At 39.6% G+C, this 72,089-nt stretch overlaps 3 protein-coding genes, 1 long non-coding RNA gene and 2 other non-coding genes across 6 annotated transcripts; 2 read left to right on the top strand and 4 right to left on the bottom strand.

The window, feature by feature from the left end:
- The first annotated feature begins 259 nt into the window (after positions 1 to 259).
- b3gnt7 (UDP-GlcNAc:betaGal beta-1,3-N-acetylglucosaminyltransferase 7) lies at positions 260 to 6,874 on the top strand. The gene is made up of 2 exons (XM_036522275.1): positions 260 to 351; positions 5,611 to 6,874. Coding segments are annotated over exons 1-2 (1,227 nt in total). The 5' UTR covers positions 260 to 349; the 3' UTR covers positions 6,836 to 6,874.
- Positions 6,875 to 16,029: 9,155 nt separating this feature from the next.
- Positions 16,030 to 23,381, bottom strand: ncl (nucleolin). Its single transcript, XM_036522519.1, has 16 exons — positions 23,197 to 23,381; positions 22,036 to 22,143; positions 21,660 to 21,798; positions 20,855 to 21,016; positions 20,549 to 20,698; positions 20,102 to 20,269; positions 19,892 to 19,975; positions 19,576 to 19,699; positions 19,104 to 19,240; positions 18,845 to 18,971; positions 18,459 to 18,595; positions 18,023 to 18,155; positions 17,741 to 17,886; positions 17,429 to 17,555; positions 16,730 to 17,013; positions 16,030 to 16,449 (listed from the first exon to the last, which is right to left on the bottom strand). Exons 1-16 carry the CDS (start codon positions 23,212 to 23,214, stop codon positions 16,388 to 16,390), a joined length of 2,106 nt encoding a protein of 701 aa, XP_036378412.1. The 5' UTR covers positions 23,215 to 23,381; the 3' UTR covers positions 16,030 to 16,387.
- LOC118773858 lies at positions 17,239 to 17,371 on the bottom strand. The gene has a single exon (XR_005004769.1). It is a non-coding gene; the product is annotated as a small nucleolar RNA SNORA75 (small nucleolar RNA).
- Positions 19,771 to 19,842, bottom strand: LOC118773860. The gene has a single exon (XR_005004771.1). It is a non-coding gene; the product is annotated as a small nucleolar RNA SNORD82 (small nucleolar RNA).
- A 109-nt stretch (positions 23,382 to 23,490) lies between the features above and the next one.
- LOC118773590 lies at positions 23,491 to 36,179 on the top strand. Its single transcript, XR_005004735.1, has 3 exons — positions 23,491 to 23,542; positions 25,139 to 25,238; positions 35,963 to 36,179. It is a non-coding gene; the product is annotated as an uncharacterized LOC118773590 (long non-coding RNA).
- On the bottom strand, positions 35,736 to 39,489 carry nppc (natriuretic peptide C). The gene is made up of 3 exons (XM_036522600.1): positions 39,297 to 39,489; positions 37,386 to 37,675; positions 35,736 to 36,013 (listed from the first exon to the last, which is right to left on the bottom strand). Exons 1-2 carry the CDS (start codon positions 39,387 to 39,389, stop codon positions 37,409 to 37,411), a joined length of 360 nt encoding a protein of 119 aa, XP_036378493.1. The 5' UTR covers positions 39,390 to 39,489; the 3' UTR covers positions 35,736 to 36,013; positions 37,386 to 37,408.
- Between the last annotated feature and the right edge of the window lie 32,600 nt (positions 39,490 to 72,089).

Here is a 72,089-nt window from a genome sequence, read left to right on the forward strand (position 1 = left end):
CAAATGAGCATGGAGGGGGGGTTTTCGTGGATTGTTATGAATATGCATGTACAGTATTTAGTGTTCTGGTAGTAGCGTACGGGAGGGAGTGCCTAGCGCTGCGCAATTTTTTTTTATTTGCATCTACGTAAAACCGTATACCCTCCTACCTTAAAAGCTGTAGTTTAGCCGTTCCCCTTCGCAGCTGGAGTCCAGAGAACGCTTACACGAGGATTTGCCGCACATCTTCGCCAGGAGGTAGTTCAAGTTACACCTTCAAGGCGGACAAGCCCGTGTCGTCCGGATTCCTGGTATTTAGTCAACTATCATATCACCAATTGTCACTAGCATCAGTCTCAACCTTTTAAAAATGTAAGTATTGATATGATATCTTTTCAGTGTGTTGGTGTTATGTAAATATAGCTGTGTTTTGTCGAAAGAATCACGTTACTTATACTATGGACAGCACTAGTACTGTTTACGTAATATTTCGGTTTTGATACATGAATGTACCTAATTAATTTGTTTCAATTTATGAAATACGCACTAGCAATTCATAAATTGCATAGGATTGCTAAAACTGAAATATAATAATGTACGGCCTCTTTCTACAAGAAACCAAGAAACGCATTAATAGACTTGGACTGTAATTAGTGTGGTTGCCTGAAGGGCAAGCACAAGTTCTGTTCTTGTTTGCATCTAAAATTGTGTTCGGAGGTTTAGCCAGCACTGTTCAAGCGTCTTTTTACCCAGTTATAACGCATTTTGTTTTGTTGTGTTAAATCTCTTACATTCGCCGTTGATTAAGATCGTGATGGAAGATGTCCGTGTCTGAGGCGCTAAATAAAATAAATAAATACATAAATAAACCATTTATTTCCAGATAACAGAAATCATATTCTAAAACTTAATAGTAACGGAAAATTCAGTTGTATTGATTTCTGATGAGCTAGCCTTTTTGCTAATGTAATGTAACGACCAAAGACAAAAATGTAGAGTAGGCTACTGAATGTGGGAAGAAGCTGGGTTTTCTATTAATATACATCGGTCTTTGGCGACTGCAGAGCATTTTCAAAGTGAAAAGCTATTTACAAGTGAATGCTACTTGCATTTTAGCGTCACACATGCCTTTCCATGTCATAATAACAGCTGGTAAAAAAAAAAATCCCGTTCAGAAATGCTACGGAAATTGTCTAAGAGCGACATTAAGCACAACAAAGTAGAAGTTTTCTCTGTTGAGCGAGAATATTGTAATAACATTATTTTTCAGTGTTTCGAGTCTGAAAATATTAATGAAAAGCAGTGTGATCCCGTTTTCTGGCTGTTGGTGAAAAAGAATACAAATATTACATTTTAATCTAATTTAGCCTATGTTTTAGGTGCTACATATAAGGTAAAGGTATAAGGTATGTAAAATGCCTGTCAACCTCCAAGATGTCCAACCAGGCATACTCTCCATGACTTAGCAAAATCTAAAATGTAATATGTCTTCCATTATAGGTTAGAGAGTACGAATGTTAAAATGCAATGAACTGGTTTAATGGGAGAGACCTCAATTTTATCCATTTTTCACACTTTTGTACCAGTTTGTAAAACTCCCCTGCTATCATGCATGAGTAAAGAGCACTTGATATGCAACTGCTTGCCACTAGTCTTCTATTCTTCATCTGGGCTTTCATGGAACCCACAGACGGATGTCCTGCAACATGTAAGGCATGCTTTTTTTTTCTTATTATTGAAATGTTATTTCCTTAACCTCTAAGTTAGTAACGTGTACTGTTTGTTGCTTTATGCCTGTTTTCATCCAGTGCCCAGGATAAATATGAAGCTGTTTATACCCTGTCCTCCTGTTAGTATGCGCCTACTGCTCTGCTAAAATAGACTGACATTCAGATTCCCCACTGTAAGACCCAGCCCAGCTATATATATCCAGCTTTGTTTAGTCAGGTATTGACATCTGTATGTATGCCCAGTATTGCATTTAAGTGTTAGTACTTAAAGAATGAGTGCATGGTTTGTAAATGTAATTTGCTATACACAGAGAAGGAGGTGGGGTAACATATTTTTGTCTTTACATGAGGGGTCGGTAACCTGAACTGTATTACCAAAGTATGAAAGAATTAAATTAAATCAAATCAAATTGTCACACATTTTTAGTTATTAAAACAAATGAAGAGGCATTAAATAAGTGTATGTACTCTAGGAAGTAGGTGTTAAGTAACAACGTATTAAATGTTCAATTTTCTGTTAACCTTTAAGTAAATTGTGTTGTACTTTACAGCATGTTTAACACTTTATTTTTCTCAGTGGAAATACCAGAAACACCAGCCATTAAACCAGCTTTATTAAATTTAGTTTGTTAATGGCATCTTCTTATTTTGATACTTAACATCAACCAATAGCAAATAGCTGATGTTCACAGCACATTAAAGGGGCAGCTGCTCATAACTGAAAAAAATAAAGCAACTTAGATGGTTTACACCATGTCTAAATCATCTGACACAAAAGTATACCACAACATAGTCAACGTAATTTGAGCCCTACTTTTATTTTATGTGAGGTGAGCAAATCCTTCACGAATCTCCCAACCATGAAATGGTTGCGTGCTGCCCCCCACCAAAAAAAACATACTTAAATGACTTTATGTGTAATAATGCTATGTAAGCCAGTGACGAACCACAATAAAATGTCTGGATATTCTCTGTCTATTGCTACAACCTGTAGAGAAAAATATCTGTTTAGTTCATTTTTTAAAAATGTTTTACCATGCATTTACTGAACTACAACAGTAAATCTTAATTAATAATAATTAAATAAATTATATAATAAATTATATGATGTCATATATGCAGTGACTGCATTAAGGGGGTGTAACTAGAAGGTATGCCCTTCAAAAAAATGACACTGTTTTCAGCTCACAAAGTCAGTAGTGGATGCTCTCCTTTTGGAGGGTCGGACAGGCTGAGTTTGATTTCTTAACGCACTGTCACTTCAAGAAAAAGAGAGAATGTTGATCCTAAACTCCAACAGACTCAACAGACATACAAGTGGGAGAAGGTCATGAGAGACTTTATGGAGCATACAAAGAAAAGTAACTAAGAATTTATAATTGTAGGTGTAGTGAAGGGCAAGAGCAGTCACCCCTCCCGGCCTCTAACCCGGGTCTACGGGTGGTGTTAGCAGTGGGATGGCTTGCCGCGAGGCATTCGGCGGTATGCCCAGTGTGTGAGCTGTATGAGGGACCCCCAGGTTAGGGTGACTCCGGTGAGATGGGTGAAGCACCAGTGAGTGGGGCACCCTGGGATGGAAGAAGTACGGTGGGGGAATGTGCGTGAAGCATTGGTGCATGAAGCGCATGGGCGCGCTTCCCGAAGAGGAGGGCAGTGTGACAGAGTGCTGCCACTACAGTTGAGTATGCGCTCCGACTGCCATACCAACGAGCCTGGCTCTTTGGCGTTGCAGTCAAGCTGCAGGTTTGGCACCCCGTAGACCTGGGTTTTAGGCCGGGTGGGGTGTCTGCTCTTGCCCTTTGCTACAGTAGGCCTACAGGAAGATTAGGACATTGGACTTTAGCAGTGAACTGATTAGGAAATCTCAAACAGTATCCATTACATGAAATAAAGCTACAGTGAGGTAACCCACCTGGCGGGTTTTCATAAAGTTGCTTTTATGGTTGGAGTACTCTGAGCAATGAGTGACAGTGTCTTCAGACTGGAGAAGGAGAATACCCCAGTGGTACCAAAACGATTAAAGAAAAGTCATTCATAATGACCAAAAATTAACATTTGTAATCAACACTGTTTCAGCTTTTGCAGCTGCTAAAGAGAGGAGTGCACTTCTAAACTTATAAACGGTCACTCCCACAGGGTAAGAGCAGACATGTAGGTGCTATTATGTGTTTAGGTCCTTGTGGTAACATTTCCATTTCCTTTGACATCAGCCCGCAATTCCATCCACTTATTCTTACAATTATAACAGGGAGTAAAGATGCATTAACTAACAGCTTTTGTCATCATATATCTTTTCCTTTGCAGTTGTTTTGACCTAATTTTTTTTTGGTTGACATAGTCTTCAGTATGTCAAAATGAGGTTGTGCCTTCTATTGTATGGTTCTACATCTTGCATACAGAATTGCTGATATGTGTCTGTAGTTTGTTTAAAAAATGCATTTTTATAGTTTCACCTTCATTTAAATTTTTATATCTAACTACTTATATCTCATATATCTGTCTGTGAATGAGATTAATTATGTAAATGGCAAGACAGGTTTTGCATTTATGAGTATTGACAAGTCAGTGGAGTGGGGAGTGGGGGCACCGTTGAGTTTTAAGAGGGGATAAATATGTATAGCAAACTATTGCATGACAGACTCCACTTGTGGTTTTATCAGAAATGTAAATGTTTGTAATATTTCCTCCTGTGTGTTGCTATAGTTGTCTTTCATCATTTTTTTAGGAAATTATGAAGAAACATTTTCTCTACATAGGAAGTTTCATCAAAATTTGGAGTTCAAGAGTTTTGCTAGTTAGCTGACTTACCTACTTCTTGGAAAAATTGGAGAAATCATTCCAAAATCATACAGTTCTGTGGGATGGCCTACAAGGGTCTGGATGGAAGATAAAAATTTCTTCAGGCTGCGGAATCATGCAGAAAAAAAAGTCACTTTGTAATAGTAGAAGTGTTATAGAACACACCTTTTGCTAAAATGGAATGTCCTTGTATTTCTTCCAAATTTATTGAAAATCTTCTGCCTCTGGTATCCCCACCCCCAGTTACATAATTCCCCCTTTCTAAAGTAAAAAGTGATTGAATGATTCTTAAGCCATTCTGTAGCTTTTCTCTTGCCTTGCTTCTAGCTTTGTTGATTGGCCAGGTCAAACCAGCTCATTCTCTGCCCTCTGGTCCATGAAATAAATTGTGTTGGAATGCCTTATTTAGTTGTTTATCAGATGCCTGTCGCCATAAAAAAAAAAAGCCTCATGGCTTTAAAAGAGATGTTGTTGTAAATTTGTCAGAAAGGTTTATTATGTAATACACAGCTTTAAGAATGCTTAAATAGCTTAGAGCCACTTATAGCTTCAACAATGGCAGAGACAATGCATGAAACTGAACATCTGCTCCATACAATATCTATGGCAATATGCTACTTTTTTCAAAAGATTTAATGATCTTTTTCAAACGACATTATTTGGCTCAATTTCCCCTAAAGGGAACTTCATTTCATCCAAAATAAATGTTAATCCTGGGAAGCTAGGATATCGATAGCTCAACATGTAACACCCTGATGTGATGCCCATAAGCAGGCAGCATGTCTTAGCTACCTTTTACCTTGATTGTATGTAAACTATAGTATTTGAATATTCTGTTCATTGCACCATCTTATGGAATACTGTGTGTATACCCTTCTAACATTGTAGCAATCCCAGAAATGGTATCCCAGAAATTTGAGGGGTGATTTTTTATCATTCTGTTGTACTTATGTAGCATGTTTCTAGTTTATCATGTTTGAGCAAAAACTTTATGTAAGATGTAACAGTTCTCATGAATAATTTCATACTTGATTAATCAGGGCCACCTGGTTGAACAAGTGATCACTAGATAAATAAGCATTCACTTTTCATTTGACTCTAGGATGACAGCCAGGGACAGATGGAGGGTGTACAAGAGGGTGTGTCTCATGTTCTTCCTGGCTGTGGTGACCCTCACCGTGGTCCAGAGAGGCAACATGAGCACTGGGGCCCAGTTTCAAGTGGAAAGGCAGACCCGGCAAGAGGCCGCCACTGGTGGTGCTCTTCAGAAGAAGGGCCTCTTCTCTGGGACAGACAGCTTTTGGAAAGTGAGCAAGCGGAAGCAGGAGCCCACCACTGAAGACCCCAAAGTGACGGAGGAGAGAGGAGCCAGGACCTGGGATGTCACCACTACCAACTGCACCGCCAACCTCAACTTCTCCAACACAGAGTGGTTTGCAGGTCTGGAGCCCACTTTTAAGCAATTCTTGCTCTACAGGCACTGCAGGTATTTCCCCATTATCATCAACCACCCAGAGAAGTGCAAAGGGGAGATCTACCTGTTGATTGTGATCAAATCCATCATAACTCAGCATGACCGCAGGGAGGTGATCCGGAAGACATGGGGCAAGGAGCAGGAAATCGATGGGAAAAGGATTAAGACTCTCTTCCTTCTGGGAGCTTCCTCCAATGAGGTGGAGAAAGCCAATCACCAGAAGTTGCTGGAGTACGAAGACTACATCTATGGGGACATCCTTCAGTGGGACTTTATGGACAGCTTCTTCAACCTTACTCTCAAGGAGACTCACTTCCTCAAGTGGTTCTCCACATACTGTGGCAATGTGCGCTACATATTCAAGGGGGACGATGATGTCTTTGTTAATGTCCAGAACATATTTGAGTTTCTGGGGGATATCAACATCAAAAACCTTTTTGTGGGAGATGTCCTTTTCAAGGCCAAGCCTATTAGAAAGAAAGAAAACAAATATTACATCCCCCAGGCTCTGTACAATAAGACCCACTACCCACCATATGCAGGTGGAGGGGGATTCTTGATGGATGGCCCCCTGGCTAGAAAGCTCTACGGAGCCTCAGAGACCCTGGACCTGTACCCTATTGATGATGTCTTTCTGGGCATGTGTCTAGAGGTGGTCCAGGTCACCCCCATCAGACATAATGCCTTCAAGACCTTTGGGCTTGTGAGAAATAAGAATAGCAAATTGAACAAAGAACCTTGCTTCTTCAAAGGCATGATAGTGGTACACAAGCTGCTCCCCCCAGATCTCCTTAATATGTGGAAACTGGTCAACAGTGACCTCATCTGCGCACAGAAAGTAGAGATCTTATAGCTTGCACTTGCCCCAGATACCTTCATAAACTGCACTGTGGTGGGGCATGGGGACAGTTATTAACTTTGAGCCAATTCAAAGAAAAGTACTCCTATTTTGGAGAATATGTGGACAATTTTAAAGTGAAATCTATGTACTGTATCTGTTGTCTAAAATGCCAACAATGTAAAAGTTGTCCTTGGTTTTTTTAGTTTAGTTTTTTTTTAATATTGAACCATATTTGAGCTATTATTTATATTCCAATGGTGTTAAAAGAACACTCATTGTCACTGCTCATTTTAAACAGTGGGTATTACCCTTTCCTTGGAAAATAATTTAGTGAGGGTGGTCATACTATAGGGAAGGGATTTCTGGTAATACTGAATTCTGCATACAGAGTCAGCAGCTATTTTGAATAGGAAATGAATGTATAAAGAATATGCATTGGACCAAGAACTGAACCTGCAAATACTTTGTCTTGATACTGTGGTACAATGGACCACAAATACTGGAAGAGTCCTTAGAAAAATGTCTCTACCTCACAACATTATTTGTCAACAAAGGTGTTTGTGTGTGTGTGTGTGTGTGTGTGTGTGCGTGTGTGCGTGCACGTGTGTGTGCGAGTGGGCAGGTGGTTGGTTGCATGCATGCTTGAGTGAGCATGAGCATGTCCATTTCACATAATTTTATAATCTGTTAGTTATATTTACAGAGGCATTAACACACATAATAGAAAATGGGAAAATCATTATAAAGACATTTTCAATCACAGTAGATATATAAAACCTTCCATTTTTCAGTTCATTGAAGAGATTGGATTTTGTATAAACTTGTTCTTGGCTTGAACAACATACTTTAGAGTGAACAGCATTCCAGATCATTTGTGAAAAAAATGTATACTGTATTTATTTGGAATTGCTTAACATAAGGCTGAAAAGTGCTGAAATAATAATTATGAATTGCACAAGGTATAGGGTTTACATTACAAGTAAGTAAAACAAATTAACTGTGAAACAGAGAACTACTGCTGGTACCTGTATAGAATGTGTTGATGCAACATTCTCCACAATTTCACCCAGACATTTGTTTTATGTTTTTTTTTTAGTAAAATATTTCCTAAGAAAACCTGTTAAAATTATCAAAGTGGGTAGGGTGATTATGTGTTAATGATGTACACACATGTGAAAACATAAAGATGTATAGGGGGGATATATACTGTTTGTGAATAGAGATATTCAGCTATGAGTCAGTCTTCTTTTGTGCATTGGTTTGTTTAATTTTGAGGGTCATTTAATTCTTAGAGGCAATTTAGAATAAGATGCAATTGTTGGGGTGAAAGGGAAATGTCATCAAAAAGGTAATTGTCTGTCATACTTAATAGAGACATATTGAAACAGGAATAAGTCTTTCATGTTCTATCATACATGCTCAAATAAGGCTTTGAAAGTACATTTCTGCATCATTTGCTGCTTAGAAACATTTCATCTGGAATTGTGTGAGTTGTGAATTAATCAGTTGTGAATCTTGACTTAAAATGTGATTTTATTTCAGTTGATGTTTCTCACATGGATATTGTAAATGTTTTGCCACAATAAAAATCCACACAAGAGGAAAATATATATACCTCTTATTATCAGCTTTGTTCTTAAGATATCTGTTCTTAAGATGCCAGACAAGGAATTGCAAAACACAATAAATACATTCCTTGTATTGTTGTTGAATACTTTAAGAACAAAGAGAACACCATACAGAACTGGATATCATCTGTATACTGTTTCAGGAGTGGAGTCACATGAAGGCATTGTTTGTGGGAAAGGGAAAATTTGTAACGTCTAACTGGATCATTTCAGTAAAGGATGTCCTTATCAACTAATGGTTACCTTATTACCCTAATGTTGTATATAAAAGTGCCACACAACAATGTGAATTGAGCCTAAGCATCAGTTATGACAATATTAGTAACGAACTCCTATTGAAAAATGTGTGAATGTGGTTCAGATGTGACAGGTTTCCCTCACAAAGGGGAGTTTATTGAGGTCGCCATTTCTTTTGTTGCTGGTTCCATCCTCTCTAGTTTCCTTTGTGAAGTCAGGTCTCAAATCCATGCAATGCTTAGAGAAACATGGTCATACTAGGTAATCTGATCCCTTTTGGATAAATCTGCTGGAGATACCCTTTTATGAAAAACTCAAGCACGGGGAATGCACGTGGTGGTTTCACTATCATAGCATTTAAATTTGCGATCATTCACTCAAAGTCAAAAGAGTCAAAAGTAGCCTTTTATGAAGGTACATTAACTGACCATTGTAGCAGTCTCTGTTATATAATCTCCTACCTGCCTAGAAGAAATATGAAATTGTGACTCAATGATAATTTCTCAATCATTCAAAAATGAGTCCTATTGTGTCTGGTTTTGGTTTGTTTTGTGCTTCAAAATGCCTTACAAGCTGTTTTTAGGTTCTCTGTGTGAGCATACACTGCTCGGCCTCTTGTTAGTATTACAATATCCATCCTCATCAGTAATTCAGACATACATCCAGGATGCCCTTGCATAATAAGCATTTCAAACAGAGGCCTGCCTGAAGTTATGGCCCACACAAGTGAGGCCTCAGCGTAAAAACAGTATGGGGACCATGGAGGCAAAGCCTCAGATGTGGGTGACCATAAGCTAAGTGGTTGTTTGATGGGAAGGGGGGATGGCGAAGTGATGCTTGTGTGTATATAGCGGTTGGGCTCTATAGAAAGGGTAACCCATTCTTAATGGCATTTGTTGTTTGCTGTTAGTAATTGGATGACTTTGGTGTTAGTGTGGTGAACAGCAGGGTAGTGGGGACCTCAGACCGCCCCCAGCCACCTCTCTCCACAAGTAGCCGAAAGGAATGTGACCCCCTATCTCCACCCCCGTCAGAGTGGGAGACAAAGTCATCCCTGGCGTCCTATATCTGCTGTCTCCTACACATCTGGGGGAAATTCTCAATCGCACAATGTACAAACAGAGCACGGGGCAACAGCAAACCATTATACCCACACAATCAGCTGTGTGACATGCCATTCTCATGTTAACAAATCCCCTTTTCAAACTGGAGTGTTCCCCCTCTGCGAAAGGTTGATTTCAACTGTGCATCAGACTCCACAGCAGAGACACATGATCAAAATAACAACACAATAAGCCATGATAAAACTGAATAAAAAGAAATTCCACCAGACAGGTGAGCTGCTTCAGATTTTCCACTCAATAGTCATCAATGAAATCACTGGCCCATTTGTGCAAATACATCCACTGCACTTTGAATCTAACACTAAATAAAACTACACATTTTGAATGTGATAACAAACTTGCTTAAAGCAGGCAATTGCAGTGCAATGAATTTAAGGACTGATATTCTTGAGACACTGAAGACTCCCGTATGATTCAGTGGTTGGGGATAAGCGGGTAGGGGGGAAGGCAGGCGAAGGGAAGAGCGATGCAGTAGCAGTGGAGCAGATACTGAGAGAGAGGTGGAACTGCTTGTAACTTCAGCTTTTTCCCCTCTGGGCTGCTTCTCTAAACCATCAGCATTCATTCAATGGAGTGTTTTGAATAAATGCCCCAATGAAGTATAAATACAGCTGCAAGGATGTGTGGTATTTTGTTATGTCTGATGGTGGGGATAAAGGGTGGATGACTCATATTTCTATGGCATGAAAGCAGGTTTACACATAGACTGAACGCCTGGCTATAATACCCACCTGTCAGGACAATGACTGCAATCAATCACTTTAACATTGAATAGCTAATGGATTATTAATTACATTGATTGGATTGTTTTAGTGCTTTCATATATAAAATGTTATATAAATCTGACCATTACTCTAAGAATGCAATTCAGTACATTTTAGACTGCATTCCAGGTGGGCAACTTCATAGTTTGTGGTGCAACACAATTGCAGCACAACAACGTGTATGCCTAGCAATGCCATGCTTTATGAATCACAACCTGGAGGACAAGCATCCCTCAATTGTACCAGGACAGATCCTCTCTATCTATCCTTCATGGCTTCCTTTAGCCAGTCCTAATACAGAGATAACTGTAGCCTATTTATCATGTATGTTGTTACCACAAACAAATTTGTAATGCTGAAATTATAATAAATGTTCCTTTGTTGTAACACTGTTGTGTCCACTATTTGAAAATTCTCAAAACTGGGAAATTCTTAAGAATCTCATCAAAACAGAGTAGCTTATATTGCTCCAAAATGGAGAAAGAACAGCTATAATATGACTGGTTTATAGCAATTCCAACAATGCAGCATTGTAAGTTGACTTAACACAGTCACAAAAAAACTTATTTTTTAATAGACTAGGTTCAGATTTATCAACTGGCAACAAACAAATAAACATTTTTCAGTGAACACCATCAGACATTTAAAAAACACAAATCTCTAGAACAATAACATGCAGCATTTGAATAGTACATTATGGAAGCTACCAGTCAAATAAAGAATCCTTTTATACCTATGAAGGTGGCAGCACTAGAGCTGAAGATACAGCACTATCTGACCAGCAAGGGGGATTCAGTCTCTACATGGCCACATTCAGAAGCCCCAATCAAATGAGTGAGCACCCCTGTCAACACCTTGGCCACCCGCTCCTCAAGAGCACCTCCAGCACAATAGAACAAAGTGTGCCGTTCAGATGGTGCTGCCTTCCCTCGCACGCAAAACTCCATGTCAACAGTGACAGCACAACACATGTTGGAACCCCCCCCCTTCACACCTTCGAGCTGAAAACACTACCTCCACTCCTCTTTCTGTGGCCCACAATGCTTCATGCTGCAGATGTTCTTGCCAAGCATCAGTGATTACAACCAGAACACATTTGTACCTTACTGTTTTTGGCAGAATAATCTGTTGTTCTAAAAACATTTTACCAACTGATGGTACAAAATGTTTTGCTGCCAGTCATTGCAGAAACGAATACCTGGGCCTAGCTGTGTATACGCTATACGGTACCTGATATAACTTTTACCAATTTTTTTCTTTATTACTATATTGCCATGAAGTGAGCTGGTTCTTGAGAAGGGCCATGCTCAAAAGTAATTCTATACCATGAGCTGCTCCTCATCAGCATATATATATAGAGAAGACACGGTTGTTCCAAGTTACTGTGCTGAAGCTGCCATCTTCTGGAAACATGGAGTTACTTCAGCTTGTTTTCTAATTTGCATTATTAGCCTTGTTTGTTTTGATTTGATTATCAGGCTCAGAAGTCGATCAGAACAAGCCACTTCAAGTCTACTAAACCCACTACAAGTCATCTAAATTGAGAAACAGTTCTATTGATTATGTGACTGTATTAAATGTTCCCAGATGTGAAAAACCGGGGCACTTGGACCTTTTTTTTTGGGGGGGGGGGGGGGGGGGGGGGGGCATATTTCTCTCTTTTTCTTATTCATCTCTTTTTCGCACTTACTTTATTGCCACAATCCATGGATAAGCAGCTGTGACCGTGTAGCACTCCGTGGTATACACAGCTAAGCTCCGCTATTGCTATCCTGTCTTCCTCTGGTGAACCTTTTTTGTCATAAAAGTTAAAATAACTACATTTTTTGCGTTTGCTTAATACAACTCTGGTGCTTCTTTGTTATTGCATGATTTCCAGCGCTGTTTTTCCTTCATGTTTAACTGAAAGTTTGGCTGGACACCAAACACAGGTGGCGGAGAACGGGTCCCCTTGGGGGCCTTACCCATTCAGAAAAGTTTTCTCTTTTCGACCAGTCTGAGTTGTACGTTGTAAATCGTTTTTTTTCTTTGACGCTGGTGGCTCGTCCGATTTTGTTTTCAATTCAATTCAATTCATTTTTATTTGTATAGCGCTTTTTACAACACAAGTTGTCACAAAGCATCTTTACATTGTTCCAAGGCCTGAGGCCCCCAGAGAGCAAGCTTAAGGCAACAGTGGCAAGGAAAAACTCCCTATCAGGAAGAAACCTTGAGCAGAACCCGGCTCAGAGGGGGAGCCCATCTGCTTCTGGCCGGCACTGGGCAGAGATATGTTTTGTCGTCCTCCTCATCCATCTCTCCCCAAAATAAATAGAAAGTTAAAAGAAATTAATAATAACGTTACCTCCAGCGAGCAACTGAACTCACGGTGGGGTCGTGGATGTGGATAAGGATGCGCGCGGCGGACCGACAGCCCGGGCAGTTGCTAGGCAATAAGGTAAGCTTGCGTATTTCCGCTACCAATCAAATAAAAGTATATACATGGCCAATCGTCGCTGTGTTTTACCCGTTTTTACCCGTTTATGGGCACAGGATTGGATGTTTAAAGATAACCAGGAAGAAAACAGAATAGCAGTAGAAGGAAACCAAATGAGGTTTTATTTGAAACTATGAAATTCTAAATTAGAAGTACTTTTTCGCAAAAAATCCGGGATAATTCGTGTCCCGGGAAAGATTATTAATTTTCCGGGACAGTCGCTCAAAAAAGGACAAAACCGGGACAGGTGGCAACCCTATCCATTTATAGTCCTCTTAGTGAAAATCCTGTTGTATCAAAATGTCATCGTACCTTTACAAATATTCTCTTACTCTATATACATTAGCTACATAATCTAGACATCAATATTTTCAGATTCACTGACTATGAAGACCTGGTGACTACGTGTTACCAGAATCGCTAGTTCTCAGTAGCTATAACAGGCTTGGGCTACATCCGCCATCGACTCTGACCATGCAAAAGGAATCAGAGCGCTTCCGTGACATTATTATAGGAATAAAAAATATTATTAAATATTATTTTGCTCATCTACCTGGAATATTATTTTATATTTGTAATTTTTGGCAGTAGCATATTTTAGGTGCGCACAACGTATCGCAGTTCTTGTTTATCACAACTGCAATTTTACGTAGGCTACGATGTATTTAATGTTGACGTCACATTTCCTTTTAACGTGAATAAAGTCCTTATTAATAAATACTGACAAATCAACATAGTAGGCTGCAAAACAAAACAGAAATGTGATGCATAAGCGTACGCATCACATTTGTAGCGTACTATGTCTACATTAACAACAAATAATCGCTGACTAGGCCTACAAGTATATTAAACTGTTTGGGCTGGGTTAGTTCCAAACTTGTAAAACGAAGTTATTCGCTTCGGATATAAGCGTGGCTCTTTTTTCCTCAGTGCTTTTTTTTTAGTTTTAGCAAATGACATGTAGGCCTACTTAAGCTATTATACGCGTTAAAATGTGGGGTTCTGTTACCTTTTGCGGCTGTATGATTGTTTGAATAGTATGGTGCAGTTTCACGTAATGAATATTACGATTTAGTTATTATTAATTTCATTGACATTTGGTTTCACACGTGCTGTTTTGCCGCAGAGCAGGCTAATAATGGACATGATGTTTGGAACAATGTACAGTAACTTTTAACATGCAATAAAACTATTTACAGACTCCTGTATGGCGCCCGACCGAATATAGAAATGAACGAATCAGTGAGTCAAAGATTCGAATCATTTTATTGAACTGAACGAAAGGAACCGAATCACTAAAAAGAATCGAACACCACTACTGTCCTGTGATGTTTTGCACAGGTCAACTAGCGCTGGCGCTATCCTGAAAGACAGGTCATGTTCCGCTATAAATGCGGACTTTATGATTGCACACGCGGTCTTGGATGGATGAAGCGGCAGCAACTAGTGGCCACAGCTCCCGGCAACGTTGACGTCTATGAACCCGACCAGCTGCTTTGTTTGAGGGATCTGTATCATCCCGAGACAATACCTTTTGACGCTTGTCCCATACTGTATTTTTTTTTCGAACACACGGTGCAAAGCAGCGCCCGGACTCGTTTGTGACAACATGCGCCGAACGCTTGTCCGTCATTACCGTTTCCATCTAATCAAGCCTATCGCCATTTATTTTTCAACCCCTCCCCCCCGTTCTATTGTGCTTGTGTCTGCACCAACCTTCGCAAGTTTCGCTTCCATGCTCCCATCTATTTCATTACATGCTAGCCTATTATGCAGTAATCAACTGATACAGTCCCCCGCAAATACTTCCCGGTACCGCTTCACAGAAAGTTGAATTTAGTTGCAGATTGGATAAGAACAGTGCTCTCGTGCCAGTACGTCGCCTAAACAGGCTACCATTGGTTAAAACTCATCCGAGAACACACGTTAATGGTTGTTTTTAATAAAATTGCGCTCCGGTGTGGTAATATCACAGCCAGTATACGCTAGTAATAATTCATTGCCAATCTCTGAACGCCGAATTGCCGGCGTGGGGCCGGAGATCTTTAACCCACGTGTGCAGTTCCTCAGACTGTACTGACTGCATTCAGTAAAGCAGGAAGCCTGTGAACCCCAGGTGCTTGAGTAGGGGCAATGGCCGCATCCTGCATGCTCTGTCATCATAGATCCCATCATTGAACTTGACTAAGTAAATGTCTGATGCATGCCACAAGACCGGTTGAAAATGTCTCTAGGTACCTGTATTGAACAACATTCAGAATGAGACAACATGGGATGAACTAATTAAAAAGAAAATACGTACATAACATTGCACAGTGCACAGCAACACACCAGAACTTCCAACTAATCTACTCCAAAAGCAAAACATTAAAGTTTTAAACATTACTTTCTGAAAACAAAATGCTAGAAACACTTCTAATCATTACATCTTGGTGCCAAATAGTTTAGAAAAGTAAACCAACACTAACTCCATGTCAGTGAAACTTCTGACCATCAACCCCACTTCCAAAGTCAAAAGAAAATTAGACCATTTTTTGTTTTCTTTTTTAGAAATTTCAGCATTAGCTTTATTTGGATTTTGATACAGTTAAGTTCAAATGTTAAGACTACAACTTCTAGGCATGTTACTTGTTAAAAATCTGACAATGTTTATATATGTACAAGCTGCTATGTGCTTGGGTGGTGACACTTAAAACTACTAAAATGAAATCATTGACAGTAATAATTACCCATTACCCTACTTAAGGGTAAACTGAATGAAATCACACAGCGCTTGTAGCTAGCTCTCTCTCTCAGGACATGAGTTAGACCTCCAAAAGTTACAGCTGCCAATGCAAAACAAGACAGTACACAGATTAACAGAGATTCTAAATACCCAAGACTGTTTGGGTCCATTTAATCTTCCATTCATTATAATATGCTTTACACATTTACGGTAAAATTTTTTGCATTTACAGTCAACTAAAAAAAAAAAAAAAAAAAGGAAACAGCACTTTTTACAAAAGGTAAAATGAAATAATACAAATTGTCGCATGTACAACGTGTACCTAAACCAATGGCGCATTTTCATTAGGTGGGTTGCCAATGCATTCCATTTTACTCCTTTGGCAAAGGGGGGAGGGGAGGGACAAAAAAAAGCATGACAATGCACATGGGCAACAGACATTTCAAGACTCTGTTCCCTTCAGCTACAGGGTATGGAGGGCCAAGGGGAATGGGCTAGGGCAGCCATAACATTTATATCATTGACACATTCTGGAATGTCCAAAAGGCTCTGTCAGCGCATGGAGAAATACAGGTGAAAAGAGTCCACTCAAAAATAAAAATATACAGATTTAATCATCAAACTTGATCTTCTTCCCCTGGGGCTTTGCTCCAAATCCACCGCCTCTGCCTCCTGAAACAAGGGGGAAAATAAATCAAAATAAAACCACAACACTGTTTGAAATGTGCTCAACGTTATCACGAATAGTGTTTGTTTCAAAAATGACTGCTAACAGGGACCAAAAATGCATAAAGAAAATAATTTCACCTGTTACTACCAATTCAAAAACTTAAAGTATATGTCTTGAGGCCTGTTGTTCACTGTGCATGGAAATTTAACTACTACTACAGATGGCAAGAGAAGAAATAAGGTGCCCAAGAAGTGGATGAACAGACTAATCAAAGGGCCTTACCTCCAAAACCCCCGCGGCCACCTCCACGGTTGCCTCCTCGTCCTCCCCTGAAGCCGCCACCACCGCCCCTGCCAAATCCTCCTCTTCCGCCTCTGCCGCCGCCTCCACGGCCTCCAAATCCTCCAAATCCTCCACCAAATCCGCCCCTGCCACCACGCTGACCCCCTTCACCCTTTGGCCTGGCATAGTCCAGGGTGACTTTGTTGCCATCGATCTCGCAGTCCTCCATGGCCTCTTTGGCTGCCTTGCAGTCCTGCTCACTTTCAAAGTCTACGAAGCCAAACCTGCAGGAGAGCAGCCGTGAGTCACTGAGGGAGAAAATTTGCCACCACTGCGGCTCCAGATCTCTGCTGGACCACTGATGGGGGTTAAAAATGACAACACACATCATATCTATGCTCAACTGCCCAACTGTGACTGCACATTCCCAGATGATCCCTTAAGAGGCTTTCCCATTCAAATAGCCGTTATTGAATACTTTTGTCTGATCATACAGGTCAGACTGCAGCTGATGTTTCACAACTGACAAAGCAAACTCCCACAAAATGGGTGGCGCCAAGCAGTCAGGCTGTGGTTTGATCTACTTCTCGTGCGAATCCAAACACCGCCATCAAGTGGGCGGAGAGGAGCTCATGAGAAGACCTGAGGTCAACCCCGACAACTTTAGTCCTAAGTTCCAACTGCCCCCTGCAAGCATACCCTTTGGAGGATCCTGTGTCCCGGTCTGTGACGATTCTGGCAGCAACAGCACCCTCAAAGGAGTCCTTCAGTGTCTGATCGGTTGTGTCCTCTGACAGACCTTTGACAAACAGGGTCTTTGTTGGGCCTAGAAGCACAGAACAGAAAACCAAGTTTGACACCTGCCAACTTCACACCAAATAAAAGTTACACCAATGCTGCAAAATGCCATCAGGTTACTGTGGCCTTACATAGCAAAGGCATAACAGGTAGCTAAAACACAAGCTGAATCTGAACAGAAAAAGGTCTTCATGTCCCATGCTGAACTCTTACCAGAGTTTCCTCTGCCCCCTTCACTTTTCTGACCACTGTTCTGGCTGAACTCGAGTCTGATGGTCCTGCCCTCGATCTCAGAGTTGTTTAGCGTCTCCAGGGCTTCCTTTGCATCGTCTATGCTCTCAAACTCCACAAAGGCGAATCTACAGTGAGAGAGCACGCAGAAGGTAAGGCTAACAAAGCAATCTCACATACAAAATGCAGTACTTACATCACTTCAGGCAGAATGGCTCTAGGCGCTTATCCAAATTGAGCTGTAGCATGAGTTCTTCTACTCACCCCTTTGGTCTGCCATTGTTCTGTGGTATTCTAATGGAGACTGCCTTTTCAAATGTGCTCTGAAGTGTGTCTTCTGACGCGCTGTACGCCAGGTTGTTCACAACCAATGTCTTGCTTGCAGCTGCTGCAGCAGCTGTGAAGTGGCAGGAAAGGGGAGGGTCAGTGTGCTGCTAGTCATTTCCAAGGCTACTCATATCCCAACTTTAAGGACCAGATCAGTACTTGACTATCTTTAAAATCCCCACATCGTATCGGAGTAAATAAAATCTGCATCATATCCAGTCCGACTGAGAAGACCCAATTCTGAAGAACTGCTGCCGCAATTAAGATGCAACCACTAGTGCTCTGAACACACAGCTTAACCCAAAACTCAGAAGCAATGGAGAAACTGGGCAGCTTCACCACATTAAAAATGGAGAAAGGAAGTTCACTTTACCTGAGGACCTGGCACCCTTTTGACTCTTGTCTCCTGTGTAATCTACAATGATGGAGCGGCCCTGGACGTCTGCTCCCTGCGCTTCTCCCAGCATCTTCTCAGCAATAGCCTCTGTCTTGAATTCTATGTAGGCAATGCTATCAATGGAAAGGACAGACTTCATTGTAAAACGCAAAGTGCAGAGAGAGCAGCCCTGTTTCACATTTAAACACTAATCACATGTACAAGGACCAGTACTCTTAACTTCCAATTGATTCTTAAAAGCCAGTATACATTTTGCTAACTTCTGTTGACACCCCACCCGCAACTCCAACACCTTAACATCTCACATCTGTCCTCCAAAACTGAAACCCTGGTGGTGCACACTGCCAAGGTGAAATGCTCACCCTCTGTTGGATCCATTCTGACCAGGAGGTATTCTGATTTCAACAGCCTGGTCAAAGACCTCCTTCAGGTCCTCTTGTGTTGCAGAGAAAGGGAGGTTCTTCACAAACAAGGTGCGGGCGTCTCTCTCTGTGGGGACAAAGGAGCTTGGGTTTGTCATATTGTCGTATTCTGTAACATGAAGGAGCATAAAGGGGCAGCAATTTTCTCACAGGTGCAGCTAATACCAGAGAGACAACAGCTAACTAGGGTGAGACTAACCTTTTTTCCCTTCCATGGAATTTTCTTTGCTCCTAGCTTTGTCTAGTTTCATTTCCTGACCCAAGAACTTCTTTCCATTCATTTTCAGAGCCTTCTGCAGATCTTCTTCTGTAGCAAAATCCACATATCCAAATTTCCTGCAGTGAACAGTGACAAATCAAGACTGGATTTAGGAGGTGTTCAACACAGGCAAACCTACAGAAAAAGCTGCAACAGCATAAAAGTTGTATCACTCTACAGAACAAATTTATGGAACTACATTAGTTTAACAATGAAAACAAAATATTGATCACAAAACTACAGACAATTTTAATCACCCCTGGACAAAGAATTAAGGACTTGACCATGGTTTACAAACCAAGATGCACCCACCCAGAGTTTTGACAATCCACCCACCCGTGATGTTAATATGCAATTCATTATACACAATAGAATTAACACACACACACACACACAATACTTAGATACTCACTTTGATGACCCAACCCTGACATCCTGGACTTCAAGGTTCTTCTTAGAGAAGAAATTTGCCAAGGCCTGTTTGATTTCATCAAAGTCCTTGCCCGTGTTCAAATTACCGACGAAAAGACAGAACCCTGAAATTTTTTTTTGAACAATTAAAATGCAATGTCGATAACTCCACTAGTCAAACTTAAACCTCTGTGCTACACATCAGAGTTCAATAAAGGTAACATCAAATACTTCAGTATTAAGTCCCTTAATGCTCATCACTTCTGTAGCCACCACTCCACTGGACTTCTTAATGGCAAGAACATTAATGCCCTTACCTTCACCCTCTGTTCTGGCCTTCTTGGCTGGAGAAGTCTCTTTCTTTGATTCTGCCTTCCTCTTTCCAGGAGTCACAGCTGATTCTGAGAGACAATGGTACTTTAAGTTTGCGGAAAAGAAACGCATTAAACAACACTGACATGTCACAAGTTTTATGCCCCATTCTCTAGGGACATGAAGGCTGAAAGGTCTGTTCTGCAGTTACTCACCCTCTTCGCCACTCTCCTCCTCATCCTCGTCATCTTCCTCATCATCGTCGTCATCATCATCGTCTTCATCGTCATCTTCTTCTGATTCCTCCTTGGCTTTCACCATGCCTGCTTTCTTTGCCTTGGCAGCAGGAGCAGGTGTTGTGTCCATCTTCTCCTCCTCAGAGTCTAATGTGCATTAGAAACGTTGTTATATCCCTTTCTTACATTTACGAAAGACACCGAATGCTCAGATACAAATTCAAATAGGTTCACATCAGATTAATGAAGACTGGCATTAATACACTTAAGAGTATTAAGTCAATTTCTGTTTGTTATACATGCCTCAGTCCAAGCAAACTGCATTTGAACTGCCCTCCCAGCCAAGCACAACTGTGCAAAACTGCACAAGTATACCTTCCTACCTGGGGAGAACACAGATGACTGACAGGAAAAACCCATCCTCACCTTCTTCATCGTCATCATCATCATCGTCGTCATCATCATCATCCTCCTCTTCAGACTCCTCCTTAGCAGGAGCCGCCTTCGCGGGAGTGACCTTCACAGCAGGTTTGGATGGAGTTGCCTTCTTTGGGGGAGGGGCTTCCTCCTCTGATTCTTTACCCAAAGAGAAGTGTCAGGAGAACACTTATCAGGAGAGGGGAGGATTTTGCTTTTTGGGGAAAGGTGACACTGAAATTTTTACTGATAATGATTTGGGGAGCGGGATGACAGTTTTCACCACCATTTTGCCACCAGTGAGGCCGGTCATACCATCATCCTCATCGTCATCGTCGTCATCATCATCGTCATCTGATTCTTCAGCCTGTGCTGGGGGTGCTTTCTTTTGGGGAGCAGCCTTGGCAGGAGTGGCTTTTGCAGGGGTGGATTTGCCTTTCTTTGGGGGAGGGGGAGCCTCCTCCTCTGACTCTTCCTCTGAAAGGTAGTGCAACAGCTAAATGACTGATTGGCCCACAAGTCTTCATAAAGCCCACCGCTTCTAATGAGTTGGCAACCCATGACTTCAACCACCAATTTCAACCACCTTCATTCATGGCACATGAATTTGAACTATCAAAGCACAGCAACCAATTGGCCAGGAACAGCATTCACATCTATCAGATAAAAACTGGTACACAGGACATAATTTTATCTGTTTTATCTAACCCTTCATTTTGAACAGCTGTGTCAGCAGCAGGACAGAATTTTCACAGCAAAATGTCCAAGCTTCCCTGACCTGCACTGACTACGAAATAGAAGGTCAAATGGCATTCTGCTGCTCCATACACAACCTTATTTTCATTAGCTATACATTCATTTTGGCTTGAGGCTGCAGCAAGTGGATTCTTTTACACTGAAAAATTTGTGAGCAGCACTTGGCCCTATCCGCAGGATGCTTATGAAAAAATGCAGCCACGGCAACAGGAGGGCTTGAGGGTTTCATTTTGCGACAATGCATTCCCCTGAACTACTCTCCACATGGTTACTGAAGACCCCAAATTCATAATCATTACAAATGAACAATTCGGACTGGACAGCAATCATGTGGAAATCCTTCACGTGTTAAGTGATTTCTTACCAGAATCATCATCCTCATCATCCTCATCATCATCATCATCATCTTCGTCATCACTTTCTGCTTTTTTTGCTACTTTTCCATTTTTAGCTGCCTTGACTGGGACAGCATTCTTCTTGGCCACTGCCTTTGGTGGCGGTGCCTGTGACATGAGAAAATATAGTATATCAGATACAGCTAAAGCATGTAATCATATTCATACTTTTACACAATTAAATACTGTAAAAATAAATGAATAATTTATTACTAAGGTATTTTGCACAGTATGTACACTACCCATGACCCTACTGAAAGGAAAACTGTAAACCCAACAACTAAACAGGTATATGAGAATCAAGGCTACCAAATGACTGCGTGGGAATGTAATTACTGATACTACCTCCTCTTCATCATCATCATCCTCACTGTCTTCTTCACTTGACTCTTCCTCGACTTCTTTGGGGGGTGGTGGAGCCTTCTTCTTGGGAGTAGCTTGTTTCTTCGCGGCCTGGATAAAACCGAAAACTGTGTTACACTTTACACTTCTCATATATCTCAAAGTTGCTCGGTAATTAACTTTAGCTATACTCAAGAAGGCATTAAATGTACCACATACAACAAACCCACTTCAATTCAAATTAGCGACTAAATAAGAAATAAGGCGTTCAGACAAACGTTAATAAAATGCCTTCGTCAGACTGGTCACAGCAAAGTTGCAAAACCATGTCTGGTTAGCTAGCATTTAGCTGGTACAAGCTAACCCGCGGCCGCATGTGGCGTTAACAAACCCACGTGGTGTTCGTCCGCTCGCCAACTAGTGAGCTACGGCCTAGTAGCGTCCCTCTCCTGCACCCATGTTTACGAAGTAGCAAACAAGGCATGTTAAAAATACAGTTAGCCAGTTAGTCCGTATGGCAAACATGTCGATTAAAAGTGTTTCAACCCTGTAAATTGCTCTAAAGTTGTTGTAAATTACTCAAAGAGCAGATATTCGCAAGTCGGCTCGCTCGCCTTGAACGGGTACGGAAGTTGAACTTTCGTATAACGCTAGTTAGCAAAGCATGCTATTTAATAACATTTTAAATTTCAACACATTTCATTAAAGGAGCACACGGAAACATATAGAACCTTTTTTTAAAACAACCGGGAAACATGGTTTTCAGGAACATATGCTCATCCCGAGAACGCGCATACATGGCCATTTTGAGAAGCCAGAAGGCGAGTACACTAGCTAGCGACAGTGAGTGTAATGAAAAAATAGAAAGGAAAAAACATGGCTGATCACTAGAAATCTGGGTCGACTAAAATGTAACAACTCTTTATTTTCATGGCTGGTCTTTCCACACACTTAGGTATCCGTCTTGTAGTTAATAATCTAACTACAACAGGCAGCTCAGTCGAAACCTTTTTATCGACATAATAATCTTATTCCAGCGCATTTGTCCCGAGCCATTTTCTCTACAACAAACCCGAGCACAGGAACTTAACAGTTCCCTAGCAAGGAGATATCACAAGCTAGCAAAAATGTTTTAGATGGTAATTTCCATAGGTTGCTTCTTACCTTTGCCAGCTTCACCATGATTTTGCTGTGTGTGACGTTCTGCGATAAAACACGAATAACAGACGGGAAGAAAGGGTGCAAAGAGAATTAAATCTACACGTGGCCCTGCCCGGACTAAGAGGCTCTAAGGGAAGAAAGACGGTACGTAGGACGACGCGGGGGTTACTTTCCTGTACTGCGCGTGCACTTATTCTCCTCCCACATATCTGTTTCGTCCAGTCAAAAATAAGAGATTTAAATCGTGCCTGCGCACTGCCTTTGCGTGAACGCGGTTAAGTATCTCATAAACAGACGCGAATGAATGGACGAATCAGCTTGTCTGAATCACACGTTGTCTTAGCCAGAGGTAAAACGTTTAAATGTGTACAATTTAGGTCTCTTACTCTTCTACGCGACTTGTGATTTATTTGTGGATCCGGGATAAGTGTCATTTTCAATATCACGGCTATACGCACAGTTTTAACGGTCATTATTAATATTTAATAGTGAGTGAGCGTGTGTGTTTGTTTTGGGTAAAGTTGTTGTAATCAGACAGTATTCGGGGTATGTCTTTTTAGCATTAAAAATCGTTGTAAATTTTGCCTGGAACTAACTAACTTTTGTGACCTAAGGCAGTTTTCCTTCCTGAACTCTTAGCTGATCACTTTCTTGTACCGCGCAAGTATTTGGTTCCATGCCACGTGCTCTCTACAGCTGTGTGTATTCACCACGTGCTGAATTGTCCTTAAGTTTAGCGTGACTCTGGGGAAGTCCGCATGAATAGTGTGCATTGAGGGCAGTACATTACAATACTTTGGCGAACGCTGTTACCCAGAGTGACTTCCAGTACTAGAGTAGTGTACAGTACGGTGATCAACGAGTATGGCAAGCGTTTCTATGCCCTTTCCGGTAATTTACACGTTTTGTTTGATAGACAGGTTGAAATAGATTATTTTTATTTAAATGGGAGTTATGCCGAAACGTTTTTTTGACCGTACAATCCTTTATTTAGCGTCTTTTCATTTTTGTCAAAGTTCACCCGTTCCATGAAATAGCTAGCAGTAGAGAGCTCGTCATGTTTAAAAAGATACGTTGTTGTTTTTCTTTTCATTTTTGTTATTTTCCCCAAAAGCAGGAGAGATATCCCACTTAAACATCAGTAGTTGCTTACCTTGGGTATTATAACGATTGATTGATTGATTGATAAACCCATCTTGATTACATTAAAAACGGGTTCTTTTCTCTTCCGATGGCTATTTATTTATTTATTATTTTTTTGAATGAGAAGTTTTTCCAATAAGGTGGTGTTTTTCAACCACCTGTGCATTTTTATTTGTTAAACATGTACACTGTGTTTTATATTTATAGTTGCACAAATAAACTAAACTCAATTCAGATCTGTATTTCTAATTTGAAGAGAAAATATTGAAATATATTGAACTGGTTTGTCCATTTACTAGCAAACAAGTACATACAACTATTCCTTACTTCACCAAAACCTTCCAGACACACACACACAAAGCATAGAGGATGTCCACTCCATGGTAGTGTTGAATTAAAAGTGGACTAGGTCCTACTTAAAGACCTGGAAGTGAAACCAACATTTAGAGTCGCTGTAATCCATGTTGCAGACATTGTATGTAAAGTCATCAGTGGTTTTATGAGGTGATTGAAAGGTACCTTCAAAAACTTAACTGCACAATGGGCAAATTTTCATTTGGAAATGCATATGATTATTTTGAAAAAATATATATCAAAAGGAAAGATTGCACTTTCACAATAAAGTTATGTCATATTAAATTAACCCTTATTTGTAAAACATGTTAAATGTTAAAACAAATGTATTTTTATTGTTATTGGAAGTTTCAGTTATTAAAAGGAGAGTATGTTGTTATCCTCCTGCTGCTGTGTCTCACTATTCCCAGTGTGCAATAGCACATTTTGTCTGGTATGTTTGTTTCAGCCTTTCCTCAGTAATGTGCATTGGCTCAGTCCAGCTCCTGTTCAGTTTAACAAGTACCACTCCTGACACCCTGAGACCTTCCCAGACCTCTGCATTACAGGTGGGTGGATTGTGGCCCTCCCATACTTATATTTTGAGGGCCACCTGGATGCCTTAAAGAAAAAGCTTAAAATTCATCTTTTCAAGCTGTATCTCTAGCCTGCCTTCCTGCCTACCTATGTCTATCTATTGTATTGATTGCTATTTTCATTTAAAAAAGCACTCTACACTAGCCTAGCACTTAACTTTGTATCTTACTGACCTCTTGTAATACTTTGCGATAACTACTCTCAGCGTAGTGATGCACTATTTGGAAGTCGCTCTGGGTAAGAGCGTCTACTAAATGAAGTAAATGAATATTATCGGATCTCCTGTGAAAGGTGTGAAGACCCAATGCTGTAAAACACTCATTCTCAATCTTGCTCCTGGGGCCGCCCTGCTCCGCACGGTTTCCATCTTTCCCTGCTCTACCTACCTGACTGAACTGATCAGTGGCACTTTTGATTAGCTGAGCACACCTGATAGAGCATGTTAATCACACTAATTTCAATCAGGTGTGTTGGGAGCAAGGATAGATAGAAGATATGGAGGACAGGGGGCCTCCAGGAGTAGGACTGAGAAACATTGCTGTTAAAACAAATCAGATAAAGGACAGAACTTTGGTTACATGTAACTAGATGTCTTGATAACCATGTTTTCAAATTGTATAGAATGATGAAGATTAGAGTTCAGTGAAATGATTTTAATCCTTGTCTGTCACTTTGGATGAAATTTCCTGATAGTGGAACCCTTTATGAGTATATATGTGCATTAGAGGGTGATGTGCTATTTTGTTTCAGGCTTCAACTAAACTGTCAGGAGACATCACCACCTAAAACCAACAGGTGACTGATGTATTAAATTTAATTAAAAAAAAAACAAACTATAGGGCAAGTGCTTTTTAAATGTTATCAATAATTCCTCTGTGACAATTTAATACTATGAGTACTGATTAAGCAATGATATTTTCTATGATTAATTAGGATAGGTAGCTAGCTACAGACTTCAGTCACTGACACTTGTGCTGGAAATGCGCTTTGTGCATTCTTTATAGATTAATGGAGTGTAAATATCAAAAGTAGCACCTAATGAAATGGTGAATGCCCTACTGTACACACAGAACTGTGGGTTCCATTGGGAGCAGAGATTAACATTATCAGAATAAGAGTGGTAGAGAAAAAACGTGGGCAGATCCCAGAGATTTTGTGTTAATGAAAATATTTAGTGTTAAGGGAGAGTTAGAATGGGGTAGCACTGATTTTTGAAGAGCCTCTGTTGACACTGAGAAGCTGAAGCAGAGATTTGTCAGATTATATAGTGGGAGAGGTATGAGAGACAGGAAGCAAAGCAACTTTGGGTAGCACATGATATTTCTATCCCTCCCATGGAAGATAGGAGGATGTGCTGCTATAATGTGTTAGAATGCTTAAGGGAGGACCAAGAAATGTCACAAGAGGAGATACTGGAGGCTCCAGGAGGATCCTGTTGTGGAATGTAAGGCCTCATGAACGGATGGAAGAGCTTTCTCCATGAAGTATCTAGCCCTGACATTAGTGTGCTTTGAGTCCTGTATGTTCAAGAGAAGATTGGATATATATTTTTGGATCTTGTGTTTTGGTTGTGGAGTGGCTTGGTTTGACAACAGATGGGTCAAGGGTGTTTTGTTTGTTTGATTGTTTTTTTTTTTTTCTTCACTTTTTTGAGAAGAGGTGTGGGGTGTGCCTGTTTCAGCCAGAGGTAAGAGAGGCATTAAAGAGGAAGGAGATGAAAGGCAGTACATAAATATAGATAAGGAAAAATAGCTTGAATGAGGCAGGATAGGATCCAGAGTGTCTGAATTGGTTGTGAAGCAACAGAAGCCAGGAGATGTCAGTCTGAGTAGAAGAAAGTGGAAAGAAAGGGAACACCTGGTGAGTATGGAGGTTTTGTCAAGCAGTAGGCTGCAGTTTGGATTTTAAAAACCTTTGGCTGGTAGCTAGGCATGCAACAGTACATTTAGGTCATGATACTATACGTTTAGTGAAAGGGAGGACACGGTAGGAAATTATCATGATATTATCACGGAAAAAAATGCTGATCAGAAAACAAACATATAGTATAACATGATTGAACAGGTTCTCTTCTTTTCTTGGTTTCATTGTGGGGGTGTAGAGAAATTCGTGAAACGATATATTTCAATACAAAAATGTGATGACATGCATCCTGAATCTGAAAAATGTCTCACGATATCAGCGTCATTCTGTTTCTTCTGATTATGGTACTGATCTCTACAACACATCCAAAATGCACTCTTCGGTCTAATTACATTGTCTGATCAGCAGAGGGTGCAATAAATAAATCTTAAACCATAGTTGCACTGGAAAGCACAGTTTGAATGTGGGCATATGCTTTTAAAAATTGTTTTGTCATTTATTTTAGTAAATCTTTATAACAAGAGAATCCATTATGCGCACTTCTAACAATACATTTTGTTTTGAATATTGACGTTTTGTACATCTCATACCTCACATTTCATACCTTTCCATAAACAGGGAATCTTGTTCAGTCATAATTAGTGTCCATTCAAATTTTCCTCAGAATGTCATGCCAGTATTGAACAGTGACCTCAGTATTGTGTATCAAACCAAAGAGAGCTGAGTATATCGTTACACCCCTACTTTATTCAAACCCTTGTCGTGTCATTCCATAATTGGCTGAATTTGAGACTGAAATTAAGAAGTTGTATTGATTAAATACAACTTGTTGAAAATAGCTATGAAAGGTGTAGCTATCGTAATGACATACTGTTGCTATGGTAACATTCCTAGCATTAATGTGCTGCCAGATGAGCTATCTAGCCAGTGAATTGAGCTAGCTGACAAGATGAGTTTTAAGACAGATATGTTTATTTCATACTTTACACAACAGAGTTCAGTTGCTGACCTACTACAAGGACTACTTCTTGAAAGAGATAAACGTTTCCATTTTAGGTAACTTAACTTACTTCATTCATTCCCATTTGTGTGGAATGGATATGTTACAATATTTATGTTTGTATATGTTGTTATGTTAATATATTTTTTGGAAAAAAAGTATATCAAGTTCTAGCCAGTTTTAATCTAAGTCACGTGGTAATTTGATTTCTCATAAATTCTAAACTCTATGAAACGTTTAGTCAGTTCCTGTTTCTGCAGATTCGATATTATGATATTTCGTCTGTTGCTAATTGATAGCAAATACTGTATGTCCTTGAACACCTTAGAGCCAGCTTCACTGACAGCGGAAGAAGGGGGAATGTGAAAGCAGAGAACAGTTTTCACAGGGGGAAAGGGAAGCTTTAGCAGAAGCGATGGATGGGGAGAAGGCTGATTCACAGGGGATTACGTCAGCGGTGTTTTGGATTCCCCTCTTCTCTGTTAATCGTTGTTTGAATCTTTCATCGCGGTATCGCAGCAGACAGCCATGAGCTGGAGGAGGATGTTCTTGCTGACCTGGATGAGAGAGAGCAGAGTGTCCAGGGTTGATAATAGTTTAGAAATGAGTGAACTAGCACAGATAAGAGTGAAGGAGTAATAGTGGAGAGGGTTGAGGGAGAGGAGTTCTTTAGGTAGTGATGGAAAGTGTCACATAACATGGTTGCTGTATCTAAATGTACAGTTTACTCCTCCAAAACATCCAGGGCCCTCATTTATCAACATTGTGTAGAAAAAGATCTAAATTGTGTCTTATGAAATTTAGAATGCCCTAAAGCACCAGAAGATGCAGATTTATCAAACATGTGCAAGCATGTCATATATGCACACCAGAAAGTAATCTGTGTTGATAAATACTTATTGAACTCCATGCTTGTACACAGTCCTAGTCATTTCCATGTAAAAACTTCCCCAAATAACCACATATGGTAAATAAACATTCTTTTAAAGGCCATATGGAAATAGGCTATGGCAAAAATGTAAGATAGTATAAAAGTATAGCTCAAAGAAAGAAATTTAAGAAGAGAAGCTATTATATAAACAAAAACAGAGGTGCTAGTTACTGAGACTGTGTCCAATTACTTAATACAGACATGACAAACACGCATAAAAATATTGCCTGGGAGCATGCCTTTTGCATGATATGACAATAATTACACACCTGCCTATATAGGCAAAATGGCAATTCATTCAAATCCACATATTATCATTGTCGATGTTGAAATGTATGCAAAGTTGTATCTTGTCTGTTTGCTTGCCATTTTGAGGTTTCCTTATTTTACCACTTGGTGCCATTGTAGCAACAACCTTTTAGTATAAGAACTATGCGCTTGCGCAAGGTTGTTCTGTCTGTGCAGGTGAGAAGGTGAAGCAAGAGTACAAAGTATGCTAAATTGTCCTAGCTATCGACTTGGAAGGAACTGTGTTAATGTTCTCTTATCAAACAAACACTATCTGTTTTTCCATCTAATACCTGTGACCTTGGCCATTACTAACATTGATAGAAGACAGAACAGCACATTTTTACCTATATTACATCCGTACGCATGGTCAGAGCTGTGTGTAACTTTATCTCAAGCAAACATAGAAACTGATAAATCTCACATTTTGTTTGTAAATGATTGTATGCATAGATTTGTGCATACACAACATTGATGAAGGAGGAACCAGGACCCTAATCAATTTTGTGTAAGGACTGGACAACTTTACTCTGAGTAACTTCCTATTCCTGTACCATTGTCTTCTCTACATCTCTGCATCATTTAGCGTTGTGAACTACCAAATCCCTCTGTCTACCATGGCGGTGATAGGATTGTCAGGTGTTGCCCTGAACTGTTTTGCCTCCTATCTTTATGTTCATTCTTACTGAATCACCTGGATCTCTTTCAGGAGCTGTTCCCCAGTGACTATTGTTTGGGGCCCTTCTTTCCTCCCTTTGCATTACCACATGCTTTGCTGACATTTCTATTTGGATGTAAAACCATTAGCTCAAACTCATTTCCTCTAGGACAGACTTACCCTGCTTACCATCTAAATCTCTAAGAGCTCTTGATATAAGGAGTGTTCTGTGCTGTTCCCCACATAGACCAAAAAGTGTACAATAGTCTACTAATGATGCCATGCTCTCTTTCACAGAGCACAGTGCTTCAGTACCTATGTCCACAGAATGTTTTTCTTCAACAACATTGTAACAATACTCCTATTTCTAACCACCTGCTGTACCCAGCTTCTGATCCAGGACAGGTCTGGTCCCACATAAACACTGTGATCTAAGATAATTTTGTTTTTTTAGATCATTATAAAGACGTACATTCTCTTTAGCATGATGTTGGTAGTAAGGGTAATTGCGAGGTACCATGTTTCTGGTAGAGGAATGTAGAAGGCATGGGTGGAAGGCCTGCTGCGAGCCCATTGAGGTGGACTGCAGGGACTTTACAGGGCAGTCTCTACATTGGACACTCAGTCTTGTTGGCATTAGAGGGTTGCAGGAAAGAGGAGCCACCAAGAACATCATCGAAGCTGTAGAAAAAGCAACAAGGTGGCTGTGGATCAAGAGGGGTGATCCATGGTGTAGCACACTACTTGGACACAACCCAGGGACTGATCACTCCTGGCTGGGTCGCCCAGGTGAGGGTGTCTGATGATGTAAGCCCCGAAACACCCTATGACCCTGGATTCATCACTGATGATGTGTCCAAGTTGCACCATCTGGTGTTTCAAGAAACTGCTGTTATGTTTTTCTATTACCTTTTTTTTTTAAAAACAATTTTTCATTTTGATGTAATTTTGCCTATTCTGCACTTGTTGTTCATGTTGCACATGTGCTATACATGCCATGTATCATACCAATATAACCTTGTAAATCCCTCTGGGTGAGTGCATCTGTAAAATAAATAGCACGATAAAGGAAGAGAGACTGGGACAACACAGAGGAGAGGTAACATCCTAGAGCTGAAACTGAGTGACAGGGAGCCTTGAAGTGCTGTTGTTTGCTATGAATGCAGGGACCAGTTGCCTGGCAGCCTTGTGCATTGGAGGAGACTTGGATAAAGGAAAGGGTAAAGCTGTGGGATAAAGCCAGTGGTTGGACACTGTCTTCCATATACATTTCCCTGCATTCATTAAAAGGCATCAACTATGTTTGAAAATGGGGTTGAAGGTCAAGGAAGCAGCAGGTGTTCCAAGAAATGTTTTATCCTTTGTCAAAATTGTAATATTGTAACCACAAGAGGGCAGTATGGTTACATAACTAACCCAACAGTGATGGTTTGATTTACTTTTGTAGACACATGAAAGTATTCTTAACATTGAAGTTTAATAAGAGATGCTTTCTTTTAAAAGCAAAACATGAATAAATCCTAGGACCCTTATTCAGTATTCAGCCTGTATTCGGGTTTTATGTCTGATATAATTCATGTTAATCTATTTTAATATAGCATTAATTTGTATTAATCAGTTATTATAAATTGTGTCAGATTCTTACCAATTTAAAACTTTTACACATACCTGGGAGCTTATGCTTTAGATTTTATGTTTTTTATTATTTTTTCAAGCTTTTGAAAAGCAGTGGCTTGCAGCATAATTAACCATAGCAAAGTAATGGGTTTAACTGTTAGAAATAGATGATATAATAACCACAGCATGTGATAACTGGTCCAAAGTGTTGGCATGCTGTACCTGAAAGGAAAATCCACTGCCTCATGTTCAGAGACACAACAGCACCCCTGCTGTTAAAGCAACACTAAAAAGGTTTTTTTAGAGGACGTTAGTGGATATGAGCTCCATAAGCATGGTGGAATTCTGTTGTGATCACACCAACAGCACATCATACCCATTTTCTTCTGATTATGCACAGTTTCTCCCAAAGTTGTTGATTTCAACTGCTGCCATTGCTTACTTGGCCTTTAGTACTTCCCTACTAAATATATTTCAGTGGTAAATATGTATATTTCAATGGACATAATGTTGCATGAATTGGATTCTAATATAGCAACATATTGGACAATCTGTCAGTGCAAGAGCAGTGATGCACAGAATACTATGAAGGCTCATTCTACACATAATTCTTAATTTGTTTTTATTATTTAAGGAAAATACATAATTACATATTTTACCATGAGCATTTTTTATCTATCAGGGCACAGCTTTGAGCATGAAAACATAGGAGTAATAAATGCTATAGCCACAAGGGGACAGCATTGTTGAATGAAACAGGAGGCATTCAACATTTGTCACTCAAAGAGAAAAAAAAAAGTATGTCTCTATTTTTCCTCTACAACTACACTCTATGGACAAAAGTATTTGGCCACACCTGTTTTTCAGGGTTTGGGCTAGGCCCCTTATCTCCAGTGAAGGGCAATCTTAATGCTTCAGCATACCAAGACATTTTGGACAATGCTATGCTTCCAACTTTGTGGCAACAGTTTGGGGAAGGCCCTTTTCTATTCCAACATGATTGTGCCCCAGTGCACAAAGCAAGGACTATAAAGACATGGTTTGATGAGTTCGGTGTGGAAGAACTTGAGCCCTGACCTCAACCCCATCGAGCACCTTTGGGATGAACTGGAACGGAGATTGCGAGCCAGGCTTTCTCGTCCAACATCAGTGCCGGACCTCATAAATGCTCTACAGAATGAATGGGCACAAATTCCCACAGAAAGACTCCAAAATCTTGTGAAAAACCTTCCAAGAAGAGTGGAAGCTGTTATATCTGCAAAAGGGGGACCAACTCCATATTAAAGTATATGTATTTGAATACAATGTCATTACAGTCCCTGTTGGTGTAATGGTCAGGCGTCCAAATACTTTTGTCCATATAGTGTATGTATGACATTTGATTAATGAGTTTAAAACATTTTCTGCAATATTAGTCTGTTTGATACCAAATACAAAACCAGCTGCTAAAATCTGTTAATAGAATGTAGCATCAGTTAAAGGAGCACCTTATGCTTACTGAGGTGCAGAATTTCGGTGAAGGGACCCAGAGGCACTGTACTTTTTGCTGCTAATAGTTAATCCAGGCTAGCAGACAAAGGTTATGTTGTTGCGGTTTTGAGGCCAGAAAAAATGACACCTCTTTTCCCCATAGCTCCTTCCCACACAACCAGATTAGCTGGTCAGTTAGTTCAGTGAGGGTAATCCTTTCATTCCTTTACTCTCTGGAGTCAGATGGTATGCACTATAAACCCTCTGGGCTTCACCCATTCTACCTTCTCAGGACCAGAGTTCTGCAAACCTAGTTAGTCTTCCTCAAACAAAGCCAAGAATATGTTTTTTCCCCTCTTGGTGTGGTATAAATATTGCTGAATGCTACCACTAGCCATGTGGAAAGGTGGTGGGTTCATATATTTCTCAGGAGTCCTGAAAAACCAATTCTGTGCAGAAAGGCATTAAAGGGGAAGATGGTTACCTGCCTATGCACACACATAGATTTCAGCTGAATCAGTACAATGTGGGGTTGCCTTCCAGAACCACCTTTACCTTTCCCGTGAACCAGCAAATTAGTCTTAACTGTGTCAGCTACCAACGTCAATATTTTGTATTTTGCCAGGCTGTGTTTTTCCGGTCTGGTCCTCAAGTGAAATGACCCCTCATGGACCCATCACGCATGGCAGGCCTAGCTTTGTGTTTTTGCACACTCGAGCGTGCTCCTGATTGGTTGGGGAATTACAGTCCCAGCATGTTGGGAAAAACACTGACCACAGCACTTTAGGTGGGAAGTGTCAGCCTGATACTGTGTGCTGCCTGACTGTTATGTGGTCCTGAAGAAGACTGGCAGTAATACCTGCAGCAAAGTGCTCTTCCTGCATCATTGTACCAACACTGGCCTGTCGGGATCATGCGTACCGTCAATACACCATTAGGACATGGTCGTCTGCGTCAACAGACTTGAGCATGTGCTGCGGTCAAGCCCAGCCCCTGCAGTTTCAGACAATGGGAGTGGCCTCTGCTGCCCTTTGCTGTTGCTCCAAAAAAAAGGTAGAGCATAAGGTACTCTGTGCCTCCAGAATCCCTGGTGAAGGTCCCAAATCCAACTGTAATCATGCGGTACATGTTGCTATTCTGATGACTGGGTTCTTCTTCCCCTTTGCTGTGTATTGATAAATATTCAAATGAAATACTGAATGATTTATGAAACTCATTTCCACACGTCGCGGTTATTTTATCTTGTGCAGCAGCATCAAACAGTCAGCATATTTAACACAGATTATTAATCCCTGTGTCTGCACATATGATGTAGTTACTGCATAGTCGCAAAGATTGATGTGATATGCAGGGCCAGTGCTATGGGGGTGCTTAGGGGTGCGCTGCACCCCCAGAACGGACCTCAGTGCACCCCCATTTGTCTCCTTATATCCTGATGTCTACATAGCATTTATTGTGTTTTTTTTAAGATATGATGTTTTGTCCCCTCCCATGGATTGCAAGTGCACCCCTTCTGTATTTTCTCCTGGCACAGAGACTGGTGATATGTAAAGTTATGAAGCCATTTTTATTGTTAGATTTTCCCCCCGTAAATTAAAATGACGGTTTCTCTTCTGAAATTAAACATTTTGCATTTGATAACATATTATCGATGTTTTGATAACATTTGTTACAGCATCGTTAGGATTTCTTCGCTGATGAGAAGCATTTTTGAATTGACTGGGTCTAGAATTAAAAACTTTTATTTTTGGCACAGTGCTGCCCTCTAGTGTATAAATAGCTAACTGCTGCAGACCACCTTTTATATTTCACAGTTGGAACAGACTGAGACACTTAACTGTTCTAAAAATCACGTGACCACTTCATAGCTTTTCACTGTTGATGTAATACTTTATATCATTGTAAAATAATGAAGTGTATTCTAAATTATAAAGTTCTTATTCTTTTTATCTTAATCTTATTTCCTAGACTGTCATCTGTGTTGCTTCCACCTCTCAAATTCATGTTCATCATGGTTGCAATTCTGCAATACTCATGCATGTCACATCCCCTTGCCCTAAAAGGGAAGCAGATGGTCACTGTTCAGGTGTGATTGATAGGAAGCTTGAGTAAAAGAAGTTTACAAATAAGAATGTTATAAGCCGTGCTTAAAAAAAAAATCTCTGAAACGGCTACATATGGTTTGTTTCCATGTATTTAAAAATGTCCCCTCCTCCCCACAAATGAAGTCATTTATGTACGTTTTTCAGAAGCATCAACATTCATTACATCAAAGCAAAGGAATTAAGCATACAACTACAGCAGACGTCTCAGAATCCATGGCTTATGCTGTAACTGCATCTCTCTATTGCTTGGCACACAGAAACTCAGGTCAGATTCCAGCTTTCCCCACAACAAACTCGGAAGAGACTCAAAAGTGCATGTGGAATGTGTTTTTTTTTTCTTTTTTAAAACATTTACAGCTATTTAAGACAAAAAGTTACAAACATAATTGACCTGCAGTTTGCATCCATTTCAAAAAATGTTACATAAATAAAACTCATATTTATAAATATCTCTTTTATAAACATATAAATAGTTTTTTAAAACATAAATACATTTATGCAGGAATGAAGTACATGAATGTACAGCAGCAGCGACAATATACAGCTTTTGCGGTTTTAGTTTCTATAACATTGTCCACCGTCTTGTAGTGTGTGTGTGTTTGTGTGTATGTGTGTGTGTGTGTATGTGTGTGTTCTTTTTTATGTTATACATGTGATTTTTTTTAATCATTTTGTCATAGTCTTCAATAATGCTGGTTATGGTGGGTTTTTCGTACCGAAAATCCATATCTTGAATAGAGATGGTATTTTCATATTTTCCTCAGGTGAAAGCCAACTAAAGAAAAGTTGTCCGAACCCATCGTCCACTGAATGTTCTGAAACGAAGAAAGAAAATGTGGTGAGTCTGTGATTCCACACAAAACATGCAGGCAAAAACAATTTAGCTACTGTACAATACAAGGTTTCTATTCTACTGTTGGTAATACGGTAGCAACTAACAGTGCATGTTGGCCTAACTAGCATTTGTAGCAGTTTGTTCTCCCTTTGTATCCTTTCTCTCTTATTCCTGAAAGCCGACACTGACACAGTGCTGTTATACCATGTGAACATGTTTTCCCATTATTATCCAAGACGAGGGATGTAGTGCTGCCTGACTGACGCATGTAGTCACTCTCACACAGCCAGTCACTAATGTGACTGGTGGTGGCACAACAACAGCCTGCCACAGTGTTATTGGTGGCTATTAAAGCACGTTGCCCTGGGCCCTGTCACGTCACCTGGCTTCCTTGTTGCTTCAGTCTGCTCAGACCTATAATTGTGTGTATTTGTGTCAAGGGCATGGATTTCCCAAAACACTCCCGCAAAATAACTCTGATAACAGGTGGGTGGGGGCATGGGCGCACAAGCTGCGCTAGCTCCCACGGGGGGTGTTCTACGACTCATTCAACTTTGTGAATCACAAAGTGAGGAGTCTGCATCCTCCGCTGCCACACCACTCTTACTCTCTCAAAACCTCTCACACAACATCCGAATCAATGTTTGAACAGTGGTCTTAACCTTGATACAGACACAGATACAGATACAGTCTTCATTGCTTTAACTCTCGTCAAATCAGGGCCTTCCGGGATACAGTGCCATAGACATTGCAGTGGCCTCACACCATCATTCCGATGTGCTGACATTGGAATTGATTTCAGTCTAACTGACTCCTTCTGGCCAAATGGGTTGTTAGGTTTTTGTGTTCTTCTACATCCTGATCAACTGTCAAAGAGAAAACAATCTTTTGAGAGTGGTATATGTTCACCACTAGCTGAAGGACAAGCTTAAACAACCCAACTCTGGATGTGTGAGGGACATTTGCTGGTAGCATTTTTTCTGTTTACTTTCAAATTACTTTATGTTTCTGGTGGCAGGCAACAAAGTTCTGATCAACATATGTCTGACAAGTGACACATCAAACTGAAGTCAGAGATGTGCATCCCCAGGGGGAATTTGTGGAGAGATGCAGTGGCAATACCGTTAGCTCAGAAGAGTGTTAAACCCAGTGACCCAGCGAACTTTGTGTGACTCCTCGATAGCCTGACCTCTAAACAGTTTATCAAATCCCTCTGGCTGATGCAGGGGATTGTATGGGGATGCCTGTTACAGCCTACTCTCTCACTAGTTTGCGCTGTAGGGTGCGGGCCAGCGGCGGTCCCGCTCCATGCTGAGAGCTTGGTGCATGGAGAAGCCGTCGGCTGTACTCACCACTACACGTAGCTGCCGCATCCCTAACAGCCCATGCCGCTTATGGTGCCTATCCTGTCCATTTTGTGGCCAAAGCAGCCACTCCGGGATGATGAGGCCCCCTTCTTCGTGCCCGATTTGTGTTTCCGTACATTGGGCTGGTCGTTGAGGATGCGGGCCCACATGCCCTTGGCCCGTGTGTCCAGCCGAAGGTCCCGCAACAGACGCACCCTCGACCTGATGTTCTCCAGCTTCCTTTCCCCCGATGCCAGATACTCAGAAAGCTCTTCCCCCAGCAAATTTCTAAGAGACTAGAGACAGAAAGACCCATCCCTGCATTAGAATTTTCCCCCTTGACTTTGTTCCAAGCCAACACCTGATGCTATATATATATATATATATATATATATATATATATAAATATATACATATATATATATATATATATATATATTTTTTTTTTTTTTTTTTTTTAATTGTATATAAGTTCAGTCTCTAATGGTTGACAGACACTGTACTTAGAGATGCGTATGTATCTAAATTTCCTTTAAAACAGTATACAGAAATATACTGTTGTTGCAGATCTTTCTTCTCTATAAAACGCAAATTAGAATATAATTGCTGTGGAATAGCAGATATTCTAGGTTATAGACGATAAACACCTTGCACAATGTAAAAGGACGGTTTTAAACAAACCACGTCTTCCAGTTAATTGCTTCACAAGTAAGCCGAATGTTTAAGAATGATGGGTTGCAGACAACCCGCGTCTTATTTTGCCGAGCGTCTTTCACTGAAATACAGGTGCTTGCATTTTAACCACGAATGGTGAATTCGCGGTTTTACCACACCACGTTTCCCCCACATTGTGATTACTGGGGATACTGTGCGGCCCGTTGTCACGCACACTTTTTTAATGATGTTTGTCATTTTCGAATGAGTTCTCTGAACGTTTCATTGGACAGACAGCGGCGGCGGTGATATGTGCCTGCTGGTGGCAGTGCGCTGCTTCAGCACCAAGATCCCACAAAAGAGGCGAAGAGTTTTTTTTTTGTTCACAAATACACAGTAAAATAGCAAGTGATTCCCCCTCTTAAAAATAAAAGTTGCTCTGGGTAAGAGCGTCTGCTAAATAAAAATGCCAAATTGTAAATACTCTGCTAAATGTGAATATACATTTAGGAACCACAACAAATCTGCTGTAATCCATGCCTCTGGTATGACACTCCGTGCGTTTTTTATTCCTTGTGCGGTACCTGACTGGAAAGGGGAAATGATGAATGATTGAATGAATACGCGGGGGAAAATAACTACGACGAAGACTAATTGTAATGTGGAAGAAAATCCCGTTCACGAGATAAATTTAAGAAAACCCCGCGAAAAGCGTACTTCTACTACATTACAATAATAGTGTGTCCGATGTTCATACTAAATATAACTCCACTGCATCTATGAACAATCAAAAATATAATTCATTTTGGTATGTGTTCTTTACAGAGTAGAAAACCAACTCGAAATACATTTTACGATTATTGTCTCCTTCTGCACTGTCCGGTTAGGAAGACTTTCCCTAAATCGGCTAATCTACTACGGTGCCTTCATTTAAGACTGTAAAACCTATTTTGTGAGTACAAAGAAGATAACTAACCCAAAACATAGCCAAAATGAAAAAACACAGCAAATTTAGTCCAGTTCCATTTTTGTTTATCTCCTGTACAGTTTCTCAAATATTACCATGATGATCTTAAACACTAAATTGAAACAAATTAGAGGTAAATCAAGCAGTAATACAGTGCAAGTTGGTTTAATTTGGCAGCTCGTAGAACTTGTCGTTAATTAATCACAGAAAAAAAACAGTTAATTCCTCGATTGCCCAAAGATGTGTCGTCCTTCCAGTTGCTGTGTATTGGCGCTCATACATACGAGAAATCTTACCTTTTGTTGTTCCTGCGTTAAAGGCTTTGCCTCTATGCTGACTGAAAGGAGGGTCATCAATAGTCCACAAGCCACCCAATGGGAGATGTTCATTCTGATCTGAGTTTTAAAGTTGTTTCCCCTCCGCGAAAAGTCTTTAGATCGCTGACTGTTTTCAACGGATAGGTTCTCGGCTCCTTCCCTTACTCCAAGAATCTCAAGTGCTTCTCTGACTCTGTAATACACCATTCACTCTTTTTATAGCTAACTACCGGTGATGTCATAGCAACCTGCGTAATGGTGTACCCCCCCACCCACCCCTTCCTTCACACAGCGCCAATTTTTTTCTCTCTTTACCTGCGTTTGAAAGAGGAGCGTGTAACGCGTGTATGTTCATTTAAGTCTGATAGAGGGCAAACTGGGTTATCAAGTAACGAGAATACTCATAGTAACGGTGGTTGCATATGATTTCAGTATCAACATGATCTGAATGATTTTCTAAATGAATGAAAGCACTACATTGAAACAAATTCAAACGGCGTCACACTAAAAGTACATAAACAGGTGTTCCTTTTACAGAGTAAAAGTGTTTGGTGGATTATAATAGCAGTCAGATGTTATTGAATGGAACGGATCGGTCTGAGAACCTGCGAAATAATCTAAGCTCTTTGCGCCTCAGCCTAAAATAAAACTGCCTACGCACTATGTCCGAAGCACAATGTGTAGTATTTATTGCGCAACCAATTTTCTCCAATCGATTGGATTATTTTCCATTGGTGTAAACATCACAATTCTTTCCCATACCACCTCGTCGACTTCTAAATGAAGCAAATTGATTACATAAACGCACGGGCGTTTCAAGTAAATCAATCTGCTGGATCCATTTGCTGGATTATTTCAGTTCTTTCTCACAATATCTAAGGGATGTACACGAAGTAAAGCTTGCTGGTGCTGCAGATGCTAAGAACTAAACATTAACTGTACCATAATGGAATATAGAGAGGCATGAAATGTATGTTTGTACGATATGCATCGCCGTAGTGTAAAATTAAAGAACCTGTTGCGCAAGAAGAATACAGAAAATAAAATATGTTGATGAAATATTTCAGTTGCTTCAGAATTGTGTTTCCTTTCATTCAAAGAAAATGAAATAAACGGTTGAGAAACAGTGAGCAGTCACTGACATCGTCCAATAACTCCAAACGTCCAAGTTCTGTTGCTGGAATTGACCGTTTTGTGGCGGTTTATGCCTAGTATAATTTGTAACAGTGTGAAAATGAGTTAATTGAATTCCTATGATATGCAAAGGTAAATTGACAAGCAAACATTGCTATGTTTAAATATATGTAATGTTATACACATGTATATATTAAAAGTTGACACTTGAAATACATTGATGTGCTAAGATATTTGTGTGCCTGTGTGCATTCTCGCTTTCTCGTTTTTTTAAATTACTTTGATCACATTTACAATAGCTGGGCTGTATTAGTCTAATTAATTCAGAATTCTACCGAGTATTTTTTTCTTTCTGGAGAACATAAACGTACGTGTTCCACGCGTTTCCTATCGTGAGATCCATTTTGCGCATTTACCTCTTTTAATTGTGCGCGTCAAAGTCAAAGTTAAACTACCGTCTATACCTGTCCCGACGGGCTACGGTTACAGCAGAACTCGTATCCAAAATTACGGTAATGGTAAATACACAACAATGAGATACTTATTCTGTAAATTAGTTTTGATTGTAGGGTGGTTGTAGTACATTATTTACGATAACTGTTGCTGCTTGCATAGAGATATGGTTTATTTAATATGAGGTATTCACTTCAAAATCAGGGGAAATGTTTGACAAAAAAGTACGGATGTTTTCAAAATAATGGTCTTAATATAGGACAGAAAATAATCAATGTAGCCCCTCTATGGTCGCGCGCTGGCACTTCAAACTACTTATAGGATTATTCATCCTTATTTCATAATCTACATGCGGTGATCGCTGTAGAATTATTGAACAGTAAAAAAAAAAAAAAATCGCGGAGAGTGATCTATGAACCCTTGGTTAGTTATTTTATGTCTTTTCCCAATTTTATTACATATCTAAAGAGGAGAGGTGTCTTTGAAGAGAACCTTCTGTATTGGAACACAGAGTGGCAGTATTTGCTGTCTTCAGATACCAAGTACTTAGTGAGATGCACAAGGTATGATTCTGTAACTGAAGTTTAAATTGTCTCATTTGAGGCCAACTGGTTGTTACATACTTTCTTATTTATAATTTCACAGCTCCGTAACAAATACACAAGTCAAATATGTCAGTCTAATTAATGGTGTCCAAATCATGACAGCTTATTGCCTGCAATAGTGCTGTTACCCCCTTCCTCAGATCACACTGATGAATTTGCTTATTTGCATTAATTGTCACAAGGCTTCAATCCAAGACCAACAAACATTGAAATCTTTGGCCAAGATACTCCTCTAACGGATATGAACGTATCTTTTGATGAGACACATTTAAGTGGTTCTATACATTCCAATTCCAAGAAGGACAATTCCACTCAACTACCATTCTCAAAGTTAGAACATGCCGTATTTAAACGTCATGCAAGCTTGTTGAGAACAGAAAGAGAGCTGCTCTCTTGTGGACACGAGTGGCACCAGTGCTAATCACCCAGGAAAATATATGCCAACCTGATGACGTGCTCCTGTTTGGTGGTTCAGCTCTACCAAAGACCACTGATCCCAAGCAGCCTGCCCCCACTATGCAATTACATGGGATGCTAATTGCAGGGCTATTGACAAGATGATGAGGCAATCAGTGTTTGGATGATTTCAAAAGGCATCACATGCGGTGCAAATGTCATCTTGTGACAGATACCTGCATTGTAGAATTATGAGGCACATGTCCCTGACGCATACCGGCACCCAGCAAAAGAACAGGAATGCTCAGCTGCGTGACCCACTGAAAGCCTATTGATAGACCACCAAACATAAAAGCTGCACAGAGTTCTTTATGAAGTGGAGATGCTGGGATGTTAGAGAAGCTGAATTCCTTCTTTGCGCCCCTGTGGAAGCAATGACACATGGTTCACTGTTCTAGTGTAACAGAACACTCTGCTGAGTCCCAGTACAGTAGGTCTACCTATTCAGTGCTGGAGGCTGGTGGGGGTGGGGATAATGACACCTGCATGGATTGGGCTCCATACCTGGCATCTTTCAGCTGTGGGCTGAAATGATGGAACAGGTCTGACATCTCACTCGGCACATGGCGGAGGGAGACTGCAACAGCAAATTGGACCTGACATGGGTTGAACAATATATGGCCTTTTTGACAGAAATCCACCTATGCGGTGCAAATTGGGTGCAAATGTGAACGCTGATGGCTTCAGACAGTGCCGCAGAGCTCGGCCCAGGACACCGCTGAGTGAGGATGGAGGGTGAGCATGCTCCAGGCATATGCTAAGCAGCACAGGAATAGTTATGAAGTCGCCAGACAACAGCTCATTGTGGAAAAAAGGAGGGCCGATTCTGTGCTGGGCAGTCAAGGGTGAATGATTCTTTGTCGATAGATTGTGCGGAAAGGTGAGCAATCATCATCACAAGTACGCTTGTCTGGAGGCTCTTGCTGACCGAGGGCATTGCACACGTTCAACGAGCTTCAAGAAATGAGAGCAGACATGTTGATATGTGTCATTCATCTCGACTGGTATTTTGTTGAGAGGTCAGGTTCATGATCCAGAGTTGTCAGGTGGTTTTTGGTAAATGTGGGGAGCTCATAGGAATCCTTTTACAGTGGCAACCTTTCTTGCCTTTTTGGTAACTCCCTAATGTGTTTTTTGTTTTGCTGGTTTTTTATGGGTGTTTCTTGATGAGCATACAGGGGTTTTGTCAATTATAGTGGTGAGGCTGGTGGATACGTTAAGACGAGGGCGGGAGGTGTTTTAGTCTGCAGGAGTTATGGTCAGGCAGATGGTTGCCAAGTCTTTGTGGTGGAAATAACCTAAAGTTAAATCAAAACCAACCAACAATAGAAAGTACATACAATTTATCAATAAAATATACCATAAACATGCCAATGTATATCCCCAAGATAAAGACCAAGAAAAGTCCTAAACATTACATCTAGTATAAATCTACAGATTTTGCACCTTTGCATCCTTACTTGGTATATGTTGCCATTACATCACAGTGTGAAGCCTGATCACTGTTCAGCTACAAATAATTATATTAGTGCCTATGTAAGTCTTAATTCAGTTGGATCTTTTTGGGTAAATGGTGAGGATCGATGTGGATTGAATTTTTTTCATTTATAAAATATCTGATTGGAGCTGAACGGTGTAACTTTTCACAATTCCCTGTGTGGGACCTAACAACGACATGCAGTGCATATAAACAGTCTCACTCCTATTTTGTCTTTGTCCTTTTTCAATTGTTTGGTTAATTTGTGTGTGCATCAAGGGTGATATAATTCAATTTAATACCCAAAATAACCCAATTCCCACTTTTCAAAAGGATCTCAATTTGGCAGCGCTGGTCAGGGAACGCCTCTGTTTCCCATCCCTTTCCTGTTACCCCCTTCTTCCCCCACCCTTTCCTTGCAGGAACTCTCCTATGAGGAACTCACAGCAGGACCTCACTGCCCCCCCCCCCCCCCCCCCCACCACCACCACCACCACCACCACACCAGTAACACCCTGAGCTCTATGACCCAGCCACTGCTGTGGGTTTAAACTGTATTAACAGCAACTTCATTGGTTATTGCAAATCTGCTATATGGCATCATAGACTGCACTCCAAATGCTCAAAGGTCTTTCATTTGAGTAAATATTGATGTACACCAGTCTGGGCAGGAAAGGGATGTGTTAAAGTATTGTGTGCAGTAATGTGATTCACACAATGATTCTGAAAAGTGACACAGAACATTTCTTCATATTTACAAAAGGTGTACTGACTAGCATGTTCAAGATTTTGAATATGTCTGGTGTTTCTCAGTGATGCAATAGTCTGTGATGAGTAATAGGATTTTATGTGAGTAAAAGGAATAAAGGAACACAAACCACATTAATGAACAATACATGCAGGTTTTACAGTATGCTTAAATTCATTGTTTTGTTTCATCAAGCTTATAGTCTGGCATTTTGGTACATCTCTATGGGCTCATAAAATAATAAAGTTAATTCATTAGATTGCATTCTGGAGGAAATGTTTTTACGTGCAAACTGATATGTCTTCTCCAGCACACTGGTGAAATCATAAGCATTGCAAATACTGACTTTCATGTTTCATTTCCTGTTGCCCCTGTCACATCTGCTATAAGGCAAATTTTCTTTGCTCACTCAAGAATATTTGTTTCACATGAAAGAAGAATTAAACAGAGCCTAGTAATGAAACACACAACATGTTATAATGATTGCAATAGCAGGTAAAATCCATGGTTATGGTGGTTATGGCAGTATTGTAGCACATTGGTAAGGAGCAGAGATTGTAACCAAAAGATCACTGTTTCGATTCCCTGCTGGGACACTGCTTTTGTACCCTTGAGCCAGGTACTTAATCCACAATTGTCTCAGTAATTATCCAGCTGTAGAAATGGATAAAAATTGTTACCTACGTAAGTTGCTCTGGATAAGAGTGTCTGCTAAATGACAATAATGTAATGTAATATACTGACTTTCATTCAAAATCTCTGTCAACCAATCAGTAATTCAAATGTCATTGTATGGTCCATTTTTTACAATGGAACTCTGACAAAGCACTTCACAAATCAAATCCAGTTAAAGGAAATTAGCAATAATAACAAATGTAAAATTAACAAACATAAATGGATCAGTGTAAGAACTAACTGTAACAGGGTAAAAGACTAAACTGGTTATTCTTAGGATGGCTAGATAGCCAACTCCTTGTGAATGAAGTAGCCACTGCGGATTTGTTAGAGCTTGCAATATCTTTTATATTTTGGGTCTTCTGTCCAATTACAGCTTTGCAAATCAGCAGAAGGACCTTGAAATCAGTCAGTGGTGAACTGGGGTAAGAGGATCAGATTGATAGTTTTTGTGCATGTGAGGAATGTTGCATTTTGCTGGAGATGGTTCATAGTAGTATCTAATAGTGATGTGCTGTAGTAGACTTATCTGTCTACAACAAAAGCATGAATTAATTTTTCTGCATCTTCATGGGATCAAAAGATGCCTCCATTTGCCATGTTTCTGAGGCGTAATAATACCACTCTGTAGATGTTTTTATGTGTGGTTTAAAGGATACGTCTGAGTAAATGGCTACTATAGGAACTTTGAAAGCTGCTTTTGGATTAATGGAGTAGCCATTAAAATCCTGCCACAAGTATCCATGTAACATTATGTTATGTTTGCTCACTGGACTCACTCCAGGTTAGATATGGGCCTGTAACTACATGTCCCATCATGCTCTGCAGCACAGAGAACATGGTTGCCTCAGAGCCGCAGGAGGGATGGTTGTGTTTCCCACACTTGGGTAGATGGAACCCACAGTCAGCTTTCCTGTGAATAATGGAGGGTTACCAGTTTCAGCAGCTTGCACTGGAAAATCCCACTCACAGCCGGGCTGCCAGTGTGAGAACAGATTAAGCACACAGGTTCTCATGCGAGGGACTGCTCTGTCAATTGCATTGCCAGCACCAGAATTCAGGAGCAGCTGCCCATGTGATGTTGGGACTGGTTACCTCATGTCATGCCTTTTAATACAGGATTTTTCCCCCCTAATTCTTATTTTAATTTTTAACAAGCTGGGGACAAATTTTTGTAATGCCGCAAGTGTGGGATAACAAGTTTTTTTTTTTCTTTTTCTTTTTGTACATGTTTAATGATGTTACAGATTTTTCCCAGTGACATCATGAAGAATATTGAGTGCGTTTTGAAGCCCGGACCGCAAAATGTTATATGCATAATTTTTAATACGTTTTTCAGCTTTCATGTGGCGGAAAAACAGAAAAAAAAACTACTGGTTTACATCAGGATGTTGCCATGCTGCTGCCAGTAGAGGAGCTGCTTGCCTGTGCACTGCCTGGTGTCTCAGAAGTGTCTCAACAAGGATTGTGTGTTCCTGCACTTTGGGGTTAGTGCAAGACAAACTACAAGTCCGTTACAGTCCTATAAATAACAGTTTTATTATGCTGGGTTTTTTATGCACTTCACAGTGCAGCTCTGAACAGTCTCACATGTGGGATCATTCAGCCTTCATTTGTCCAGCAGTTGGACACAGGCTAGGGGGGAAGGAGCTGATGTAAGGGGTCAGCCAGGTTGTTCTGAAGGCTGGGCGACAGTGGGGAAATTGCTGCTGTGTGCTACCCAGTATTGAGCAAGTCCCTATGCTTGTACAGAATGGAATTTTATCACCATTAAATTTATGAATATTATCATCACTATTAGCAGTGTCATTATGTCACTTAGCAGATGCCCTTATCCACAGGGTCTTAAAGCAGATGCAATTTATAAAACTATGAATGCAAATATAGTCAAGTGGACACTTAATTGTTAAGTGACTCCTGCATGACTGTAATTAATGCAAGTACAAAATAAAACATGTCTCAGTCATTGCAGACTGAAGACATTGCCTCCTCATTTAGTTCTGCCAACAATGGGCTCCCACATAATGCCCTGACAATGCATACATTCATGTGACAACTAGCCATATCTAATGTCTTTTTGTACTTCATCATTTTATTAACAATTATATTCATAATTAAAAATCTATCAGACTGAAACAGGACACAATCATTTTCAATTGCATGCATTTCTGTACATTCACAATTTAGACATTCAAACTAGTAAGTACTGTATCCCATTGTCTGGATCATTACTGTTAAATACCAGTCAAAAACCTATGGAAGGTGAGCTGCTTGCACTTATGGCTTTCCCATATGAGACTGGTAAGTTTCAATGTACAGAACACAAATAGGAAACCATGTCACAGGATGATTGCTTAACTTGGTTTTATAGGAATGTCAAGACAGTGTGTTTGTAGGGGGTTGGATGACATAACTTTTATGTTATACCCAGAGAAGTGGCACTGATTCTAAGTTTTAGACTTGTAGAACGTCAAAACTAACATTCTGTCCTTTCATTAAGAAGCAAATCTTAACAAATCATGTACTTGCAAATCAAATAAATACCTGTCTTATGAAACTGTCTCATTGTAAAGCACTTAATCAATTACAATTATTCTACAATGTGATTCAGCAGAATGTGTTTAGAAAAAAGAGGATTTTATTGTAATAGGAAAAAAGCATGAAAATGACTTTTGCCTTGCTGTTTGTGCACAGTCTATGTCTGAACTGATAGCTTGCTTTAGTTGGCCAAATTCCAGCCAGTCAGGTAATAGCATTATGGACTTTTAGGTCAAAAGCAGTTCTAGGGAAAATATTAATTTGTTTTCTGGATGAGAAGAGCTGAAGTCTGCTTTTAATTTCAGTGTGGTTTGTGTTTGGTAGTTTAGTAATAACTTTAATAGTACATGTGACAAATTACTTACATTCCCTACTACAGTACCAGTAACTGCTGATGTCTTTATCACATTGAGGTTGCACAACTAGACCCGAAATACTGTTGTCATTCTGTTATTTGTGTAAAATAAATAATATTACGATTCAGATTGTGTTTATAATTGTGATTATGGTTATGATTATTAAAATAATTCGTTTGCTGAATATTTTCAGCACCATCCAAATAAGAAAGTGCATTGCAGCTTTCACAGAAATACCGCAAATGGCTGGTTGTTGCAGTGTTTTTCTAAGCTTTGGTTTGGTTGTCAGCTGTACTCTCAGAGTTTGTTTTTCAGCTGCGCTCTTAACCAGGAGGAAAAACACATGTTTTCAGGGGTTGGGTAACACATGCTCCTGTAAAACCGGGTGGAAATGGAACATTTTTAGCAGATATGTAATCTCATAAGAGGGTACCCAGTAATGTGTCTCATGGTAACATAAATATCCTATTTGTGGAAGTATACCAGTCTTAAAGTAGTTACGCAAAAATGTTGGTTTGCTGAATACTTGGTTGTCCATCGATGGCATGTTCCTCACTTCCCAAAGCCTTTCTGTGAAAGAGAAGACAGCCCCTATGAAGGTGAAAGTAGTCTGCTAAATAACTGCATGAAAAGCCTATCTCATCACATATGAATGAATCAATCCATGAGTGAATGTCATTGTTCTCTCTGAATTGTTCATCATATTGTTCAGGGTGTACTAAAGTAATCATTTTCATAATCTGATTTTATCATAAAACATAATACATATCCTTTCATATCATACCATTCTTATGTATTTTTTCATAAAAACCTTGCTTTGGTCATTCTGCCCAATGAATTACTCTCCACTTGTCAGCCTCATGGGACACCAAAAAGTATGAACAGAAAAGAAGCTAGTTTGCATTTACTGAATTGGGTGAGCAAGACATGCAATGTGCTGTGAATGAATTAGATCAATGCACTGTTGCTCTAAGGGTTGTTGAGTGTCAAATCTCAGGTAGGTTATCTCTTTCAGCAGACACTATTCTTCACTTCCAATGATAGTCCTGCTGGACAAAGGGATCACTGTATCCTGTTAAACTTGTAGGCAAATGAAACATGTCTGCAAATGAAATGAATGCTGAAATGCGGTAACAAAGGCTGTTTAGAGTGAAAAATCCATCCTCACATATTTAAAGCATGATGCAATGAAATTGTCTGAAGTTGATAATTAAACATTAAACAAAAATATGTGACTTCACAGAGAACTTTTATTATCTTGTCTCACTAGGTCAATGGACCCATAAAAATGTTTGCTGTAATGTCTGAAAAAAAGTGCTACTTTTATGCAATGATGTAAGAGCTCATGTCTTCTTAAACTAGGAATCCAGAAGAGCAGATGCCTTTGTGAGTTAATTCACCCGCTTCCACTCTGAGGACAACAGTGGCAAGGAGTGTGCATTCATAAATGGAACTCAAAGGGTTAATCAGTGTTTCCCAGTCTTTTAAACATTTTATTAAAAGTGAGCTCATCCTGCATATATCTACACCACAGATTGTGAACGTATAATTTGAAGCTATTTCTTATTGTAAAATGTTCAAAATACAAAGATTTACAGCAAAAGGAGATGCTGGCACTAACAGAGAATAAGCATTCAATGCAACATTAAACCTACTGTATGTTCATTATAAGCAGCCTTTTCTTATTACACCATCCACATGTGCCTCAGAATGATGAACTTGTTTTTTGAGTGATTCTATACTGAACATGCAGACTTGTAAGAGTGAAGAGTTCATTAAATAGCACTGTTTAGTGAACACTTTGAGTTTGTGCTCTCTTCAGGTATAATATGCTGTTTAGATAGCCTATTCATTCAGAAGATAGGAGATAAATTTGAGTGAAGATTCACTAAATTGTGTTCTAGATAAAACTCCAGCATACATCAGAAATTGGTTATATTAATTTGTAGCGAAGTACAGTGTTTATTTATATCTACTTTTAGTTTTCTGGTTCATCTAAAAGTACAGTATATTCCAGTCTGAAATTCCCAACTAATCCCCATTCCCTAGCTATCCAAAATGGCTGCCATTTTTTCAGACAAGTGGACTGATTAATCAGTAATTTTGCATTCACTTGTGCAATGGAAACACTAGCTAGCATTTTAGCTTATTTTGATTTTTTCCAAAAAAAAAAAACAAAACAAAAAAAACCAAATTAAAAAAACATTCACACTTATCATATAAAAACATATAAAAAACATATCACACTTTAGAAAAACATGCTTTTTGAGTTACAATAGCAAGATGGAATCGCTGCTGAGCAGAAATTGTCATAGTTTGCCTTTCCTTAGTGACTAGTTTCTTGTAGGAAGTCAGTTGGCAGTTTGATACGTTTCTTTAGGCTTTTTCCAAAGTGAACATTGTTGAGAGCTGGCTTTATTTTGGCCATGTAGCATCATGGTTTTGGCTTGATGTCACTTTGGCATAGTACTTCGAAATAAGGCTGGCAATCCTGCCATCCAGTCAAAATTTCTGACAAGTCTGAAGTCAGGCAGTGGAAAGCTATGCCGGAGATGGCTAAAATGTATATTTTGTTGTACACTGAGGCTGCCAAAGCACACGTATCCAGTAGCTAGTTATATCTTATTTTGGATAGATAGTTAATTAATTAGTCAGAGCTTTTTACTGATGCTTTATCATATTGAAAGTGAAGTGCTGAGAGGAGATTTGTGGGTGACCAAGGCTGCTATCGTCCATCCCTTCATTTTCATCGAGCTAGCTAAAATGGTTAAGTATTAGACTTAATAAATTAGACCTTTTTACATATTTCTACATTACATGGAAAGTGTGAGGTTTTCAAATGTCAAAATTCACTTAATGTCCATATGTTTTGGGTAAAAGTATTAAAAATAGTTCCCAAATTCATGATACCATGATTAGAATCATAAACTATGTCTATAAAGTGCTTATCTGTTTTGTAGACATATAAGCATTGTTTTGTCTTGGAACACAACAAGAAAGCAAAGGGGTCCAGTCAATTTAGAGGTCTAAGGCCCCTGCAGGTCCCAGAGAGATGCCTTTCCTAGACTAATCAGTCAGCACCACAACAGCAAGGTCCTTTCTTACCCGAACCAGTTTTCGTACCACCAGCAGTTCAAGTGACCCTGAGTGGAGGTCCTAACCCTGCACAAAGAAGTTTCTTGATGAAGAAACCCCAAGTGGAGCCATAGCGCCAGAGATTGCTTAGTCTTTCCTGTGAATAGAAAGAATAAGAATAGTGGCAGCTGCCTGTCTTCACAAACAGAGAATCTGAAGAGGTGATGGAGATCTGTCCAATCCGCGCAGATGAAGCAGTGTGCTACTGCTTTGCAGTGACAAGGTAAGCGGAGGGACACTTACACCAGCTAGAGGCGAAACCTGGGAACTTGTGAGGACAGGACTACAAGATGGACAACAGCAACAAATCAATGGCAAGAGGTGGACCACCACCAAGGTAACAGAATATGTCTCATGTATCCGTGGCTGCCTCTGGGGACAGGAACACAACGACTCTGCCCAGCCAAAAGGATGGAGGCAGCAGCCTTGCAAGTGTGTCAGTGCAATGCAAAAAAAGTCCAATGATAAAAACACACCAAAACATATATGCTTGGTGGTTGTGCCACCAGAGTTGGTGGGATAGCCATTAGAAAGGTCCACAAAGGGTGGCCATGCAAGTGCTGATTCTTTGAAGGCCCAGGATAACGGGAAGGAAGGAATTTTTTTAATGTGTAAATTCGACTGCAGGATGTCTCCACACCACTGCAAGTACTGATGTTCTGCCATTTGTGCCGTCCTGCTTATTTTAGGAAACAACAGTATACGGTGTGAGCGAAAGAGATACCTAGAATATAAGCATGGTGGGGGATGGGGGTGTGTATATGTTTAGAAGTAAGCACAAGCTCTCCTTGTATTTTCAAATAGAGCCTCTGGGACTAATATGTGATCCACTGACAAGGGTAGAGACCAGAATAATGCAAACAGAGGGGAACAGCAGCAAGTACTTGAAGGCCACATGCATGCACAGGCTGTGTCTGCTGGGCTAAAGGAGGAACAGCTCAGTCAGGTAAAAGTTTCTCATCTTGAGTGTAGCAATGGTTATGCTTTGTGAGAAGATAATAATTTGTGCTGCTTTGATGTCCGCCTATCACAAATAATGGTAAGATGATGTCAATTTCATGTCGCATATTTAAAATAGAAATGATATTATGCAGTCAAAGGTGTGTGCCACTCTCTCCGGATGTCTTAAATATTACTAAAGCAAAAGCCTCAATGACTGAAACAAACTGGGTTACATATTAAGAGTGCATTTTTAACATCTGTCTTCCTCTGTGCTGTAATATTGAAAACTGTGTTACTAGACTGTTTTGGAAAGTATCTTAGGCCCTCATCTAATTTTAGAAAACTTTATGTAAGGTAACAATTTACATTCCAAAAGTAGTGTATCTGGGTACTGCTCAGAGCGCTGCTCGATGAAATTTTCTGAATGCATTGAGCAGCATTAATGTGGTCTAACTGTTTTTACTATGTAATGAAAACATTACATGCAATTTTGCATGTCATTGATTATTACTGGAAGTAATTGAGCTCCCGCCCACGAGAGACCATTGAGAATGAATACTAAAAGGTACTACAAAGTCTTCATTCCTTCTGCTTTTAGGACTTTATAATGTTGGCAGCTTTAAAACCAGAGGATGTAGAATTTAGAACAATGCAATTAGTACAATGTACTGCCAGGATTATTGATCTCATTTGAACCATTTTTATTCTGAAGAAAAAAAATAGCTGAAAGATATACTCATACTGAGTATATGTTATCATATTTTATATTGTATATGTTATGTCTGTGGTCACTTTTATGGAGAGTTATTTCCTTTGCTCAGTGTTCAGCAGGGAGCAGAATAGTTTTGTTTGTGTGATTGAATAGGAGTGTTTGGGGAAAATGGTGAGAAAATTGCCTGAGGACCTTTTGTGTTTCCATTTCAGTGAAAGCAATTATATTACTGTAAAGCATCACACTGTAACTCATGTCCATTGGGATACTGTCCTGAAATAGCAACTCACAGGCCAGAGGCATTACCAACCAAATGAGAAGTCTGACAAGTAACACACTGGCCAGGTAAAGCCTAATTCAAACCGGGTGTTTCTGTTAAGTTCTTAAAGAAACACCCCATTGCTTAGAACATGTGCCTCAGATTCTGCGAAGGTTTCTGATGTCAAACCGAGGTAAACTTTGGTTGAGTCTTGAGAAGTTTTGGTCTCATTCACATAGTCAGACATTTGCTTGAATTCATTTATTGCATTTTAAATGCATCACTCTTACACACCCACTCGGTTGTGTGTTTCTTGAAGAAGAGAAAAAAAATCCCAGAAGTTAAAACATTCAAACAGTCAGTGCTGGCACAATAATCAGAATGTGGTCAGTCTTAAAACTGGCAAATGTTCCCCTTTATATTTTGACAGTTTTGTCTGTTTTTGTCTAATTTCATCCTTGCCCGACACTTTTCACCTATACATTGCCCTTGCTATACCTTATTTATGGGCATAATTTATTTTCTGTAAGCTGTTAGAACAGTTTAATGTCATAAATGCATGCAAATTATCACAATATATTGGAATAGAATAATACAACTGACCAAATGGTTATTTTAAAAAGGTGACCTCAACTTCTGATATTCCACAAAGCTTAAGGTACCCAGGAATACAGCCGGAGGATCCTGGATAACCCTCATAATAATTGAATTGGCACAAACACCTCTCAGGAATAGCTAGAAGAATGGAAGAATTCCAAGCTAAAAAAAGATTGTTATGATGACTTTTTTCATAGCCTAATAGAACAGGTCAGCTGGATAGGCAGACATTCATAGCTAGAAAGAATATAATTAAATAAAGCTCTTTTTTCAGGGAGGGTATACTTTAGTAGGGGCTTCAAACAGCAAAGATCGTTTGTTGCTTTTAACTATCCTTGGACAAATGGTTAACTGTTTCTGTGGGTATCTGAAAAGCTATTTTGACCAAATATCTGTCTTGATGATTTAGTCATTGTAAATCCCAATGGTGGCAGCTGCGTCTGATGCCAGTGCAGCTCATGTCTTCTTTCACCTGTAACTTTTTTAAATGTGGTGTTCTGATCTCCTGTTAACCTCTCCAGATGGTGTGTAAATATTGTGCCGTGAATGACGCTGTCCCCCCACTGTGCAAACCCAGGTGGCAGTCTTGTCGCTCTTTCATTGCATTAACACTGAATTTATGTTTTAAATACGTTTGGTCTAGTCACGTAAGTCATCCCTTAAGTGTTTATAGATTGTAATCAGGAGCTCCTCCACACAGTACAATGCTTCTAACAAGTCAGTTGGAAAAGATGTCTTTGCCTTCAAAGGGCTTCTTGTTGTCGAGTTGAGGTGAACTGCAGTTCAGGGCAAGGAAAAAATCTCATGTCCCTGTGAGAGTTGTCATCACAAAGGCTTGCACTTACTCTGTAATGTTAACAGCAATTTAACAGAAATTTACTTAGTTTGACTTTACACGATATCAAATTCATTTTCAAAAGTGTGGATATTGTCATGATCTTTATAATTTGTATTGACCAACACAAGTCCCGGTCTGGTTCCAGACAGTCTAGTAATGTCGCCACCAGTCACAGCCTGGACCATCTCTGCACTCGGTTCTTTTTCGATGGCTGGACTGCACCCTGCTCCCATTTACAAATGACATTCTGCCTTACTGTGTGTCTGCAACCCATAAGTTAAAGATAACTTCATTTTTTCAAACTTGCCCATTGCAAACAGGAATCACAGAAGCTGATACAGCGACAGAGTTCATCACACAATTCAGGCTGAGCAGCTGCGATTTGATTGAAAACATCTGCAGTGACGGGCGGCAGCCATATGATCATAGAGTATTATGTGGCCTAATATGCTTGGTTTGCAATGGCAATCAGTGATTTAAACACAGACAACTCAACTTCATACAGATGATGTACTGACACTGAAAATTCATGATGGAACGGAATGGAGAGATGGATAACCCTAGCACTGGACTGTTTGCAGTGATAAAGCCATGATGACCCACTACCCCTCATAATTTGTTGACACGTGCTCACTGATCAGGTCTGTTGAGTGCAGCGTTGCACTGGATGGCTGTCTCTGTGAAAACGAGGATCTCAATCAAGGAAACAAAGTAGAGCTCTGCTGCCTTAACCCGATTTTACAGTAGGAAGGACTGAAGCATGTGGAGGTTAACCGCTGTGCTGGGATCACCAGTTTAATAGTGGCCGGCCTGGGACATGGTTCAAACCCTGGATATCTTGGCCGGTCCCACAGCTGGAGTACCAGAGGCTTCCCATGGAAAAGTAGTTAAAGTGGCCACGGCAATGATGAGGAACAAGTTTCCATCAGGTTTCTTCAACAAGATTGCAGATTTCATATTGTTCAGCCACAAGGCGGATGGTTTCATTAAGTGCATGGTCCAAAAAAGTCAACATTTTCATCCATACAGGTTACCGGAGTAGCCTGTGTCACCTGCGTTTTCCATGCTGAAATTTTTTCCTTGCATTGAAATGAAGAATGGGTTCTGCTCAGTTGTCTGTTGTTGTTTCTGTGTCGACTCTCAGTTGCCATGCTGACTAACTTTTCCATTTGTAGGACGTTGCCAGCCATACTTAAAGACATCTCGGTGCTGATTGTTCCGGATCGTACGGGAGAATCAAATTAGTGTCTGGTAATGCACATAAAGTCCATGTTTGAGGCATTATGCACTTGGGCGTGTGCATGGAGGACACTTTTTCCATAGTTGGTTCCTCTTGTCTCATTTTGAAGTCTTTCCAGCTTTTATTCATTAACATTTAATCCTGTGTTTTGTAAAAACAAAACAACAACTAAAAAAGACAAACCTCCTTTCAAACTACAAATCAAACATCCATGTATCAAATACTGGCTATCCATCTTTCAACATCCATCTAAATGTATACTATTTGCAAATTTACATTTCCAGTTTACATTTAGGAATTAATTTCTTACACACACCTTTTGAATACAGTGTTAATTTATAAGTAATTAAGTTATATAACAATAAAACCATCATGTATATGGGAAGAATCAGAATGGTTTGTGTCATATCTGAGTATCTGTATCAGAGTTAAAAATATAGAACAGCATGATAGCTTTTCTTTGCTTTTTAATGTGAATGCAGGTGAATTACACATGGTTTTGTGCAATACCAGTAAATCTTAATCGCAGTTTTGTATGTAAACAGTAGCAACAAAACAGGAATTTACTTAGAGGTGAATGAAACTATTGTTTGTTTTATCCTCATTTACCCCCTGGCATGTAATTTGAACACTAAATAATTGTTAACTTCAGATATAAAATAAATGTAACAGCCAACAGTACTTCAACATGTTCCCAGGCTTCTATCTGTGAAATATTCAATGTATTTTTTTAAGACTCCCTAGGGGTTTAATATTAGACTGTGGCTTTTCCTGGCAAGCAAGAGAGAGTGCTATTAATTTTTGTTTTTTAAGTACATATCAAGATCTGGTGTCTGGCTTTTGAAATAAAAGATGATCTATTTTATAGATCTGCTCATTTGGTTAACACTTTAAAACTAGTCATTAAGTCCCACCTGATTAACTTAGCCCTGTGTCGTGAAACTCTGTGCAGTCACCATGCATGCTCTGATCTGCTAATTCAGTGTGTGTTGTACACTTTTTAGAGGCAGTGTTGTTTAGAAAACCTGTTTTTAGTCTTGTCTGGTGGTTTAGATTCAAGTTAACCATTTGAACTTATTCTTTGCTTGTTATTTGAAAAAATAATACAGAATGTGAGCATTTCTTCAGACTGCAAGACAGTAAATCCCATTTGGTGGAGTTGAAGGGAGTGGTCAGAAATTGGCTCCAGCTCATTCTCAGAGTTTAATGATTTCACATCACCGCTGTAGCCGCTGTCATGATCAAATATTTTTCCTCTAATTTTGATTTTTTTTTTTGTTAATTTCATAATAATAAAAAAGTGATCTCAAAAGAATGAACCTTCTCAATGCCTATAGAATGAAAAAAAACACTTCTGGTTTCCAGAACAGTTTGGGAATATGCCTGTTTATGAGAGGTGAAGTATTTTATGATACACACAACTATTTTAATAATGGTAGTTGACTGCTCAGGTTTACATTCAAAAAAAAATATTTCACTTTTTTTTCTACATGTATACATTATATTAGGATTTTTTTAAAATCCAATATCACCATCAAGATTCATTCACCACATTTTGAAAATGTGTCTTTCACATTAATGGACTGTGGAATTAATCTTGGATGACTTCATGTGGCTTGATAAATTATTTATTTTATTTTCTTTTATTTATTTTCATATATTCCATGAGTCACCGCTAATATGTCCTACAATAGCTCATACAGTCAGGGTCCGGCAACCACATTTAAAGAAAAAAATACTGGCTTCCAAAGATGCCTTTTTATATTTGGTTTGCCAACAAAGTAAATACTTTGGGAGCGGAAGAGAAACCTTTCAGTGACCGGGCAAGCGGGCAGCAATAAACTTGGAGTCCTTCGCTTTACAAGACATAGGACAGCCATCAAATTGGGAGGGGCTTTCCAAATTATTGCCATCATTTGTCATCACATTAGCGGCTGGCTGCTGGCCTGGGAAACTGCAATTGATTTTTAAAACAGTGTTACAGTTTCCCTCTTGCTACAGCAATGGCCTGGGCTGACTGATGAGGCCAAGACAGTGAGTCTCCTTTGTCACACAGATCTAATTTTAACTGCCCTCACTCTGAAAGCAGTCCATCGCTCACTTTAGCAGAGCATTACCTTTTTTTGCTTTCCTGTTTCTCTCCTCTATTCTTTTTACAAATACAAATTAAAAGTCCAGCACTCTCTATCATCAAGGAAGTGCCCTCTCATAACCCCCTCTTTCAGTGTTTGATTGAATATTTGTCCTCCATTTGAGTCGGTGTAAAGTGAGTTGCTGGCTAAACAGAGGCCTTTTACCAACAAGTATTTGTATTAAATCAGTTTTAGTAAAAATGTGTCATGATGGACATACACAGCTTTCAAACCAAGCTAGTCATTTTAATATTTCAATGACACTCCATGTCCATCTATGCTTCAATCAGCAGGTTGGTGGAAGCTGGGTTCAAGTTTAGGTCAGGGTAGGTGTGTAACCAAGGGGGACTAAACCAACATAAATAAAAGAAATCTCCCCAAATAACAATGAAGTGTTATGCTAATGAAGTGAGCAGTCTCACAAATCAAATCTAAAAAGATCAAATATTATGTCCTTACCCACTGACTGGCAAAGGTGCGTAGTTTCACATTATGTCATCCACAGATGACTACAGGCTACCTAGTAGTGACAATAGTGTCCTGTTGGTATTGAAATTTCCTGCAACCGCATTTATAAAATCTTCCCCTCCTGTCAATTCTGGAAAGAAGACAAAAGCCCTTGATGCAGAATGTTGTGATTAATTTTGATTTTCAATTTTGAAGTCTGCAATATTGTTGTTTTATTTTTTTCTTTTGAAAATATTATTATTCACAGTAATCAATATTCTGTAGGCTGTTGTTAAGGAGTACCAAAACACTAGAATACTTGTTAACATCACTGTGCAAGTCTATCAGTGGAAGCATATTCCAATAAGACTACTGTGAGGACTAATGAACTGCACAAGATTTAGCATTAATGGATACTATTAATTTTTTCCTTCCTGATTAATCTTTTTACATTGTATATCTTTGTGATTGAATTGTTCCCCCTGCCTTCTTTTTGTTGTTGTCAAATTAAGAGACCACTGTCATTTGATGGAAGGTAATTTCAGACAATTTAAAATGCCTAGCAATGACTTTGGCTGAATAAATAATGTATTTAATTAAATTTGAGAGATCAGGATTCCTTTCCAGCTGAAGGAAACCTCAACAGCTCAGCTCATGTCATTTCCCTCAGGGCACACTACTTTAGGTGCAGAAGCGTGCATTTTCCAGGTGTACCTTGGTTACACATGTTGATAATATGTCTTAAGAATAGGGAGAAGAATTGTGTTGAACATCATTAAATATATGATTATTGTGTCATGTTTTCAGTTTTTTCTCATACAGTAGCAGCAGTCTTTGACTTGCAGGGTGCATGTGATTTCTGCTGCTTTGTTTACCAATGTTGACTAGCAAAGTCACGGACCAATCCAACATTAGATAAAAAGCAATCCATATAATCTACTTTTACTTTGGCAAAACGTATAAATGCATTCCAAATCACTTAAATGTATACAATTTCATATGGGTCAACAGCTATACCAGTTCATTGATTAGTTCTACTGGGGAATCATATGTATTGCTAAATTGTAGCTATAATTTTAGGACAGGACAGCACAGGACAGGATGGTACAAAGGTTATTTTGGATGGGATTCTATTGTCAACAAGAGCACTGAACAGGGACTTTGTGGTGCAATATGTCACCCATCAGGAGGTAAGTACCTGTAGAAATGTGATTCACTGCCTGAGGTACCTCTCCATTTTTGCACATATAGGGTTATAGTAGACCCTTTTATGGTCCCTACTTTTTTTGTAGTCTTGAAGAGGACCCCTATACTTGGTCAGTTGTGACACTGGTCTTGGGAAACCAAATGTATTCCCCTGAAATGCAGAATTATCATGAACACTTAATGAAAAAAAAAAACATTTCAATGTTATATAAATTATGATTTTGCCATAGGCCAAGAACAACTCATTTGGAACTGTCGATGTGTTTTTGGCATTTACTTTCATACTGATGTCAATGTCAATGCCATAATAATTTATGTAAACGGTAATGTTTACAAAATGAAATTTCCTAACTTACGGGTTGATCCAGTCAACTTTACTGGGTAATCATTGCATTGTTGGTAGGTTTGCTTCAAAAAACATCAAATAATATATATAGGGTCAGTTGTATCAGTTTCAGATAATGAAAAATGTAATGAGGTGTTAGAATTGTGTATAATCTTGATAGAAAGTGTTTAACTGGATAGAATGGAGAGGATGATGGGATAATTGTCTAAAAAATAACCCTTTACTCACTTGGATGACAGTCAGCTGAATACTAAGCCAACAACAGTAGAAAATATATATTGTCATGAATTGGCTTTTGATTATAACAACATAATTACACCCCAAAACAGCCAAAACATAATTGAGATGAACACACAAGTGAGGGAAGACAGAAATACATATGATAATGCAGCAATTAGCAGCAGGATTTATAGCAATAGAGACAACCAATGTCTACTGGAAGTGTTTGAAATGCTAACAGCTTTCATTTCGAAATAGGTATCTCCAGCAGAACTAGTCAGAAACATGTACAGTGAAGACTATAAACAATAGTTGCCACACTAATACAAATCTGTCACACTACAGCCACTCTTTCAAGATGCCGAAAGATTAACTCAGCACCCTTACGTAACTTATTTAATCAATCTATTCATCACATATGTCAAGATGTGGCTTCATCACTCTCCAAACAGTAAGCGCCTCTTGTTGTGTGGCTTGTGAGCACCCCTCCTGTGAAGACATTGAGCCTTAACCAAAGAGATCCTGTGTGGCCTGGCAGCAGGCACCGCATCAGACGTGGTCCACCTGAGCGTTCTTTGGCAGGCAGCCACACTCTGTGAGCTTCGTGTCTTCTCCATGTTCCTTCCTGCCTCCCATCTCCTCCGAGGGGATCTTCCTTCAGCTACTGATTGACTTCCCCGACGGGCATCTCAGTTCTGCGCAGTCATCATTGTTCAGTGTCAAGCCGCTGCAGTGTTGCCAACCCTTTTCAAAGCTGATCTATTGGTTATAAACAATGCTAGTCTGTTTTAGTGATTTTTTTTTTGTTTTTTGTTTTATTTTTTTTTTAAATTGGACTATGTTCTCAGTCTGCCCTTGGCACTTCTTTTCTTTCACAGGTTTCCAGTGCTTTAATTACCTATCCATTTTGTCATCCACAGCCCTACCCACTCCCACCCCCAATGTCTAAAACTGAAGTGTTTTTGTTTAGAAAAAGGCAACGTGCCGTAGGACAGGCTATGTCAAAGACACTTAGCAAAGGCTTCTGCTTATTTTGATTCTCTTGTACAGAACATTAAGTATTAGAGTTTCAGAGGCATTAAGGGCAGAGACACCCATACTGTGCCCTGTTCATCCTGTGTGATCTGTTGTAAAAGTCAACTGAGGTATTTGTTCTGAGATAAGATCCTGCATTTTACTTAATACAGGGTGGATGCTTAGTGAAAACCATTGAAAAGGAAAAAAGCCGCAGGTGGTTGACTTGTGTAAGTTATGCAGATTCATCCAAAAAATACATTATCTAAACTACCACTCTCCCTTAATGATCCACAGCCTTTTATTTAATGCCAAACATAAATCAGAGGCATAATACTTAGTTGCATTTAATGTTGTCAGGGTTGTACATGAAAGTGATCGCTATCTTGCCTTGTGATTAGTAAGTGAATGCTTATGTTTTTCACTGAAGAAAGTAAAATGCTAAAAAATGTAAAGTCACAATGTCTTTCACAAGAAGTTATGCAGACCTTTTTGTATCAGTTGTATCATATCTAAGGTATTCCTTTAAATTGTGCTCACTTGTTTGCTTAGAGAGTACCGTAGGTGGTCGATATGGCAAATAAACCCAGAATACAGCAATCAATGCCCAGAGATAATGGGAAGCATGCTCTGCTTGAAATATAAGAGGACATATTTGAGCATATTAAATTAGATGGCTGACAGCTACTCTTTCTGTGGAGCTTTTGTCCTCAAATTTCAAACTTGTTTTGTGATCCATTTCTGTAGGAGAAAATGGCTTTATATGATTTCTTCATTTAATGTAGGATGCAAGTTTTATATAGTGGTCCGTGACATAGTGTAATGTGATGTTTTAGCATTGAGAAAAAACGTGTTTGCTCTTATCAGGGCAGAGGGTGGGAAAGCCTATCGTAAATTGTTATAGTACCAGGAAAAAATAAGAAAAAAACTACACAAAGGAAACAAGTATGAGGCAAAGCTTTCCATGGCTTAGGAGTCAAGTAGTGAGTCAATGAAGCTCATTTAAAAAGGGCATCAAAACAAACTTTGTGTTACCAGATGATTTAATTTGAGCACTTGTGGTTCTCAGTTGAAAGATATGACTGAATTTGGGCAGCGGCCCTTTTCAGTCATAAAGAATCACTTCCTTCCTGGTGGTTTTTTTGTAGTCAGTTACCCATTCTTAATTGTCTCGTCATATTTCTCTAATCTTTTCCATTTGTTTCTGGATTATGCTTGCTTACCCTCTGTTGTTTTTTCACCTCGCAAACTACAACAAATCCAAACAGTGATGCTATGCTATTGTTGCTATTCCGAGTTGCACACACTGAAGTAACAGCTTCAGTATGGATATTAATGTTGAATCTGGGATGGTCAGAGCACATTGTATGTGAGAGTTGTAATGATTTCCATAAGCAATGTTTCTGTTTGGTTGTCCGTAATTAACAAGTTCAAAAGTTTGCAACATGGGACTTTTACTTTTATTGCTTCATTACATCAAGGTACGTTGGCACTGTGAGAAACCTCACAACTGTGACAAAGAAGTAATAACCTCATCAGTTTCTCTGATGGCCCAAATTCAGCTTGTTTGCATTTTGTAGGTGCAGTAGGGTTTTGCATGTAAATGATGGTAATTTGAACATTTGCTTAGGCTGTTTAACTAATGGACATGTGGACGTACTGACAAAACAATACGATGTAGCATGCATTATTCCATTCTGGCTCAATGTTTTTCAAATAGAGGGAATGTAGGTTTTTTGGTTTTTTTGAAGTCATGTCTGTCTCTGCCACAAAAGAAACCCATAACCTTTTTAGCAGGAAAAATGATAAATTAGACAAGCAGGAAGAAGCACATTACTGTGATGAGGTGTTGGAAATGATTTCTCACGAGGTGAAGTATACATATGTAATCTGTAGCCACAGAAAATGTCAATCACCCCCCCCCCCCCCCCCCAAGTCAAATGTCAATTACGGAGTCACCAGATGGACTATGACAGAACTATGACTGATGAGTGCGTCATATTGTAATCATTCACAGGCCACATTTGTCTAATGTCCCAACACAGTGTCTGATACTTGTAGGAGATTTAACCACAAAGACAATTGGCCAAACCATTTTACTGCTGGAAATCTTCTTTCTTAGAAATTTTACTTGATTTTTTATTATTTGTGATGTTTTGTGACACAGTGCATGAAATTAGTGATGATAGATAATATTAACCAAAATCAAGAATGGGCAAAGTATGAATAGTTTAAGAATGGAATGAATGATGAATTCACATTAATAATCATATGAATATTCAACCAATTTACAATAGTAAAGCATGTCATGGGGAAAAAAAAAACAAGTGGGAATACACAGACTACACAGTATACCTTTATTCAAATCACATTTAAAAGTTATGATCATTTCAGGAGAAAATCAGGAAATCAGCATGAGCAGGCGCAGCATGGGGATAGTCGCATCCATTGAATGTCATCACACTGATAGAACACTCCTCCAAGTTAAGTTCTTTTTCTGTGACAGGGGGCAGTCCTGGTTAAATCTAGGGGTCTGTTTATACTTGAGAATACAAACATTACATTTTACATTTTGCAATTTTGTCTTTAAGCAGATGCTTTTATCCAGTGTGACATACAAAGTGTGAGTATGCAGATCATCTAATAAAATGGCATGAACAGCTGTGCAAACAGGACAGTGATAACCGTATTCAAACATGGGTCGGTGCCAGACAGAGCTGAGATCGCAAGTGTGTACTTGGTTGAACGCGTAAGTGCAACACAATATACCCTGTACATTTCCAGACAGAAGGCTACCACAAACCCTGTAGTAAAACTATCACATATAAAATTACAAGAAAAGGGGATTGAAAGATTACTCTTGTGTAGGGGGACTGAGGTACAGTCTGAAGCAAGTCCCCAGTCTGTGAGAAAAGGTGGCCAGCAACTCCGTTGCTCTGACTGCTACAGGAAGCTCACTCCACCACACAGGGGTAGGATGGACAGAGGACATGATGGAGATGTTCAGCTTCAAAAGGAAGACAGCAAGGTGTCCTGCAGTTGAGCGCAGTGGCCACATGGCTAGTGTGTGGATTTGGGTGAAAGAATGAAGATAAGGTGGATATAATGCCCAGTAGGCTAACAACAGTGTTTTGAAATGGATGTGAGCCAGTACCCAGTGGAGGGAGGTCACCTTTGACAACTGTGCTACATGTGTCAGCAGTGGTATTTTAACATTTGAGAATGAACACTTCTGGGGATCAAGTTGATCACTCACTAATTTCAATATTACTACAGTTCAATATATAGAGGCAATGTAGCTGCAAATCATAAATACTATGCCATCTGAAAAAATGTTGATTGGCATGTTAATAGTGTGTAATTATCAGCAAACATGATTATTGGCAAATGATTAATTAAAGGTTGGCCTAGTGATTGTTTGCCGACCAGCCATCCACCTAGCAAGCTGGGTGGCTGCCACAGAATGAAAGAAAACCTGTAATTGGTCATGTTCAGTATTTATAACCAACTCACATCCTCAGTCTTATCATACACTGAGAACAATCACGTCAGTCAGTGTAAATGCAGGAGAGTGAAGTGGAGAGTATTGGTGATGTCCTTGAAAAAATTACATATCTGGCCCATACTGTTTCTTTTCACCAGGTAAGAATCTCCATTAATGACAATTTTATCTCCATTGTCACATTGTGCAGGACATATAAATGAACTTGCTGTTTATTTCCAAGATTTTTTAATACATCAATCAAATGGACCTTTGGCCATTGATCTTATAGGCTGAGTAGATTAATTTCTTTCATCTTTTTCAATCCCTTGTCATTACAAAGCCATTTCAGTTTAGAAAAAAGCACAAAGCACTTGTTCTCTTGCTTGATTGTTTTCCATTCTATTCAAAATGTGACAATAACAATGTAATTTAATATTTCACAAGGCAATGAGGGTTATTTTTTGACAAAATAAAACAGGAGAGGAATATTTGGTTAGATGCAGTGCTAATTTTAGCATCTGATTTTGATTTAGTCTTAGTGTTAGTGTTTCGCCTAAAATGGATATTAGTTTTTGTCACATTTGAGTCTTTTAAATTATTATTAGTTTTAGTCAACGAAAACTATAGAAGATTTAGTCTAATTTTAGACAAATGCATTTTTGTCACATTTTAGTCAATTTGCATTTTATTAAATCATTACAGTGACCTTTCATCAAACACACAGATGTTCTTAAGCCAGCTACATTCCTTAGGTTTTCTTCTCAGGGCCAGGGACTCCTAGCTGTAGCCTGAACTTGATGCATTCAATAATACAGTAACGTCCAGAAAGGTTGTGTCATGCACTGTATGCTGTATAAAGATGTAATATGTGTCTTTTGCACTGGAAGGAATATGACTTATTCTTTGGCTGTTTGTCAAATAAATCTGACATTTATTTAATTTAAAAATATTCTTGCACTTGGTTGTTTATCATTGCAGTGCAAATGACAAAAAACAACTACAATGAAGTACAGTATACTCAGGGCATATAACCTACCCACAATGTAAGACAAAGTCAAATTTAATATAATTAAGTCACTTATATATTTGGAATAGTAGGGCAAATGACCATCAAGGACATACTATAGTTCTGGACAAATAAGGGACACGAGACTTATGATAAGGGCATTGTCACTGTGCATCTGGAACATAGCATTAGTAATAGTCTCAACCCAGAACTGAGTTGAGCAAAACTCAGACAGGCTGTTATCAGAGCAGTTCTTCTCACTTGTGGTTACCACATTCACACTAGGATTAGTGTGAGTGGAAGCGGACAAAGTAATAAAACCTAACTAGCATAATATTTACATGGTACATTAAAACAATTGAAGATTATAATAATGGTTAGGAAATTACAATATCTCTACAACACAAGTATAATAGGACACTGTACACTAACTGACCTGTAAACAAACAGCGCCAACGATCACTATTGCGGTGGCAAGCTGACCCAAACACCAACAAGTAACACATATTGGCCACCACTTTATTTGCAATACTGTTCCTAAAGACAAAGTGAAGAAAGACAATATTCCACTGACTTTGTCTTACATTTACATTTATTTATTTAGCAGACGCTTTTATCCAAAGCGACGTACAGAAGTGCATGCAGGAAGTATAGCGACAGGACAGGGACAGGTCTGTTTGAGGATGCAGTAATAGCTAATTTATACAACTACAGGGTATAGGGCAACTAACAAGATACAAATTCAAAACAGTGCAATGAGTGCCAGAGTAAAGGTGGTAACAAAAAAAAAAAAAAACACACACAGCAATTTTTAACAGCACTGATCCAGATGGGGAGCTGAAAGATGACAGCAGACAGGAGTTGGGAAGTGAGTGGGCAGGGCGGGAAAGGGGGGGGGGGGGTAGGATAGTCCAGGTCAGTCCAGGTAGAGTCTGAAGAGATGTGTCTTCATACCATGTCTGAAGGATTGGAGTAATGGAGCTGTCCATAGCGGGACAGGGAGTTTGTTCCACCACTGGGGAATGATGTAAGAGAAACGTTGTTGCCTTGCAGAGCGAGAACCTCCCGCTTTGTCTGTGCGAGGAGCAAGACGTCCAGTTGCTGATTGCAGAGAAGGCGAGGGTCAGCATTTTGAATCTGATCCTGTCTGCAACAGGAAGCCAGTGGAGGGATGTAAGCAGGGGAGTAACATGGGAGAATTTAGGGAGGTTGAAGATTAGTCAGGCAGCTACATTCTGAATGAGCTGCAGAGGCTGGGTGGTGCAGGCTGGGAGGCCTGCGAGGAGAGTGTTGCAGTAGTCCAGTCGAGGGAGCACTGTGGCCTGAACAAAGAGCTGCGTGGCGTATGTTATTAGGAACAGACGAATCCTCCTGATGTTGCGGAGGAGGAATCGGCAGCCCCGTGATGTGCGAGCAATGTACTCCTTGAAGTCTAGGTTGTTGTCGAGGATGACGCCCAAGCTCTTTGTTGACTGAGAGGATGGTATTGTGGTGCCATTGATGGTGATGGAGAGGTCTTGCAGGGGGGAAGGGCCGGCTGGGATGAAGAGCAGTTCTGTTTTCTTGAGGTTCAGCTTCAGGTGGTGGGATGTCATCCATTTGGAGATGTCAGCCAGGCATGTGGAAATCCTTTCATTGACCTGGAGGGTAGAGGGAGGGAAAGAAAAAAAGAGTTGGATGTCATCAACGTAACAGTGATAGGAGAAACCATGTGATTTGATAACTGAGCCAAGTGAGTTGATGTAAATTGAGAAAAGTAGGGGTCCTAGTACTGAACCCTGTGGGACTCCTGTAGTGAGAGGGGTGGGTGCAGAGGTGGAACCTTTCCGGTAGATCTGGGAGGATAGCCGTCTGCTTTTAGCTAACAGTCAAGCCTTTAAGTTGATTTTGATAGCTATAGAACTTATCCTATCATATATTTCTGGTTGGTCCGCCTTCAAATGCCTCGATGTATGTACTGTTTTTCCCGTAAATTTTGTACCCGCACGGTCTGCATTGTGTTTTATTGTCAATAGCACTAGTGATATAGATACAGTTTCTCCATAAATTGGCTCTTTTTCCTTCCAAGTGTTCCACTGGTGGGGCAGCACGACCTGGACCTGTATATCAATCAATCATAAGCATGCAGTACGCGGTTATGCATATTTTGTAAAGCGAGTGTCTGCATGTTGATGTTCTCCAGTGTCGACTCCAGTTATGTTTAGTGTATGTTGTACATTTGCCACTGCGTAGGCTGTCTATTACTGAATACAACACAAATGGGACTGGTCAGCTGTTGACACGTCCAATGAATTTTGCGCACAGTTTGGTCGCACATATGGAATATTTTACTTGGGAGCCTAATGAAGCAGGAGTTCAAAGGTGAAACCATCTCCATTTTAGAAATGTGGTTTTTGAATAGGGCAACAAATTCAAAGTTAAGAAATTGAATAAAAAAGGACAGCAAGAATCACACTTGAAGTAAATATTTCCTGATCCACATGGATGGTCTTTTTTTTTTCTTTAAGTGGAGTTAAATTTAATAAACATGATCACAATCTCTGATTGCAAAGAAAGAAAATGCAATGTTTCATCTATTGAAGTGCCCTTTGATCCTTTCCTGCCTGTTCAGGTTTCATGCCCCAGCTCCAGAAGCAAGCAATAACAGACTTCCTATTGGCAGGGCTATTGGAACCTTACAGCTGCTGTCACAAGACCAGTTTAAAACAAATTAGCCTTAAAGGGAGTAGTTTGATAACTGAAAATACCAAATTGTGGTTTAGATTGCCTCTCCCCAATTAAATAAAAGAAGCGTTTCTTTGATTTTGCCCTCTGGTACCATTTGCCTTTTTTGGATGTCGTTCCCAGAAGTGATGGGCGAGAGCGTGTGTGTCAGAGACGGTGGCTGGCGGGGCAGGCTGCGCATCGAGGAATCGGGAGGAAAGTGACAAATGAGCTATGTCATGAGGCGTGCTGGCACTGATCAAAAGCAGTAACACGCTCCGTTCTTGATAAATCCCCTTTTCCCACTGGGAGTAGTCAGTTTCTGATTCGGACACAATGGAACCGGTAGGTGTGTCCTCCGTCACAGAGGGTAGGAAAGGCTGAGAAGGGCAGTGCTGTGTATAATATCTCTATGACTGGTTTCCTGCACACCAAACATAACATCAGGCCCTGCCTGTATGTTTCCCAGTAATATCAAGCCTCTGCTCTGTCGTGTATCTGGCATTGATCACGTTAACTGGAACTACTGGCTGACCGGTAGTGATGTAGTAGCTTTCAGTGATTCAGAGCCCATAATTTGGCATCATGCTGTATGTCCTGACAGTGATCCAATATCTCACAGTTCAGGACCGGAGGTCAGTGTCAAGACACATTTAATGCATAAGTGATGTTGATGTTTGACAGTTCCAAACAGAGCTATGACAGTGAGAATTCCATTACACACAGTACTTTGCCTTCCTTGTGTTCAGCTGGAAGATATAAGCTAGGTGGTTTCACTTCCGACCACAAGCGGGCATTGTGCAGCAAATATGCCTGTTCAGAAAAAAGCTAATAAAAAATTTGTCTTATGTGCCAAGGTGGAATACTCTTGACCAACTATTGATGAGAGTATTTCAATTACAGATGAAAATAATGCAGGTATAATTATCTTTATAATTATTATCATTGTTTTGATTAGTCAAAGATGACACATACTTGCAGTATACATACTTTCCACAAACAGAACTACTCTCCTGTATATGTATATGTGAATGAAGAAACAGACGTTAACTTCCTTGAGGACATTTATGTTCTCAATAGTGATTAAATATTTCTGGTCTGTTTTACTAAATGTCACAGAATAAAATTCCTTTACAAGATTTTAAGTTCATTCAAAATGTCTGCTGTGTCAGTACTTTTTTGAGAGGACTCTGGCTCAGTGAGAGATAGTTCCTTATCTATCTAATTGTCTATTGTAAATCAAGGTGTATACAGTCCATTCAGACACTGTCAGGCCCTACCAAAAAGTGCACTTCTAAATGGCATCACAAGTCAAGGTTCCCTTGCTCTGCTCATTTCCTTTGTCTTCTCAGTTATTGTAAATGATCCACAAAAAGGAGGTCTTTAACACCCTTTGGTACAGTGTGGGTTTTCATTAAGTGTCCACTGGCCCAGAGTTTCCCCTAACAGCTTGCCTCATAAAGTTGATGAGACATTAAAAAGCCTCACTTGTCAACAGATATGGTCGTGCAAAGCAATTAAGTTCCTTGCCAACTCCTTACAATTCCTTCCTTGTCCCTGTCTCTCCTTCTTCCTTACAGGAAGAAAGAGAGATAGGGACAAAAAGTTAAGAGCAGAAATAACCCCACCCTACTGATCCCAACTCCATCGCTTCCTCCTCACATTTTCTGTCCTTCCTGTGGTTTATCCGATCCTTAACATTTTTACTGCCATTGTGTTTAAACTACAGTTTCATAATTAATAACCTTGGCTTGTGTCAGTGTAGAGTGTGATTAATGGTATTTGCTATTTTGAGCTTCTGTAATGGAAAGGCAGACCCTTCTGCATGGGGATTTTCCTTTCATATTATGAATGAAGGCATTCACCTTGTGATATTTATTTCATTTTGATGAATTCTGTTCAAATGTTGTAGAGTGTAACACATGAGGCATGTTTTTTTTAGTTGGAATCTGTTCCAATTTTGTCTGGGATTCTAACACACCTCAGTTTATCAACCCCTATAACCCGTATGGAATCCGTACATAGTTTTTCAACCTGGCTGTCACTTGAGGTGTTGCGTAATCCATTTGTTCTTTCTGTTATAAAAGTAACAGAATGTTCTGCAATGCCACAAGCATGTTTAGAACTCTTTAATGTAATTTATAGTCATGGTTAGCCTTTATAATCTAAGCTTCATGGTTAGATTAAATATATTTATGGGGTTAGAACATACTCTTTTCATATAGAAATTTCCAGTTTGCATTGTATCTGATGTCTGACTGCAGCAAAGTTCTCTGCTGTATGGTACTACAAGCACCAGCATTCTATCTTTCTCAGGATGAAAATGTTCAAAAATATCATGTTGACTTCTCTGAGGAACTGGGTTTCCAGGAACTTTACTCTTTTCTTCCTTTCTGTAAAATGAACTTTAGGATTTTTCCTCATGCAGTGCTGTAAGCGCTGTAAGGCTGGATTTAATGGAAAATGTAGCCCATGTTTCCACCACTGATGATTGCAATTTAAATCCTGACAAAATTAACATTCAAAGGTCACAACAGCATTATGCTGCAAGCTGATGCAGATTGTACTGCTGTCATTGTTTAACTGAGATCACAGTCATCTCAGGAGACTCCACAGAAACATTCTGAACACATACCTACAATTTGTTCCTTCATAAATGCAAACCACCTTCAAACATATCTGCTGTGTGTTTGAAGAAACAAACTTGGCTTGACACAAAACTTATATGAATTTCCTCATAATGGTATCAGGACTCTTTCTTTCTCTGAAGATTTTAGTCTCAGAACATTCTGGCAAAGAAGGTTTCAAATCCTCATGACTATGTGTAAGTGGAGTACTTAACCCTCATATTCAAAAGCCATGGCTGTAATTTGGTAAAGTAAACCACTAGAATTTGTTTGGGTGGCAACCTTTGCATCAGTTTTTCCCTTGTGGCTTGCCGTTGTCGATGCCTGCATTTGAGATTAATTTAATCCAATCAAAACAAACTTTTCAGAAAAAAAGTTCAGCTCCTCATAACACCTGCTGCCCTGTGGACAATAACAGTTTCCAGGGTGGGGATTTAACTCTTTTAGGAGCACATGTACCTGTTTCATGTTAAACCTGTCTGTGTATTTGTGAGTTCATGTTTGCTCATGACGTAGGTTTAAAATGAATCTATTAAAATGAATGTTAACAGTGAAGGAATCTGTTAAAATGAATGTTAACAGGTTACATTTAAAGTGAAATGCAATCTGTTAGAGAGAACAACGTAAGAAAACAAACGTAGCCTAAAGGCACAGTTCTAAATTTGAAGATAATACAAAAATGTATGATTTATAATTTGTATATTCTTTGACATGGTCCCAGACTACCCTCAACTGTTGCAGAACTAACAAATAAAGGGGCATTTTCATAAATTCACAGATTGTACAAGTGAGGAAAAAAGTTCAGGTATTGTTTCAGACTTGAGTCACTCAAGTCTGACTTCCCTCTGACATCACTGATGTAAGTGGTGGTCCAAGCCATTCATTGATTAAAGCTTTTTGGTGGCTTTTTTGGGAATCTTGGCCTCTTCATGTAAGCCGTGCAAAGCACACAACCCACAAAGCAGAGAGAATAATCATAAGTGACAAATAGCAGGCAAAGCTTGTTCAAGTTCATTTTCCATTGGGAACTGGAGTCAGTTCTTTTTTTCTGATCAATGCGGAGCATTTCCAAAGGTCAGATTGCAAACAAAACATGAATGAAATAAAGACAAAAACAAGAGACCTCCAATTTTTATTTGATATAGGAAACACCACACAGACATTATGTGGGTTGTGGCACCTCTACATTGTCCTGTTCTCAGGAGCTCTGCGTTTGAATTTTTTATTTGGCATCAGCTTCCCTTGCCCAGTAAAGAACCCAGATGATCAAAGATGCATTCCATCACCAGTTTGTATTTCATAATCTTGAGAGCTGCTTTTATTTATTATTTGCAAGCATGCCAAACAGAATTAATAAATATATATGTGTGTGTGTGTGTGTGTTTGACTGGTACTGTATATATATATAGCTCACAATTCAGTA

Source organism: Megalops cyprinoides, chromosome 2 (assembly GCF_013368585.1).
Source record: "Megalops cyprinoides isolate fMegCyp1 chromosome 2, fMegCyp1.pri, whole genome shotgun sequence".
Classification (NCBI taxonomy): domain Eukaryota; kingdom Metazoa; phylum Chordata; class Actinopteri; order Elopiformes; family Megalopidae; genus Megalops; species Megalops cyprinoides.

Excerpts from the sequence above, each read along its gene's own strand:
- ncl (XM_036522519.1), bottom strand. Across the intron at positions 19,976-20,101 it reads GGAGGAGAGTGGCGAAGAGG|AATCAGCTGTGACTCCTGGA; the intron begins GTGAGTAACTGC and ends ATTGTCTCTCAG. Across the intron at positions 18,156-18,458 it reads AAAGGGTGCCAGGTCCTCAG|CTGCTGCAGCAGCTGCAAGC; the intron begins GTAAAGTGAACT and ends GCCACTTCACAG.
- nppc (XM_036522600.1), bottom strand. The coding sequence starts at position 39,389 with ATGAACATCTCCCATTGGGTGGCTTGTGGACTATTGATGACCCTCCTT. Across the intron at positions 37,676-39,296 it reads TAACGCAGGAACAACAAAAG|TCTCTTAGAAATTTGCTGGG; the intron begins GTAAGATTTCTC and ends TTCTGTCTCTAG.